Source organism: Lacerta agilis, chromosome 2, assembly GCF_009819535.1.
Source record: "Lacerta agilis isolate rLacAgi1 chromosome 2, rLacAgi1.pri, whole genome shotgun sequence".
NCBI classification, from domain to species: Eukaryota; Metazoa; Chordata; class Lepidosauria; order Squamata; family Lacertidae; genus Lacerta; species Lacerta agilis.
In genome coordinates this window covers 47,203,265-47,264,212 of record NC_046313.1, presented here as the reverse complement: position 1 = coordinate 47,264,212, position 60,948 = coordinate 47,203,265, and the positions used below count along the sequence as shown (strand labels likewise).

The 60,948-nt window shown below is 45.5% G+C and overlaps 1 long non-coding RNA gene across 1 annotated transcript; it reads left to right on the top strand.

The window, feature by feature from the left end:
- The first annotated feature begins 3,120 nt into the window (after positions 1-3,120).
- LOC117041288 lies at positions 3,121-22,883 on the top strand. The gene is made up of 2 exons (XR_004425949.1): positions 3,121-3,706; positions 22,597-22,883. It is a non-coding gene; the product is annotated as an uncharacterized LOC117041288 (long non-coding RNA).
- The last annotated feature ends 38,065 nt before the right edge of the window (positions 22,884-60,948 follow it).

The window sequence follows — 60,948 nt, the reverse complement described above, 5'->3', positions numbered from 1 at the left end:
AGAGCAGAAAGAGCTAAGTTGCCAGCTTTTACCCCATTATCCCTGATTACATCCCTGGTCAACATCCACCTCCCCTGAAGGTGCAGGGGAACATAGGAAGCTGCCCTTCTCCTGAGTTTGACCATTGGTCCATCTAGTGCAATACTGCCAACACTGATTGGCAGCTCTGAAAGTACACAGGTAGGAACATAGGAAGTTGCCTTATACAAAGTCAGACTTCTGGTCCATCTAGCTCCATATTACCTACACTGACTGGCAGCAGCTTTCAAGGGTTTCAGTTCATAACCCTAACCGGAGATGCTGGGGATCAAACCTGGGACCTTCAGCATGCAAAGCAAGATGCTCTACCACTGAGCTATGACCCTGCCCCTAATACCTTGCTCTACCACTGAGCTATGACCCTGCCCCTAATGACCTTTAATGGCACTCAAAGATGCTATCAGAGGCAGCTGTATCACCTTGTCTAATGACATGCAAGGTCAGAACCTGTGCAGGTAGGGAGGACGAGAGAACCACCACAACAAAGATTACGCCACTGTGATACTTGCAAGTCTCTCAGCAGGAGGATTCTAGGCTTAATAGCATGCCATGAGGGCACACATTAGCCTCATGGCTAAGTTCTCAAAGGAGAACTTTTTCCTTAAAAGTTGACCCAGTGCATCCACACCATACCTTTAAAGCACATGGCTTCCCCCAAGGAATCCTGTGAACTGCAGCATGTTAAGGGTGCTGGGAATTAAACTACTGTTCACAGGGTTCTTTGGACCAAGACATGTGTTCTAAGCATATGGTGTGGGTGCCAGTTTCTCTGTCTTATTTCTCCGGACCAGGATCAATTCACAAACACTGGTGTGTCCTTTGTCTCCAAGAATGGTGTCCATGAAGACACAGATGCAAAGCTAATGCAGTTTTTTTTAGCTTGGCCCTGAGTAGGCACAAAGGTCTCCTGGCCACAGGCTTCCCCCACTATAGTGAGTGGCATTGTATTTCTAATTCCTTCTAAATGTGCATCAGCATATGCAAATTGTGTCTCTTTTCGGGTGATGCATTTCCTCTTATTAGGTAATGTGTATGCGGCAACAGGGTGTAGAAAGGAACACAAGGATGCTATTTGACATGTGCCATTAAACATTTCAGGGAAGACAGGATGAACACACAGGAAGGGTGTGTGGCTTCTACCTGTGACTTGATGACTGCTCAAACAAAAGTCTCCCTCTGGCCTGCGCAACCTGGAGTCGGATCATGGAGGTGGATGTGACAAAGCTGTCAACATATAAAAGCATAGCCGTGGCTGTGGGGGAGCAAAACTAACTTCATATTGTTTGGTTGCAAAGTCAGCCATAAAAAAATACCTTCTATTTAATTTACTGTACTCATGGCCCCCAGCCAAAGTGGAAGATAACCAGAGGTTACATAGAAAAACATGGTGTTCCTGGAAAGTGCCTTTCTATAGAAGGAAAAGACCCAGGTCTTGGATATATGCAAGAAAGATTTCCAATAATCTCATTCTCTATCCTTAAAAGGTTCCATCCAACCAGGTTGGTCATATCAAAAGCAGGCAATTCACCATACCATATTTCTCTGTGTGTCATATACAGAAACACAGAGAGGGAGGGATAGCCTTGGTGTATTCATCTGCCCAGACACCCTTTTCAGCCTGGTCAGATGAAGCTTTTCAAAGTAATGAAAATCACAAGATAGATTAAGCCAGGCCAGGGAACATCTCGAGATCTCTTCCAACTCCCCACTCCCCCCACCCCATGGAAGCCTCAGTACAGTCCTGGGCTGCAGTTACTCATGATGAACAATATGCATTCTATTCCACATGTTCTAGATTCACTGATCCAGAATACTACTGCCTGGCTACATAAGCAGAATCACCAGCATAAGACATAGGGCTCATCTGCCCTGCACATTTAAAGCAGGATCATGCCACTTTAAAGACTTCATGGCTTCCCCCAAAGAACCCAGGGACTGTATTTTAAGGGTGCTGTGAGTTGCTATGTAGGTAACCGTATTCCCCAGCATACAGCTACAATTCCTAAAACTCCCTGGGAAGAGGGGTTGATGGTTAAACTACTGTAGGCACATGAGGGGGACAGGAGTCTCCTAAAAACTGCCAGCACCCTTAACAAAGTACATTCTTTGGTGGGGAACCATAAGGACATAAGAAAGGCCTGCTGGATCAGGCCATTGGCCCAGATAGTCCAGCGTCCTGTTCTCACAGTGGCCACCCAGATGCCTATGGAAAACCAGGGAGCAGAAAACGAGTACAAGAGCATTCTCCCCTTCCGTGATTTCCAGCAACTACTATTTGGAAGCATTGCTGCCTCCAGCTCTGGAGACAGAACATAGCCATCATGGCTCGTAGCCACTGACAGCCCCTCTCCTCCACAAATTTGTCTAATTCTCTGCTTAAGCCATCCACGCTGGTGGCCATCACTGCCTTCTTTTATCCACTGCGAATCTCCCAACACTCAGCTTGATTGGGTGCCCATGAGTTCCAGCGTCAGGAGAGAAGGTGGAAAAAAACTTTTCTTTATCCACTTTCTCCCTGCCACACATAATTTTAGAAATTTCTATCATGCCACCTCTTCACTCACCCTTTAGTTAAACTAAAATGCCTCGAACTCTGCAACCTTTTCTCATGGGGGAGTCCATCCTTTGATTTACCCCTTTGTGAACCATTTCCAACCGTACAATATTCTTTTTCTGAGGCGAGGGGACCAGAACTGTACGCCGTGTTCCAAATGTTTCCATGGTGACTGTTTAAAGCGGTACGATACTTCTTTAAATGTATAGCACAAACAGAGCCACCATCGCTAACATATAAAGAAAGAATGCTGGAGGGGGGTGGGGTTTCCATCTTGTTTGTATAAAGTGGCAATTAAAGGGAGGGGAGCTAATCAGCAAATAATGTGCATTAATTGATCTTGCCCTTAGTTATTCTCATCTCCCGCAGTTTGCAGGCAGAGGGTATTCCGCATTTGTCATTGGCAAAGTGGGATTTATTCCTTCCAAGCATGTGGTCCTCAGCGCTTCTCTGCTTTCCCAAATGGGGCAGGAAAAACTGGAGAGGAAGTAAATTATTACAAACAACTTTCTCTGAGTGAGTTCATTTACGTTCCCAGGCATGTAGCTGGCAACAGCCTCAGGCCTCCCTCCCTTCCTTGCCCCACCTCCCAAAGCTTTCCCTGCCACCCCTCCTTCTTTCCTCCACTGCCCCCCCTCTTACTGGCTGCCTCTCTCCCTCCCTCTTTCCCTCGCAGTCTTAATGACTTCCACATGGGCTTCTGGCATTCTGAGCATTGTCTGAAATCTCCAAATTTAGAAGAAATATGAAAATTGTCAAGCACGCCTTCCTTAGGGGGTAAAACCAACATTCGCTTGAACTGTCGCAGGTCAAGGCAGCGGGACCACGTGGCCAGGCCCCAGCCAATGGCTGCCCTCAGGACCACTGACAGATGAGGCCGTCAGCCGTGCAGCATCGTCTTTCAGCTCATATAAGGTAAAAGTAAAAGGTTTTCCAGATTCTGAGCAGTGAGGGAAAAGTTTTCACCCAGGACCCCTTGTGCTAGCAGCTTAAAAAAGGAGTGTCCACACTGGTCTTCCAGTGTGGCCCTCTGTGTTTCGCAGAGAGGAGATGGCGCCCACCTTCCCCATCCTCACCAAGGGCCTAGTGCATGACAGGTGTGGGCAAGAACAGGTACGTTCCTACCTACTCTTTGTGGGTGCATAGGTGTGAGTGGATGTTTGCATGTTTGTGGCAAATGTGTTCTACAGGTACATGGGTCTGTTGTGTTGAATGTCTAACATCTAATTGTATAATACCCATATAAAAGCAATGTAAGTCACTGGCTCTCATGCTTCCCTATTCTTAGATGTTGTGCTAACAAGTGTGCCCCATATGCAATGACTTTGCTTCTAACTTCTGCACGGTGGTAGAATTATTTTTGTATCAGAGCCGGTTCTTGTTCTGGGATGGGAAAGAAAGGAAGGAATGAAGAGTGATGGAGACAAATGGACAGGAGAAACGAAAAGGTCGAGAATCTCCACCCTCAAAGAGTTTTGGAGTTCCATTTGTAGGAAGCACCTTAACTGGTCTCCCCTCGTAATACACCCCTCAAACGTTTGAGAGTTGATGTGGTGTACAATGTCTGGAAATGGGGAGCAGAAGATCTAGCACAGCAGTCAGTTAAAAAAATAAAGCAATAATCTCCTTTTCAGCAGAATCATGACATCTCAGTCTGCTGCTGTTTGCCCTGCAGTCCCTTTCATCTCTGCATCCTGGTGTCTTTTTCTAGATGGTTATCATAAGCGCTGCAGAGCGATGGATGTTGAGAACTGCTGTAGCAGAGCACAGGAAAAGAAAACGCCAGTCTTCAATAAAACAGCATTTTGTGGGAAGCATAATTAGAACCTACTTAGGAAACTTAAGAAACCTCTTTCCCCTCAGAGTCCCATTCCCCTGCCCAAGTTCCCCAGGGCTAGCTCTGAGCAAGTTACACTGACAAATAAATGGTGCTGCATCTTGTCCTGTATAAGGTAAAAAGGGCTGCTTCTCCCAGAATCACCAGACAGCACTACAAAGGCTGGCTGCTTGGCTCTAGGACGCAGATGTCTCCGGGAGCTGCTGGCATTTGTTTCTTCCAAAGCACGTTCCAAGTTGGAAAAAATAAAAAGCAGAAGAATTTCCAATCTAGACTGCCCTCCCCACCTCCCACCCTGAAGTGGAAAATGGCAAATGGATAATTCTGACCTCCCAGGAGTGCCTCACCAGTATGGAGTGGTCCCGGGGCAGATGTTGGGTTGCTGAATTTAGCGTGCAGGCATGTAGTGATGTGTGGGGGGGTGCCTGTGCATTTCAGGCACTTCTGGTAGTGTGTGGCAATGCCCGACTAGAACTGCAGTCGGGGGCTGTCCAGTGGAGAAAGCTGGCACCCACCAGCCAAAGACGCAGCAAGCAAAGACGTCACAGGTATCTTAAGCATTGCTGGGAGGCAAGGAATTATCTTTCCGCATGGTAGAACACTGGGGAAGCCAACATTCTGAGTTACTCCTCCCATCAGCCCCGGCCAACATGGTCAAGGATGCTCAGAGTTGTAGTCTACGGCATCTGGAGCGCACCATATTGGCCACCCCAGTATCATACCATGGAACCTCTGGGGGTAAGAATGTACTCTGGGTAATAAGCCAATTTACTGCCCTGGAACCCAGGCAGTTTCCCATATGCACAAGTCTAGTCTTCCAATAGGTCAGATTGACAACTGAGCAGTCTCCTGACATTTAAGAGTGACTGGTGGACAGGGCAGTGGCTGATTCTTCAGCCATTTAGAGCATTTCTGGCACCCAGTTCCAAAGCGCTATGGGCATAGAGGACCGACCACTTTAGTGCCTTCCAGCTGGTAGGTAAGGAGTTCTTTTCCAGAACATGCGTGTGCAGATTTCCCAAAGCAATTATCGGTAGGAAATTAGGGGGAAGCTTTGTCTAGACAGGCTGCATCTCTGAATTGCTCCTGGACAGAGCAGTGTTTCCTTTGCCACTTGCAAAAAAAAGTTGTCTGGAGATGATTTAAGTTTCTTCCTTAAAAAAAAAAAAAAAAAAAACCCTACAGCTTGCAAAATACGTTTGCAGCTTCAAAACTGAAAGGCTTGGAAAATTGGTTCTGTCCAAGAAAAGAAAAAAGAAAAAGAAAAAAACCGCCCTCTGCCCTCCCCTTTTCCTTCAGCATTTCTATACTAGCACTTTCTTTTATTCCTCTTCAGAAGCACTGTGTTTAAAACGGCATAGAAAGAATTTGTATGTGTTGCCGGTGAGTCACTGCAGTAATTTGTTAGGTCCTCTTTGCTCATTCTTTTTTTTTTGTACTTTATGGATTAAAGCTGAAGCAGTCAGGAAATGGTCGAAAATGTGCACCTCTGAAACGGTAGACAGGTCAAACGTGACTTTGAGGTACATGAATGCTGGAAAAAGGCAGGAATTATTCAAAGAATGGATTCAAAAACACTTGCAGGTTTTGTGTCCTGTGTAACAGCCTTTAATGCAGAAGATAATGCAAACGCAGGTTTTACAGTCCCATTCAAAAACCCAGCAGCACTTAGCCTCTTGTGCAAACATGCTGCAAGGCTATGTTATGTAAGATTATTTATTTATTTTTAAATATGTGAGCAGGGAAACTTACTGGAAGTGGCCACCAGCTTGTTACAGAACAGCCCTCTTCACACATTATGGTAGTCAAATGGAACAGCAGTCCATGTCTTCACTTCCACTGCCAATTGGGGTAGCCAATGTGGTGACCGCCAGATGTTTCAGACTACAACTCTCATCAGTCCTGACAAGCATAGCCCGTGGTCAGGGACGACAGGAGCTGCAGTCCACATTGGGAGGGTACCAGGTTGGTTACCCTGAGCCCAGATTCATGGCTTGTGGAAGAGCCTACACATGGAGCTCATCAGACAAGGCAGAGTTCCCAAATGCATGTACAGAACCTGGGCCTGCACAGTTGTACACACACAGGTTCTTTCACAAGTTACACTGAGTGTGTGTTGGGGGCACCGAATAGGCAGCAAGTCTGATCCCATTTTTCCATTGTCTACAGAGTTGTTGCGCATCACCCAAATCTCTGAACGGTACAAGATTCCAGGGATTCCAGAAACTTACCAGGCCAGGGGTTCATGTTTCCTTTCGAATTAGGGACAGTGGAGACTGTGGTATCTTTATGATATATGGTTTATTTACACAGATATTCAACCTAAGCCTACAATAGAGGGGTTCACACCATCAACACACCAAAGGGTCTTACTTCACCCATAGCCACAGCCTTAGATTCAAGCAGAAATCAAGCATGTCTCTCTCTCTGATTTCTACCTACTTCTTTCCAGCTCCTAGCTTCTAGCTCACATCACTCAACTCTCTGCTCTCAACTCTGCTTTTGTCCTTCTAACCACCTGCAAGTTGAAGTTTGCCTTCTCACACAAAGCCTCTTCCTTTGTTCCCCTTAATGGCCCGTCACCCAGGCTATCATCTCACCAGGAAGCTAGCTTGGCTATTCCAAGAATTAGAAGGGGGCCTAGGTATCCAGTCTACCCAGCCCCAAATTGATAACCGAGTGTTAATGTGCTTCAATGTGTGTTAATCAGAAAGTATCAGGCTGTGTTTATGAACGTATGTATGGTGTGTGCCATGTGCCTGCAGTGTGCACATGTGTTTCTGGCAGACAGTGCAACTTGGTTTTACTGCATGCAAACACATATCTACTTTTCATAGCTCTTCATGGCTATATGGAAATATTCGATCATATCCACACCATTCAGCACTCTGTTCCTCTTTGACTGTCAAGGCTTCTGCCAAAGAATCCTGGGAACTGTAGATTGTTAAGGGTGATGAGACTCCTAACAACTCTCAACACCCTTAAACCACAGCTCCCAGAAATCTTGGTGGGAAGCCATGAGTGTCAAAGTGGCTTCAGAGTATTTTAAATGCATGATGTGGACACTGTGTGATATTTTAGATACTGGTATTGTCCAAAGTAAGTGGGGACCATAATAGTGGACTCAGAAATGTTGCTCTATCATATTATTCTCCACAGCCATTCTATTATCTCTCTGTCTGTCACCTTTCCGATTATTTTTCCACATTAGGCTTACAGTGTTTTCGTTACGCATTTTGCCTCAATTGCTTCATAATGTGAATCAAAAAAACTATATAAGAATACTCGTTCAAATTACAAGTCTCTCTGCCCTGCTTTTCATTCTCAAATTCATATAAACTAGAGGGCTCAACCATGGTTTAGACCTCATGTGTAAATGTGGGAGAAGGAGGGTGGGTCATTTTAGGAGCCTCTTTGGAGCAGCAGACCTGTAAAATGTCCAGTGTCACACTGACAGATTTAATTGTAAGAAAATGTACTGAAGTAATGCTGGAGAACAGGATAATTTCTATGGGAGAAACTCAAGACTTTATAAGTCTTCAGAACATAAGAGCTTTGCTGGGTCAGGCAAAGGGCCAATCCACTCCGTTCTCACAGTGGCCAACCAGTTGCCAATACTTCCATACTTCCACACAAGCCTTTCGTACTTTGGAGATGAGAGGAATGAGAGAGAACCTCCTTGGAATCACACTGTTGTTTTCATGGGATGCTGCTGGGGATGAGACGCAGGCAAACTCCTGCAACTGCTCATCGTGAGGTTGCTTTGCCGTTTTTGTCCATATGAATTTTTGCCATGGATGCTATTACAGCAGACCCTTTGGGTTCTGATTAAATGCTGTGGGAACAAGTCAATTCTGATAGCATTGGCATGGTCTTCTCTTGGAGCAGGGTATAGTGTGGCCCTCTATGCAGTCTGTTCTGCTGTCTAGGGATCTTAGCAGAAGACAGCCCTGGGCGGTTAAAGGATTCTCATAGAAAATGAGGAAATAGCCACCATTTCTAGTAATTCACCTACTGAAATCCCATAAATACCTATATATTGTCCTTTATAAGAGACCTTCACTCTCATAAAACTGCACAGAACAGGCAGCATATCATTTGAGCCATCACTAACATTTTGCTCCAGCAACTCCGCTCTGACATACCCATTTTCATTCTGTCATCTATTTATGGTCATTATGGGAGGGGGCTATCCTTCTCTACCTCTTCCCATATTTAACAGTGTCAGCAGAGCCGAGAGGCAGAATGGGTAAGCCAGCACTCAGCAAAGCTCAGTTTTGCTTTGCCTACTGCCCATTAAAGGAAGTGTTTTGATTATCAGAATTATACATTTCCTCCTCTCCCTTTCCTCCTCTTTTTCTACCTCCTCTTTCCCCTGTCTTCTGAGCACAAAGCAATAGTGATGAGAGGAAAGAGCATTCTGGGGTGGCAGTGGAGTGTTTATGTAGGGAACATGCCTCCATCAGTGGCGTTTTCATTTTTTAAAAAAGAATAGATTCCATTCAAACCAAATTAGAACTTAGATCGAGAATTTTTGCTGGAGTCATGTCTGAATCCATAGGCCTCTCTTGAGCACAGCTAATACTGGAGTGGGAACTTGAAGTACTGTAGAAGCAAAAAAAAAAAAAGCAACAAGGTAGTCAAAAGTCAAACAAGTTGATCCAATGCATTTTTGGACCCTCCTGGTCCTTCTTCTGGGAAATCTCAGACTGGTTTTGTAATTTAAAATATTTTAAAAATTGATTTTAGATTTCCCTAAAGTAGGACTGGTAAAGTCCGAAAAGCATTGAATCAATAAATATATCTTTTAACTATCCAACTGGATTTTTTATTTTATTTTTTTTGCTTCTACTTCCTGTTCCTTTTTGGGATTCTCATTTTTGTTGCATTTTAGCTCCTACTGGAGAGGCCAAGCTAAAGGGGGATTATAATAATGGGCAAATAATCAATCCCGTATCTCCAACTACTCCAGTTTCTGAACCTTGCCCCTGGTAAAACACCACCCCCCATTTCGTCTTGTGGGGATATGTAGGAGAATGCCTTTTTCTTGACAACGTATACACATGTGCATGGTGGTTATTGGGGTTCAACCGCCTACCCGAATCCCCTAGATATTGAATCTCTAAAGGAAGGGGGGCAGATATATCTTGACTCTAGTGCACATACATGTAACTTGCAGCCACATGGTGTCAGCACACTGCTCCAGCCTCTTTCATTCTCTTGCCTTAATTGCCAATACAATTGCTGCTGAATTTGTCCATATTGCAGCTCTTCTGTGGTGAGTATAACAAGATCCATTCTGAGATTAAATGTTCAACTAGACATTATATAAGGAAACTACTAATAGTCAATTAGTCAACAATAGCCATTGTTGTGGGGGGGGGAAGGGAAATGAGAATGTTAGCTGCTTTGAGACTCCTTCGGGTAGTGATAAAGCGCGATATCAATTCCAAACACTTCTTCTCCTTCTTCTTCAATTGACCTCTACAGAAAGTAGAGGGAAAGTGATGCGTAGTAGGAGAGGGCAGCTCAGGCAACGATCTTGGTATGAGAATAAGAGCATGATTCCAAGTATTTTCACTTGTGAAATGTTGGAGGGTATATGCAGGAAGGGCCATAGACTAGTGGTAGAGGACATGCTTTGTACACAGGTTACAGCCTGATCTAAGGTGGGTCACAAGACCAGCACCACTACCATACAAATATATATACAGTGGTGCCTCGACTTACGAATTACGAATTTTTCAACTTATGAATTAAAAAAGTGCACACACACCTACGAATCTTTCGACATCCGAAGGACATCCGTTGGCGGTTTTAGATGGGGTTTACTCGACTTACGAATTTTAGATGCGGTTTACTCAACTTACGAATTTTTCCGAATTTTTCGTTTCCAATGCATTCCTATGGGGAAATCGCTTTTTCCGACTTACGGATTTTTTGACCTATGAATGTGCATTCGGAACGGATTAAATTCGTAAGTCGAGATACCACTGTATTTAAAAACAAGAAATACATATTTGGGTTAATGGTGGGCCCTGGGTCTGGAAAAGTTGAAGACCACTGGTATAGAAATACTGAGTTAGATGGGTCAATGGTCTGAGTGTAACATGGTATAGGGCCTCTCTCCTCTCCCCTCTCCTCCTCCCCCCCTCTCTCTCACACACAGAGTTATCATCAGTGTGTTCATTGTAATTAGCCGTCTCGCCCAGTAAACCAATAGTGGTGAGTTATGACATCACCAAGAGTGAACTATGACTTCATAATCCAGCTAAATTTGAGTAATTATGGGTGTTCCTGTAAATGCTTATGTTCTTGCATGTAGGCTACTTACCACCAGCATTCTATGAACAGACTAATACAATAACAAAGTTCTCTCTCTCTCTCTCGTGTGTGTGCGTATACAGGTAGGATTGCCAGATTAAGATTGCATTTCTAAGAATACTCACAAGGGAGTAAATCCTAATAAACACAGTGGGGTGGGCTTTCATGTAAGCATGCATACAACTGTGCTTTAAATCTTCAAAACAAGAACCTTGGCGGAGAACCTGTTCTGCAGCCATTTTGAACAAAGAGCCATCTGCTATGGTTATAGTCAAATGAATTTTGGTTTAAAATAAGGCACAGAGCCTTGATGTGAACAAGTTGGATGTGCATAGGGGTCTCTTTCTCTCTCCTTTTTTGCAGGATTCCCAATTGTGCAGAGCAAGTCTGCATACATGCATGTTGTGTGTATGGGGGATCTGCTCACAGAGATTACTAATTACAGAGATTACCAAAACAAAATAAAATAAAAAATTCCTTCCAGTAGCACTTTAGAGACCAACTAAGTTTGTTCTTGGTATGAGCTTTCGTGTGCACACACACTTCTTCAGATGCATGCACACGAAAGCTCATACCAAGAACAAACTTAGTTGGTCTCTAAGGTGCTACTGGAAGGAATTTTTTATTTTTTATTTTGTTTTGACTATGGCAGACCAACACGGCTACCTACCTGTAACAGAGATTACCAAGACAGGTTCAAGGTCCTTGTATTCATTTACAAAGACCTGAACAACTTGGGTCCAGGGTACCTTAGGGAGCACCTAAATCCTTATATCCCAGTTCGCTGAGATAATCCACAGAGTGTTGCTGGTTGTCCCCTGAGTTGGTGAGGCTCATCGGACGTCATCATGAAACAGAGCCTTCAGTGTGATTAGCCCCATCCTGTGTAATGGTCTGCCAACAGAGATTCAGCAGGTGCCTTCTGTTTTAACCTTTAAATGCCTGTTGAAAGGTCTTCTATGCTGCCAGGCTTATGCTGGCAAATTAGAAAACAACTTTCTCTATTACTTAGTTGGTGGCTATTTTTGTTTTGTTTTTTACATTTTTTTTACATCTTCCTACATGCATTAAAATGTTCAGGGTCTATTAGTGCAGCTACCACTGGAGGATTTCTAGTGCTGCATCACAATATTGAATTTATATGAAGTCATGGTGAGGGAGTGGCGCACAAGAGAAGGCTGGTTTTAAAATGGTGGTTTTAAAATGCTGGGGCAGGCAAGATGGGCAAGCAATGTGAGCAGAGGCAGGAGCCCCTAGTATAATAAGTATTATTATAAACTGCTTTGAATTTTAAAAATGGTTAATAGGGTTGCCATATTATGAAGAGCAAAAAAGAAGGCACATTTGTCGACTTCTACTTTTAACTGTGGATCGCTATGATGACTCTACCCATGAAAAAGAGGACGTGTCCTGGAAAAAGAGGACCTATCAATAAATAAACACGTGGAGGTTCTGAGCAGAGGCAGTGGGTACAATCCTGGCCCTACTTCATATGATTCAATTTACACAATTGTAAGGAGGGGAAGTGTTTGATGGAGAGCTGCCCTCCCATATAGTGGAGAGTGCTGGTGGTCTCCTTTTATACCAAGGCTTGGCACACATAGCGGTAATCTTTCCACATGCAGGAAACAAAGAGTCGTGGACTTTATCACCCTTTCAAATGTCACTCCAGGGACGTTCCCTTTGCATTCCCTTCTCTTTTCCTCAAATGCTTCGCAACAGATGGATGTCGCCAGTTAAAAGAGATCAGTCTCCTCTAACAGGCCTAGTGACGTGACTGTGTCTCCCTTGGGAAGGAATCCTGCAGACCATTTCCTCTGTCCTAGGAATGTAATGTGTAAACAGATCAAGAGGTGTCACTCCCAGGCCTACCAGTTCACATGCCCCAGAACTGAAACTCTTTCTGCTATTGCAGTCTTGTTCGGCTTCCGGCTTTTTAAAAAAAATAAATGTACAGAGTTGCATAGCAATTATATCCCAGAAAACACTGGGTGCACTATGTGGAACACAGGGCAGAGTGAGGTGACCACCTCAGGCAACTTATTAAAGGACAGGACATTGCTCATTACTGAACATTTTTGCATTGTTGCTGTTAGTAAGGGGTGGGGATGAGAGTTTGTTCTCAGGTGCCAAAGTAAAATAGCTAGTACTCCAACTCCCATCATCCCTGACCATTGGTCATGCTGGCTGGGGCTGATAGTAGTTGGAGCCCAACAAGAGGTAGAGGGCACCAGGTTCCCCATCCCTGCAATACGTTCAAAACTAGCTCTTTTCCCCCCCTTTGTCTTAAAGCAGCAATTCCTAGAAAACAGCCTTTTTATCAGCATCTTCTGCTGACTGAAGTGGGCTGAAACAGTTGAGAAAAATTAAGAGCATTGGGGTATTTCTGAAAGTATGGAAAGAGAGAACGAGCAGCAAACTGGGAAGCTGAAAGATGTGGTGTAAAGCTAGTTGGGAAAGACTGAGAAGGAGGGAAGAAAATTTATGTGGGATGGGGAGACTCTAGAATATGAAAAAGGTTGAGAAGAGACAAAGGCCTGGGAAGATGACGCAGGAAGGAGCTGTCTGTGTCACGGAGAGCACATTTTGTTCTGAGCTGCGCTATCTGCTGGAAATCTATATTGCTCTCGGGAACAAACTTTCATTGCTCGTGGGGGTGGGGGGGGCCTTGGCTTTTCCAGAACCAGCAGCTAATCCTCTGCTGTGCTGCCCCCATTTGCATTGCAGAATGTTAACTAAGGGCAGTTTCGGAGAAGCACAAATAGGATTTTCTAAGGGCTGAAACTACGTTACCAACAAAGGTGTGCACTTAAACCCAACTGCAGCTCCTTGTAGGGAAGTCCAGGAGGGGTTGATTTGCAACATAAACACAGCAGGAGATGGGAGGTACTTGACCATTGCCCCACCAGCTGCTTTCCTGATGCTGCAACCGTCACCAGCACCCAGCCCATTCTTCATTATCATGGCTTCCAGGTGGCTCACAAACAGGAGCCTTGAATTCTATGTGGGACTAAGCAGCTTGTGGGGTAGGAGCTGCAATGGGGAAAGGGTAAAGCACTTCCTCTCCCTTTGACTTCTCCACTCCAAAACACCTGCTCCCGACTTTTCTAACAAAAGTGGTCATCAGGGTTTCCTTACACAAATTTGCATGTAATCTTCAATTTCACCTTATGAGAAAAGAGTTGCCCTCCCACATGAATGAGACCAACATTGTGCTATGTTGTTTTTTTGTCCTTTTTACCAGGAGCTCTTTGCTACCTTCTTGAGTAGCCCAGTTGCCCCAACACAGCTGAAATGTGCTACCTTGAACCAGACCCCTTGCATTTCCTCTAGCCCTGTGAAGAACAATAGGCATGGACAATGAGCTCATAAATGAGGGTACACGACCCAACACGCAGAGCCATTGTCTATAAGCTCTGTAGGTCAGGTGAACACAAAATCTGGGGCATATATCCATTAGACAGGATTCCAATTGCTCTTTCACCACTACATGCCCATTTTCCTTTTGAATGCTGCCAGGTGGGTGTTTTTATCAATGGTCCTCATGCATGCACGTTTTTCCTCGGTGTCCACATAATTATGTCGGCCCATATGTTATCCTCATTTAATCAAGATTTATTTATTTACATTTACAAAAGTATTTACATACCACATCATAAAACGTCATACTGGTGTGCATTGATGCAACACATTTTAAAAAGAAATGTAAACATTTCCCCAATACAGTTTTTTAGGGTTTTTTTTTTTAAAAAAAAAAAACTGTTGCCAATTTCCCTGGGTGGTGTTTTTTTTGTGTGTGTGTGTGTGTTTTTTTAAAAGATATCTGAACAGCTTGTTTGTAATATTAAACCCCTGACTGGAAGCATCCTTTAATCTGCTTCTGAAAGCAAGAGGAAGAAGAGCAGCTGTGACTCAGCACTGACTCTGTTCCAAGCATAAGCATTCTCGAGGTTTGTGCAATGTTGTTCTGGAATGAAATGGACAGCGTCTGGGCCCAAGCCTCCTGGCAGCTCAAGGCCACATCACGCTTTATGGCCCAGATGTGTTTCAGTGGGTTCGCTCTGTGTTATCTAATGGATGCCAAAAGTCTGAAGGGGAGGCATGCGCCCATAAGCATGCTGAGCCATGCACTGGAGAGCACCAAGTAACTGCATCTCCTAAAATAAACTGATGTAGATTGCCATCCCTCTGGGCAAAGAACTTTCGTGTTCTGTGCCGGCCTTGCCCAAAGTTGATACCATCTCATACCCTCCAACATTTCTCCTATGAAAATAGGTTCATCCTATTTAATAATAATAATAATAATAATAATAATAATAATAATAATTATACCCCACCAATTTGACTGGGTTTCCCTAGTAATTCTGGGCAGCTTCCAACATATATTAAAACATAATAAAACATTAAGCATTTTTTTCAAAAAAAAAACACACTTCCCTATATGAGCCTTCAGATGGCTCAGGGTCGGATAACTCCATACTGTCCAAAATAGGGAGGTCCTACCATAACCTGCAATATTTCTCCAATGAAAATAGGGACATCCTAAGGAAAAGCAGGACATTCCAGGATCAAATCAGAAACCGGGACGAATTTTGTAAATCCAGGATTGTCCCTGGAAAATAGTGACACTTGGAGGGTCTGCCATCCCAGTACCAAGCAACAATCCTGACTCATGCTATTATTCCTATTGCACTCACACAGTTTTCAGAAATGTGTAGAAATATGCACAGTCATGAAAGCCACTTGGTTTATGCCACATCTGCATACCAGTATATATATGTTTGTGTAAGCAGAGGCGCCATCTTCTCAAGTTGATTGAGGGGGTCTGATGCAATTTCCTGATGTTATGCATGTGACGTTACAATGAGCCAAACACCCTCTGAACACTGAGGAGGCTGGCCCCCTCAAAAACAAACAACAACAAGAAAGCCGCTAGGGGCCAAAACTGCCTCGGCTCCTAGGAGCTGGCATACTGGTACAGTATTGGGCTTTTGTGATGTATTTAACAAATAAAAATTAGAAAGCTTATAGTAGAATTTCAGCACTCCATTACAGGGGGTGGGTTAACTGTCACCAAGATTTCACCTCTTCCTCACCCTTTATATGCATGCTAAACAATGACCGCCATCCTCTAAAATGGAAAATAGAGACATGAAAGTTTAATGATTAGAATTTGCATTTTGTAGTTTAAATCCACGCCTGCAAATTGAAAACCGGGGTGTGGATTTCTCTCAGGGTTTTCATCTTAAAGCACACATACATGAATACATGTTTGAATCCCATGTGTGCAAAGATTACCAAATGCATTAAGACTCTTCTTTTTTTATATAAAAAAAATCACACTTGCAAATGTCCCTTTTGTTTGTTATGGGATGCCTTTTTTGTATCATTGCTATATAAATGAAAATTTCTTAAAGAGCATTAAAAGAAACCCACACATAAGAACTATATGCATTTTAAATAACCATGAAGATAACTGCACAATCACAAACCTGAATCATTCATTGTGCGCCTTGTTGTATCCTTGATATATTTACACATGTTCATATATTCCATGAACATCATGTACAAATTCACTTTATTTGGCCCTGATTTGGCCATATAGTTCAAAAACCGCAGAGGATGAGGCGCCTTTGATCCTTTACTGGGAGAATCCAGCTTTCAAGCATGGAGCCAGAACAAAATGTCTGGTCCCTGATGGGGAGAGGGAACATGAGAGAGCGGAGGAAGACAGTACCAAACGTTTCCTAACCACGGCTTCCAAAACGCCTGAACTCCACCAACCCCCTTCTCTAAGGCCCTGAAAACCTGCGCTTTGTTCTTGGCATTATGATTTATCCCGGCCAAGAACACGCTGAGGAGAAGAAACAGCAGCAGCAGCTTGTAAGACCCAGCGCTGCATCCCCCCCTGAGCCCCTTGGCTGAGCCCCAACATGGGAGATCTGGACTGCTCAGCTCTAGGAATCTTCCATTTTGACCATAAAAGGGCAGGCATTTCGTAGCCCCTGCCGGGAGGATGGGAAAGGAAAAGGCAGAGCTATTTATAGGCAAAGTGGGGGCCTGGGCTTGAACTCAGGGTTAATCAGCCTGCAACTGTGGGACCAGATTGGGATCTCGCTTTGTTTTCTCATAAGTGTTTGATTTGAAAACCAAAGCCTTGGGGTAATGGAGGAGCACTGATAAACAGTGCTCTCTGCCCTTCTATTTCCCTCTACTCCCAAACCCCCACCCCACACTTTGTAGGGTGGCTTCACATGGTACGTTTTGTACTTGGGTGTCATCACGAGAGTACAGAAGACACGTGGACCATCTTTCTGTTTTTGCGACAAGCCAGACTTGCATTTTAGACTGGTATATCACTAGTCCTCATTCCTCATCTTGAACCAATATCCCTATGTCTCCTGTTATAAAAAGAAAGCCTTAAATTGGCCTAACTTAATTCATCTTTATAAAGGGACGTGGGTGGCACTGTGGTCTAAACCACAGAGCCTAGGGCTTGCCGATCAGAAGGTTGGCGGTTCAAATCCCTGTGACAGGGGTGAGCTCCCATTGCTCGGTCCCTGTTCCTGCCCACCTAGCAGTTCGAAAGCACATCAAAGTGCAAATAGATAAATAGGTACCACTCCGGTGGGAAGGTAAATGGCGTTTCCGTGCGCTGCTCTGGTTCGCCAGAAGCGGCTTAGTCATGCTGGCCACATGACCCAGAAGCTGTCTCCAGACAAACGCAGGCTCCCTCGGCCAGTAAAGTGAGATCAGCGCCGCAACCCCAGAGTCGTCCGCGAATGGACTTAACAATCAGGTGTCCCTTTACCTTTACCTTTAATTCATCTTTATAGATTAGTTAAACAAGTTGTGTTCACAGTGAGTGCCATTTTTAACATTGATACTTTTAGTATGCTCAGATGTGGACCAAACACATTATTGTATAAGTCAGATAATGTGTCTATGTAACTTCTATCCAGATACACTTTTAAAAAAATAGCTATTGTTTGTATTTGATGTAGTTTTACTAGATGTTGCTAAAACTATTTTGCTTTGATGGTATTAGTCTATGTTTAGTCAAAATTATTGCAGAAGTCGCAATGGATGTATTTCAGTATTTGATCTGTCATATCCTTTTATGTAGTTCGATACTTTGAGGAATGTAGTTTTGTTTTTCTTTGATAATTGAGAAAGTTTAAGGGGTTGGGAATATTATTCAAAGGGAAAATTGGGTATAAATGTCCCTTCCTTGAAGCATCTCTCACTCTGTCTTTGGGGAGGTGCATATCAACTTTTGCTTGTTGATTCTGGTAATTATGGTTTACTTAGGCGTGGGTTTTTTTTTAGCTCTTCATTAATAATCAATATTTTATATTTGTAATCTTAACTTGCCTTTTATAATGTTGTTAACCTTGTTTATATTCTTTTCTGCAATGCTTAAGTTCTACTAAGTAAAGGAAAGGTATTGGCTATGTGCCTAAAGACTCATCCTTGGAGCCTAAATTTTCTATGTGCTGATACAAAGGGTGACCAGTTCTCCCATGTAACGTGGCAGTTGTTGCAGAGGCAACTGAGATTAAAAACTTAATTGTCAGACTCTGTGTCTGCTACATAGAAACCAGGCTTGTATTTCCCATCTGTACAAAGGAAAAATGGCCACGGTGGCTATATAAGAGGATGACACAAATTCATGGAGAAGTCAGTCTGGCTGCTAACCCTGATGGTTATGCTCTGCCTCCACTATTGGAGACGGTAGCCTTTGAATACCAGTTGCTGGAAACTGGGGGAGTGGAGAGTGCTGCTGCCCTCTGGTCCTGCATCTGGGCTTCCCAAAGGTCTCTGAATGACCAGTGTAAGAAGGACTAGATGAGACACTGGCCTGATCCAGTAGCCTCTTCTGATGTTACCACCAGCTGCCTTTGGCATCAGCTGTAGACCCACAACAGCTACGCTTGCATGTCACAGTAAGCCACAGGTTACCATATATGAGCAGATTGCATCTGCTTCATTCCACCCTGCCAAAGCTGGGAAGAAGCAAACCATGCTCCTTAGCTTAGCATTGTATCTGAACCAGGGATCGTGGTTTGGCTTTGCTCCCAATATAGGCCTGCTTCTGTACCTTTCAAAATAGCTCTCTCTCTTCACTGGGCAGGCTGCTGTTGCAGCAGAAAAACTGCATGCTCACCAGGCAGGCAGGCTTTTACCCAGACCCAAGGCTCTTTTGTGCAGGCACCACTAATGGGAAAAAGCAGGAGGGAGCCACAGAAACAGTTCCAGACTGTGTACTCTCTTCAGTCTTCTCATAGCATCCTGGGATAGCTGAAAGGTTAGACACACTGACTTGCCTAGAGGGATCTCACTCATTTTCCCATCCAGCATGAGGGGTTGGGATTATTTCCCAGAGGATGCTCCCCCTCTTCCCCCACAAGCACTGCAGGCTGCTCAGCTGGTCGGCATTCCATGAGAGTTCCTGGACAACCCATCCCCGGCTTCAGCCTCCCAAGGGGCAGAAGCAGTAGCTGAGAACTTGACTTGGGCCTGGGAGAGAGCGAGAGGATGTGGAGCTCTTGTTTTTCCAGAGAGGCTCATGGGTCACATTCATGGCTGGGTTTGTGGGTTAGGCAGGACAGGATGTGATAGGATCAGGGCCCAAGCATCACTTATCTGGGCCCGGCACAACCTTGTGTCACAGACTGCCTCCCTCCCATCCCACACATAAACATCTACTTTGAACAAAATGGGAGGATTGATTGGTGTCCTTTAGCTTCTTTAGCTCCCTTTGCTCCTTACATTTCCAGCCACCTGATTTGTATTTATAGCCAGACGTGGCACCAGGCTGTGGGCATCCGTTACACATAAGCAACAAACACCATTTCAATACTGCTCCCAATCCTTTGGACTAGTTGTTCTATGAACTTGCATACATTCTGTGCTCTCTAAATCCTATTTGCAGCAATGGCTCCTTCTGTTCCTGGGAGCTTGATGTCCCTGAATATTATGGTGCTTGTCCTTCCTCTCTGCCAAGAATACTTTTAGGGGCCTTAGTAAACAATAGCAGCCGCCACCGCAGCAGTGGCTCTCACTTTCTCTAGAATCAAAGATCCCTCACAATTGTGGCGTTTGTTGCTCTTTCTGCTGCAAGTCTCCTCCTGTTCCTGGCTGGCTGTTTCTCCCTCCACATAGGTCCTGCATCTGCTTCTCAACCCACTTTTCCTTTTGGTGCCATCCACCACTGGCACACTGACGCCAGAAGGTTGTCCGTGAGGGAATGAGACCCTCGGACTGACACTCCTACCCTTGTAGTTCTATGTTATAGGAAATGCCAGCAGGAACTAGAGACCTCTGGAAGTTGTAGTTACTGCGCGAGTGGGTCTCTTACTAAGGAAGGTACATGCCCCTTAATTGCTTACACCACAAGTCCTAGAGTTTCCTGCTGTGGTGCTCATGTCCTGCTCGTGGGCTTCATGTGGGCATCTGAGTGGCCGTTGTGGGAAGAAGATGCTGGATCCACTCTGGATTTCCAGGCCTGGAAAAAAGGTGTCCTTCTCCAACACTCCACCCACCTCACCCCTCTCCATTGCTTGGCCTCAGATAGCATGGGATGCAACTTTACAAGGAACCCAATTCAGTGGAATTTTGTGCTCCAGCTGTGAGAAATTTTAGAAGTGGCAAATCTGGCACACACATAGAGTGGCCATTTACGCATCAGTATACATATTCTATCTATAATCTAAAAATGTGTGCATAACTCAAAAATGCATACAGAAATGTGTTTATTAGGAGAAATTCCCACTAACATGCTCGGGGTGGGGGGTGGAATCCTGAGGATTTTTTTAAATGCAAGTTGCTGCAGATATGTGGAGAACTAATTTATGATTGGAAAAATAAGAAACCAAGAGAAGTGAAATTGACACCTCTAGCCCATGTCCACTTGTTTCAAAGTGATGGGGCTGTGCCTGCCTATTGTGTTATTAGAACTGGCACCATTTAGCAAGAGCTTCAAAGGAGTAACATCACATAGATCAATTCCTCTTTGCTATTAAAGCATTTTCGTTACAAGACAGTTTTTTCTCCAAGGGGCCAGGTGCACTAGAAGCAGCTCTTCTGGAAAAACAGCCATCATTGCCCAAAGACATTAGGACTCATAATGCATTTCGGTCTGCATTATTAACAAATCTTGCATTTCAGTTTGGACGATGTTATACCTTTTTGCATAGCCCCGGGGGTCGCCACCCCACCATACCCACACCCCTTTGTCTGACCTTGAATCACCCTAAGCATGTGCAATAGGGTGCAGTTTTCTCTGGAGAATGCAATATACACGATACAGAACAGATTAGTTGACCGCATGCATATGAAAAACAAGTTAGGGGGGTTGGGGAGAGGATGCAAAGCAAGGCTAATTATTCAGTGAAATGTAATTGTACATATACATGGAAGATGTGCATGCATAGTATTGACACATGCTAATGGAAAATCCTGTGGACTTGACTACATAGTATGTTAAAGAGGTGGCTGATTCTGCACCTATTGGATGCAGTAGAGGTTTTTATAACTGTATCATAGCTGGTCTATCAGCCATCACAGCTAAATGCTACCTCCATATTCGGAGACAATATATGACTTTATACCAGATACTGGGGCAAACAACAAGAAACGTTGCTCAGCTTCTGAGCTTCACAGGGACATCAGGTCACCTTTGTGGGAGGCAAAGGGAGTGCTAAACCAGATGGACTTTTGAGCTAAGATTGTATCCTCTTAATGAGTTTTCTGCAGAAGGTCCAAGACTAGTTTTGTACACTATAGCACACAGTAGCGAGAGAAGGGTGGCGCTGTGGTCTAAACCACTGAGCCTAGGGCTTGCCGATCAGAAGATCGGCGGTTCCAATTCCCCCCAGCGGGTTGAGCTCCCATTGTTGGGTCCCAGCTCCTGCCAACCTAGCAGTTCGAAAGCACGTCAAGTGCTAGTAGATAAATAGGTACTGCTCTGGTGGGAAGGTAAATGGCATTTCCATGCGCTGCTTTGGTTCACCAGAAGCGGCTTAGTCATGCTGGCCACATGACCTGGAAGCTGTCTGCAGACAAATGCCGGCTCCCTCAGCCTACAGAGCGAGATGAGCGCCGCAACCCCAGTCGTCCGCGACTGGACCTAACGGTCAGGAGTACCTTTACCTTTAGGGAAAGAATGGCAGCATCTTGCCCTTAGCATGAATTAGTTCTGCTCTCCTACTTACGAGGCAAGTGTGGGTTTGGGTTGGAGCTGCTCGTCCCCAACTGCATGGGTGGCTAATGTGGTGCAGTGGTTAGAGTGTCAGACGAGGAGGTTTGAGATCAGGGTTCAACTCACTCAGCCAGGAAGCTGGCTGGGTGTCTTTGGGCCAGTTGCCTTCCCTCAGCTTGGCTTACCTCAGAGGGTTGTTGTGAGGATAAAATGGGGAAGTGCGGAAAATATGGGATATGAATGTAATAGTAAGATTTTAAAAATGAATCTTAAGAGATAGGGTTGGTATTGCATGGTTCATCATGTTCAGCTCCTTTATACGATGAAAGTAGCAGGGTCTTATGATAAGAAGAGGTGAATGGTGTTGTGAATGGAGGGAGTCAAGCACTTATCATGGAATTGAAATTGTCATTTCCTGTGTGGGATTGTTGAGGCTTCCTATTGCTGTACCTTGCTGTATGATACCTGAAAAATACTTGCTTCTCTCATGGCTTCATGGCGGGGAATTAGTACCATGATATCTCCAGTAGGTCACGTCCAGAGGAGGGAATTAAAACAGAGTTGGATATGCCTTTGACCCTTTTGATGTAGCTCTTGGGATCACTGACTGATACCCGTTCTTTTCTGCATTTCTTACAGGATTGGCTACTTGGGGAAGCAGTCACACGTCTGAGGACTGGAAGCCTTGCAAAGGACAATGGACAGCCCATCTTGAGGAAGAGTCGCAGATGGCAAGCTAGCTCAGGACGCTAGTCCATAGCAAGACTGTGACTGGTGTCAGTCCATCAAAACCTAGTTTCAGCCAATTTTGCTTCTCTTTTAAAATGAGCGTGAGGTCACGATATCATTGTGAGTGTGATGATGGTAATGATGTTATTGGTCCAATATGTTACACTGCCCAACCTTGCCATAAACAATCCTAGGAATTATAGCTTGCTGATGACAGGTTCCTAACTACGTTGGGTTTCTCACAGGCAGAACTATAGTTCCTACAGTTCCCTGGGGAGGTGGACTGGCCTCTGAGCCAGTTGAGTGTAGATACACATTGACTACAGTCCAACACAGAACTAGGCATGCCTAAGCCCATTCTAATCAATTGTGTAAAGTATGCCTAACCTAGCTTTGGTTTATGGCTGGCATGGGTTAGGGTGGAGGCATGGTTCAAAGGTTAGGAAGATGAAAAGAAACACTAGATGTCACCTTCCACAAATGACTGTGGGGTTGTTTTTTGCTTTCAATTTTATGTTTGCAGAGATTTATCTTTTTTGGAAACTATTTGGGCAATGACGTCTTGTCCTTTTGTTCTCCCTGTCCCTTTGACTCATTGCAGCTCATTCCCAAACTTGGCTATAACTTTTGGTTCCCAACCCAAATCTATTCTCTGTCTGGATATAATGTTGTGTTTGGCAGGGTTTCTGAAACACAGATTTTACAGATCTGGGGTTTTTTGGTGAGTTTTTCAGATGATCTCAAGACTTGGTAAGTCAGTCTCTCCTACCTTTCCTCCAGCTATGGAATCAGAGCTACAAAAGAAAGAAAGAAATGTTCAGATCCTTTTCGGAAGCCAAGCAAAGATGCAGATGTGGCACATATTGAATGCACAGCTGTCAAAAAAAATGGTCACCGGTAATTTCAGAGAAGGTCAATGCATCAGCATATACAGGAGTGTGTATTCCAGTGTGAAATTCAGGCATCCAGAAAGTTCATAGGACCCCTGATGAAAGGTGTTTTGCTTGCATGCTATACAGCAGTGTCTTCCAGCGTCTGGCAAATGCTGCGAGAACCAATTGTGTCATGTTTGGGGGTTGCTGTTTTCTTCTCCTACTGAGTAGAAACCTGGACTATTTATTTATTTATTTCCGTTTTGAGATGATTGGAAGCATGAGGAAATGAGTGCCTCGCTTCTCGAAGGGTGATTAGGGCCCTGCTCTCCCTCTCTCTGCTGGAGTTAGTGACAGAACCTTCCTTTCTCTCTCTCACAGCACACACCTCTCCCTGTACTGTGTCCGCCTGGTGAAGGAGGAGGAGATGGGTGGTGGAGATAATTTCTGAAGGCTGTGCTTAGAGCCGAGGGGAAGGAGAGGCTGCCAAGGAGCCGGATGAAGCTGCAGCCCCTGGAGCTGCCATCTGCTTCTTGTCAGGCTGTTGTGAAGTGCTTGTTCCTGGCTGCCTGGTGACAGAGGCTGCTGGACTGCAGCAGAAGGATGCGGTTATGACAGATGCTCTGTTTACCATACTTTGTGCCCAGTCAGGATCACACAGGATGTTTGTTTTTGCCTGGGAAAGTCACCGTTTGGTGTCTTGCTCACCTCCTTTCCCAACATGTGCTTTCCAAATGGTCATCTCCGTTGGGAGGTATGGAGGCCGCACTCCATCTGTCGTCCTTCACTCACGGGAGAAGACTCCCCTCGGTGGAAATCCCTGTGCTTCCTCGAGGTGTAACGCAGCTGGGGACCCATTTCCCCCTTTACAACAGGGGTGGGCAGTCTGTGGCGCTCCAGATGTTGTCTGACTCCAACTCCAGGCAGGATGGAGATACTAATCAGATACTAGAGTTGGAGTCCAACAACATCATGGGGAGGGGTTTCCCATCCCTGCCCTACAGCAAGGCATGTTACTGCTTCTCTAGTGATGAATAAAGGTTCTTCCAATGTCCATTAATTCCTTGTCACTTGAGTCCTTCTCAGATTGCACCAGTAGCAGGTGGCTTAGTGGGATGGGGGACTGTTGCTTACCTGGCTGCCCAATGTGGAGGTTGCTGCTGGTAGCCAAGAGGCAGTGGGGAAGTCAGCACACTGCAAGCACAGAGTGGTAGAGCCATCCCGACACTCCTGGTGCTTCATCCACACCAACCTCTTTTCTGCCTCCCTACTCCCCCTAAACCCTTTGGTTACCAGCAGTGACCTCCATGTTGAGAAGCCAGGTAAGCAATGCCACTCCACTACACCAGCTGCTGCTACTGATGCTACTAGGTTGCATGTGGCTCAGTTCAATGAAGGGAATCTTGGTGAAGGTGTTGCAGTGGTTGACAAAGCCTTAGGAGCGATCCAGATCCTTCCCCTGGAGTCTCCTGCTTCCTGCTGGCACTGCAGCCAGATGGATCGCTGCAGGAGAATGCCAGAGTTTTCCCATAGACAAAAATGCAAAGGCTTTCAACACTGTCTCCACTAAGTCTTAGTTCATCCCGTAGTCAGTCAGAAATCAGAACAAACAGGTTAATTTTAGAATTTAATGATTTTACCAAGGTTATCTCACATCTGATCTCCTATTATTCCATTCTTGGGCAAAGCGGATCATATCCCCCTAAGGATCCTACTGCAAACAAGAATGAAAGACAGAATTATCTCCTTTGGATCAAAGGCTGATTACAGAGACTGATTTATCTTATGAGAAAAAGTGAAGCTAAGTATAATGGAACTGTAATGAAATTGGAATGAATAAATATGTAATGTTTTTAAAGTGACAGATATATCTTAGTGTAACGAATGAGTGATCACTCAAGGTATCTCAGGAGTTAGCAAACAGGAGTTTGGAAGTCAATTTACTTAATAAAACAGAGGTTCCCTATTTAAATGAAAAGACTGAAGAAATATTTTGACTATGTCAAAGTTATGACAGAGTAGAATTACTGGGTCTAGAAGACAGTGAACTCTTCATTTGGTTACCCTTTTGTGGGACAAACCACACATTTAAACTGCAGAATTTGCCTCAAACAAGCCCAATTTGGCCTCAGTTCTTTGACCCACCTCACAGCTGGGCACAAGACCCTCACAAATTTTCCCAGAATGTGGAATTAGCTCCTAACTGCACCCTGGATTTTATAAGTTCTCAGACTTGTGTCTGGTCCTTGAATGGCTGGAGGTCAAGCATTGCTTCTAAATGCAACATGACCAAGATATCATTGGAGCATCTATGAAAACTTACTTAAACCAGATTTTTGTTCTTATGGTAACTTACTCATTTCTAAGAAGAAAGCTGTCCAGCTGGTTATCTCACATCTGACTTCCTATCCCATTGTACGGCAAAGCCAAGCATAGCTAAGGATCCCCAAGGTGGCTGAAATGTTAGCCTGACACAGTACCATAAATTATCTAGCTTGTTAGCATCAATGTCAAACTATACCTACCAAATGCAAGTATAATTCATGCCAGGTGTGAATGCATTGTGTAGAAAATGCACAGCATTATCCTCGGCTAAAAATATAGCATTTTAGTAACTCCAATAAAGGTAGATCCTTGCAACAAAAGCTCAATCCTAAGAGAAAGCAAGTGGATTGTCCGTTACAACTGGAAAACAAATGCACATGCACAAAAAGCCGATTGTGCAAAAATCACTGTAATTGCCTTGGCAGAATCTCCACTGAGCTCAGTTTTCATGCCTGAAACATTCAGTGCTAACAGTAATCTGCTTTTGTTCTGAGCAGCAACAGCTCCTGACCAAATGTCCCATTATTGTCTTGGGCGATGGTTCCTTGATAGACCCGTAATACAGCAATGGATTTAGGAAAGGCCCCTAGCACTCCTTCCAGCCTAGTAGGTTGAGTTCCATGCAGACATTTTATTCATTACATTTTTTTTTAAAAAAAATCCTGTTTTCCCTTCAAAGAGCTCAGGATAACAATTAGTTACCCCTTTGAACCCTCACAACAACCCTCAGAGATGGGTGAGGCTAAGAGAAAGCAAATGGGCCACGTTCACCTCATAAGATCTTTCCAGCTGGTAGATGATTTTAAACTGGGGCTCCTTGATCAGTTTGCAATGTGCTAGCCCCAACACCAGCCCCCTAAAAAAAATTACCTTGAAATGAACTTCTTGGTAAACATATCTGAATTGTGTGTGAGCACCTATAGATATGGCCTTGATGCACTGAGGATTTTCCAAGGAGCTCTGCATCATCTAGATCCCTATAAGATGTCCTGCAGCATGGGTGCTGGAATACCAGAACCCCTGCCTATTTGCCAGCTGGCACTGATAAGAGCCCTACACCATCTAAAGGGCCAAAGGTTCCCCACCACCATCTGACAGGAAGTCCAGGTTCCACCATCTCTCTGCAGCCTTGCTTCAAGTAAGGGCTTATCCACACTTACCTTTTGACCCACTCTTTCCAGGCATGGTCCGCGCTTTAAAGCTCCGTGTTTGAGTGCTATTTTTTTTTTTTTTTGCCCCAGAGCTTTCCCTATGAAAACCTGCTCTCTGAAGCTGATTCAGAGCAAACGACAATATGTGGAAAAACCAAATTGTCATTTAAAGAGCAGTTTTTCAGTGGGCATAGTTCTAGGACTAAAAAAAAGAAAAAGAATGCTTAGACACTAAAGTGTCCAGGGAAAACTGGGACATCCCATTTTTTATCAAGAGAGAACAGTGGCCATTTTGGTTGTCATTATTTCATAGTGTGATTTCTCCCCCTGAAAAAGTGCTTTTGGAGAGACTGCTATCTCACCCCCCAAAATGTGCGGTTTTGGGTGCTATACCTAAAAAAAGCACTTTGGGAGGATGAAACTGCCGTGCAAAGTCATGCAGTATCACAGCAGCCAAAATGGCCTCTGTGCTCTTGCGATAAAAAATGGGAAGATGGTGTCTGAGAAGGTGGCATCCCAGATTTTGGCTTTAAGTTGTGGGAGGGCATGTAAGTGTGGATAAGTCCTGACACAAGGCCCATAAAATCTCCCTGTATCAGCTTTGACTCGAAGAGAGAGTTTGATCAGGCCTAGGCTAACACCCTGCATGAACCGAAAGAACACCGTAGAATATGCTCCCAGAACCCTTTGGGTGCTTTAATAGATGCTCAGGGTCCCTCAGAAGGGGACTTGATACAGGAAAGCTTGCTTGGTGGTAGAGAAAGGTGGCAAAGCAACAGCCTACGCAAATCCTGTTTTTCTTCTTCTCTGCACCTTTCTTCCTTCCCTCATGATCGCTCTTGTGAGAGGAGGTTGCCTGACAGATGGATGAAAACGAGAAGACCTTCGATGTCTCCCAGCCCAAGGTGCAGTGCTGCATCTCTGGTCAGTTGTGAGTCTGAGATGAAGCACTGTAGCTCGGGAAGGGAGGAACGATGCAACGGAAGGGAAACTTACCTCTCCTTGGTTGAGCTGCGTGGAGCCAGAGAGCCCCAGCAGGTATTTCTACTGAATTGATCCAGGGGGCAGGAGAATTCAACTGGACTGTGGCTGCAAGGGCTGAAGGCTAAGCATGAAGAGCACTCTGGAGACAACAGCTGCTTATAGGAAATATTATAAGCAGAGAGGGGCTCTTTGTTGCTGCTCAGAAAGTGGTGGTCTGCAGAATAACAACCCTTTGGGGAGCATTTGTGTCGTAGTGCGCATCTTATGTGTTCATATCTGCATACAGAGAATATGCTTTTTATAACTGCTGCTGCTGCCTTTTACCAAGAGGTGTGTGTGATGTGCTTTTTTCTTGGGGTGCTCATGCTTTGGAAAACAGAATGCAAGTCCAGCCCAGCGCTTCCTCAGAGGCACCACCAAGTGGCAATACTGAGCATTGAGCCTAAGCAAAAAAGGCCAGTCTTAGCAGCATCACACGAGAAAAGCTCGACCTGCAGCAGGATGTGAAGGAACAAACTGAAGGCTACCCTTGCTGTCAGCCCAACCCACACTGTGTCCTCGGGGTCCAGTTTTCCCAGGAATCCCTTAGATGATAAGAGGGGGATTCCTGGAAATACTGTTCTTGGGGTCACAGCTCAGCAGCTGGAGATACCGTCTTCCATTTTTCTCACCCCAGAGAAGCCATTTGAGAGCACATGGGAAATGGAGACGACTTCAAGGAATCGGCTGCAGTCATTCAGCTCCCAAAACACCAGCAGACCGGAGTCACTCCTGTTGTGTGACCTCGTGGCAGGAAGTTCCAAATAACATCAGGCTTCCAGAAGTGAAGAAAAGTAACCACGCAGCAAATAGAAAAAAGATTTGTTCACTAGGCAGTGTTCGCTGTTTGCTTGGTTAGGGGCTAACTCGAAAATGGGGAGGAATCATGGCCCTTGTGTCGTAGACCAGCAAGCCCCAAAACATGTACCTTCTGCCATTCCGGCAGAATAAGCTAATAGCAATGTTGACTGCAAAGATAAGAAGTCAATATGAGTCGGATATAAAAGAAGAGCAGGAATACTTTGGCAAATATTAAAAATATATAACAATCATATGAGCTTCCAAGTGGTGTTAAGATATATGAGCAGTAGTTAAAGTAAGTAGAAGAGGGCTGGTAATTAAGGAGATGCAGCTTAACAAGGACTAAATAGGACCCCACAGAAGGATGTGTGTGGAAGTCAAAGAGTGTAAGATAAACGATGACAATTGTATAACTGATGTATTAAGATATGTAAAATGCATAAATAATTTTTTTTTAAAGGAAACCTGTACCTTCACAACACTGATCCCTGGAGGAGCTTCCTGTATTGCATTTGGGCTTCTATCTCACTCAGCGCTGCACTGGTTGGGGTGTAAAGAAAGAACATCAGGGCTCCTTAGACGTGCTGAACGAAAGTGTTGTCCCATCATGATCCTCCACATACTCAAAGGCTGCCTTCCTAAAACCAGGCAAGTGAAAAGTTTCTGCTGCCTTGATGGATTGCAAAGCATTTTGTGAATTAAAAGTTCCTTCTGGATAAGCTTGGCGCAGTAGTGCTTTGCCCTGAGCAACACTGCTCTAGCTCCAGATCCTACCCGGGAAATGCCACCACATAACAACTGTAAACACGGCGTGCTTTAATCCCTGAGTGGCACCCCTTCTGTGCTAGCTGGGCGCTGCTGCATCTATGCAGTGGGGATTTGATTCAGGTTGCATTGGAAGGCAAGCACGCCTAATTCTAATTCACACTTTCTGAAATAATATGCAAACTGAAACACAGCCATCCTTAGAAATTAGCACTTCCCCAAAATTTGCAACGCAGTTCTCCAGCCAAGTAATGTCTACAAAACATGCATGCTGTGGTGAAGTATGCCTAAAATTCCTGTAACAGTGAAAATAGCACAAAAACATGTTTTATATTAGGGGAAATCGCTTTGCCAAAATATGTATATTAGGCAAACTTTCATATCAACATGTGCATATTCGGAGCAATTTGCACTGAATTGCTGAATTTTCACGAAAACTCTTTCAAATATCAAAACCTGATGAGGAGATATGTAGAACTGAGTTTAAGACTGGAAAAATGAGAAATTGTGATAAACTGAACATGACCGATTCAACCATCCCTCTGTCAATAAATCTCTGAGCTTGTGCAGCTTCTGTGAGCTTTTTGTGTTTGTTTTATGTGGAGTCAGGCACCCTCACTTCAGAACAGCGGCAAAATGAACAGGCTGCAAATAGAAACCTGAGCTGACTGAAGTCAAGGGAGACTAATATAGCAACACGCACATGACACAGCAGATTGAGTCTTTTGTTTTAAAAGGCACTTTGTGGGCCGCTGCAAAAGCCAAGATAGACAATACCAGCCTCTCTCTCTCCCTGCTGAGTAGGCAGCCCCTTGATCCCAATGGCAGACTCATCACTGGCCTAGATTAGGCCTGGCCAGAGTTAGGGGAAAGAGCATACATTCCTCATTGGAAGCAGGAAGTGCTTCCCTTCATACTATGGGCAATTGTGCATCTCGGTTGGACGCTGGTTAATCCTCATTCACTTCACTAACATTCAAACGCTTTTTACAAACTATGCAGAGTTAAGTTAGTGAGCTTATATGATCAATTCGCAGCACATCAGAGAGTTGCATGCACCGCAAAACGAAAAGCAAAACTCACTGTGTCTTTGGGAGGAGGTGGAGGGACAGATTATGTAGGATTCCTGGCCTACATGCATAGTTTGTATTCACACAGGGTCTATTCACAAGTTCCATCAAACACACATCAGGCTGGGGAAGTGGATGCAATCTCGACCCTCTTCCGCACTTTCCTTGGGCATGGTATGTTTTGTGAGCAGAGAGAACTCCAGATGCCAGCTACACGTGCAACACTAAGCCCATCTGGCAAATAGAAGAGAAGCCCTGGAGGCTGCAAATTACTTCCAATAGAAAACGTCACTGAGGCCCTCCAGATTTCTTTAATAAAAACTTCACATGGTACATTACATCATAAGGGGCTAAGGTCTTAAGCTACGTGACCTTCATTTCCCATAGCCTTCAGCTGAAGACAAATCTGGTGGTAGAGAAGAGTGAGCATCTTGAATATCTAAAAATCAGAGTGTCCTGTCTACCTCACTACTCAATGAAGCAGGCAGGTTCACGTGACCCAACTATAAAATAGACCTTGCCAATTTGGGAGGGGAAAGTTGAATAGATTTCAATACAAAACCCCCCGGGGGAAATTATCAATCTATAGAGCAGCACCACACTGCTTGGGGATTACAGCACATCCAGCTGTTTCCTCAGTTATAAGGCATATTATAGGGGTTGTTTTAAAATCATCACTGCAGAAGAGGTTTTAAATGGAAAACCAGTGGCACTCAGTGGCTTCAGAGGGGACTGCAGGAATCTTTGAAATCCCGGCACCACCGGTTGTTATAAAATGATGGCGTTAAAACAGTATACACCAGCTGTGCTATCCCCACATAGCAGAAGGGGGCAGGGGTTGCCTTGCTATAGAAAGATTGTCAGTGCTTGCGGAATTTGCTAGAAAAGGAGTGTGTATTCTAGCAACGGAGAAGAAGTGCACAGAGTCTCCTTAGAATGAGGCAATGTCACCCGAGAGAATGAAGATTGACTAGGGAGAAGACAAAAGTGGTGAGTGGGACTAGAAAGCTGTATTCCATGTAAACAGTACATTAGGGATTATTCGCTGCTTCCAAGCTTTTCTTCCAGAAGTTTTGAGATGCATCACGGCCCCACAATAACGGCCTTTAGGTGTGAGCGCCTGTTTATAAATTCACTCACTTATTTGGAAAAGCCAAGGAGAAATGTAATCATTTCTAGTCTCGGGGTTAAAAAGAAGCCAACAAGAAAAAGAAAATCTGGACGAAACTGGAAAGCAGAAACAGATCAAGAAAAGGGAGTGGGGGAATTAACAAAAGTGAAGAAAAGAGGACAGGAATTAAAACCCAAAGAGGGGGTAGGCCAAGAGAACACTGTTCTGGGAAATCTCTGTATAGGAGAAGAGGTTCTGCATCCAAAGCAAAGTGCAGCAAATGAGGCGAAGAGGAGCAGTGTGCAAGAGAATGAAACAGACATGTATTCATAATGGGAAGAATACACAGCGTAATTATTCCAGGGAACTGCAGCTTGAGTCCTCATGTTACATAGCCTCTGCATAATAATTTAATAATAATTTATTATTTATACCCCACCCATCTGGCTGAGTTTCCCCAGCCACGTCAATGATGAGAGGGGTATCTAGCTATTTCGTCCTCTGCAGAGGCATCGCATGAACACCAGGTGACGTTGCCGGCCTGCCCTGAACCAGAACCTGGGCAGATTCCGGTGCTTGGGACAAGAGCAATGCAGGCTGGCATTGAAAGGGCAGTAGATCTCTAGAGACACTCTCATGTGGGGAGGTTGCTTCTAAACCAACTACTTGTGTGTTCCTTTTGCCATGCAGAGTTCACAGACCACATACGTTTTGGCCAGTTTGTGAGAGGGAGAATGCATGATGCCTCAGGAAGTGTCGCAGGCACCTATTATGTGTGATTTGTGACGGAAGTTCTGACAGAGAGCAACATTAACTCCACCCCTGCACTTAACTGCCTGTTGCTCAAACACACCGTGACACTTTGCAAATCCTGTTTCTTCAGTTGTTTGTAGCTTCCGTGTGCTCCCACCACCTGCTTCCATAGTATTCGGAAGCATAGTATACCTGAGCTCTCGAGTGCATGTGTTACAGGAATATTCCTTTCACTCTGGCAGGATTAATTTTTTCGTATGGATGAATGTTCCTACATGTGAGTCCCAACCATAGGCTGCCTTGCAGGCAGAAGGCCCCTGGTTCAATCCTCGACAATTCCAGGTAGGGCTGGGGAAAAAACCTCCCTACCTTAAACCTGGGTGAGGCACCAGTGGTGTAGCAAGGTAGGGTCATTGAGGGTGGGGCACCCTGGGTTCTACCCTGGAGGGGGGGGGCAAAACTCTGCACACACCCCACCTCACGACGCCCAAGCCGAGCCCCACCACCCAGTGAAAGGCGTGCACTGACAGCTTGCCCGGGGTTTGCAGCCGCTGCTCTGCAGCGTGCACTTGCATCACTGTGTACAACGCATGCGTCATGACCTGCGCATGCCCGCCATGGAGCAGCGCGTGCCGCCGGCAAACCCCGAGCAAGTCACAGAACGAGGCAGCCTCGCCCTGCAGCCCGCTCGCAAACCTGCTCGGCGGCCTGCAAGCAAGCCATGGAGCGAGGCTGCCCCACCCTGTGGCCTGTCCGGGGCCTGCCCACTGGCAGCGCACAGCGCTCTGCAGCACCAGAGCGACACGTGCCACCGCCAGGCCTCAAGCAAGCCACGGAGCAAGGCCGCCCCGCCCCACGGCCTGTCCGGGGCATGCGCGCCACGGAGCGAAACAACACCCCCGGGTTGCCCCAGGTTTGCTGCCCCGGGCAGCCAAGCGGCTTCCTCTGCCAGTGTGAGGCACTATAAGGCAACTTTCTCTCTTGCTACATGGTACAGGCCAGACACAGGTTTACTCACTGAGGTTACTTATTGGAGGCTTATTGTAACATTAACCATTGTAGGCAGCACAAAAATCACGTCCAGCTTGAAAGTTTGTATGCTCCTTTGTGATTTTCAGTTTGATCCTATTAAAGGCATTATGCGTGGACCTTTCACAATCATGGGAAACCACCAGGGGTGGGGCTTTAAGGATCGGCTCCTTGTGACTCATTCCCAGGAAACACTGAGACATTAGCATTACCAGCTGGGCTGGTTCCCCAGGTCACCTGAGCAGAAATGCCCTTGCCAGGTTACGTCCATTTTGGGAAGGGCAAGAGAGCCTTGACACAGCCCTTCATGGCCACATATCTCTCTATGTATCTAGCCAGCCAGCCTTCCCCAACCTGGTGTCCTGCAGATCTTTGGGGCTACAACTCCCATAAATCACATCTACCCCCCCCCACTCTGTTTGAATGTGGTTGGAACAGACTCACATTGAGGGTCATAGGTCAATGCTGCAAAGCACCTGCTTTGCATCCAAAAGATCCCAAGTTCAATCCCTGACATCTCCAGGGTAGGACTGGATAAGAGTCCCCCAAGAGCTGCTGCCAGTAACCAACTCTGAGCAAGGTAGACCAGTGATCTGACTTGATATAAGGCAGCTTCTCGTGTCCTGGGTTCCCCTGTGACTAGATCGGGCACAGGTCTGCCACTCTCGTGTGTTACTTAGGCCTCGTCTTATAGAAGGCATTCTGAGGCTGACCAGGAATATTCCCTTCCACCCTCCCTCCCTCCCTCCACAACAGAGAGTTGTTGTTGTTGTTGTTGTTTGGGGGGGGTTTGCAAAACCATGGCTTTGTGTTTGACTAGAACACTTAAGAAAAGCCAGCATCCTGGGGGTTAATGGATATCAGCGTTCCAGTGGCAGCTGCTGACTCAACTTTGTACAACGCAAGTGGGACACACCCAGGTGAGGTGTCTGCAGGGCTGGCGAATGAATGCAACACACCGCAGGTGAAAAGAACAAAGCTAGTCAAGCCTGGGAGAGCGAGTTCTGGTTGGACCCACCCCATGTACTGCCTGCCTGCCTCCCAACCCTCCAGTTAGTCTCCAGCATTTCCCCGGCTCATGAATGTATAGTCTCTCCTTACAGCCAGTGTAGCCCCAGTTCATTGGAGCTGCAAATCCTCTGCTGTGCAGAAAAGAACAGACAATTATTTCCCCTCCTTTAGGAACCAGAGTGCTCCAGGCGTGTTCCCTGAACAGGACTCCCAGGGCTGGTTGAATGGGGCTAGGCTAGGATATGAACCCTGTCACCCAAAGCAACATCTGGGCACATCACCAAAGCCCCCAGAGCCACAGATTATACCAGAGATGAGATTTAATACAAACTGTTTTCATGGACTTATATATTCCTCTGCTGCCAAGCTCCACAGGGATTTAGATTAAGCAAAATACAGAAGCTTTGTATATATAATATCAGAGTGTTCATAAATAGAGCAAAAAGCAGGCTTTATAGCCACCTTTGCCATTTCAGTGTTCGGCCAGAAGGACAGAGGAGGAGCCAAGTTAGTGTGCGGCAGCATTATTATATATGTATTCAGAGTTCTTTTCAGCCAGAACTCGGTTCTGGCACCTCTCAGGTAGGTGCTATTGCCATTACAAGAGGACAAAGGAGGCGTTCATGGTGGGTTCTGGCAACTCTTTCCCTATAAAATTAGCATGGTATGTATTTCAGTTTTGCAGGCCCCTGTCATACCTGTTATTTGTAAAGTGTCATGTTGGCCACCCACGCACCCAATGCTATATTAATAAATAAAGCTGTTTTCACCCAAACTAGTAGCCAGCTGGATGTTCATGGTATACCTTGGGATGATGTCATATATTTCCTGAGCTGCCGAACGCTGTGGCCTGTATACTGTATGCACATGAAGATTTATCTCAGACAAGGAAAATAAAATATTGTGTACAAAACCCCTGCAATTGATTCATTTTCTCTGACGGTCATTTACCTGACAGTAATTCAGGCATTAAAGGGCCCATGCCATCAGCAGAAAGCAGGGGCCTGGTTACTACTATATCCAGCCCTCCCTTTCTCTCTCCCCCCCCCCATCACCTGGTTCTGCCTCCTTCCACGTGGTTGAGGAGTGAAGGTCTGCAGCAGAGAGTGTGCTGTCTGCTTGTACCCCCCCCCACCACCACATGGTTTAGAAATCTGATTGTGCCTGGTCCTGAATTGCACAGCAAGGCTCCCCACTACAGACTTCCTCCTCCAATAGATGAAGGCTGGCAGCAGGGCTGAGTAACACAGATGTGACAGAGCGGGCAGGGCGAACTATCCCTCACATGTTTCCCATTATATACTCATTCACAACTTAAGACCAACCAGCAAAGCCATGGCACACATCCCATCTTGTAGGCAGGTATTTTTGGAATGTGCCGTGGTAGAGCTCCTCCACTCTTCCCATTGGTGGAACCACCCTATGCTTAAGGGAGCACCTGTTCTTTTCTCAATGAAATATTTTTTTTCCTGTCAATCTACGGGTGCTTCCAGGTGTGGGTTTATTGTATGATAACTGCTCCGTGCGCATGCAGGGGCTTGGCAGTGTCCACATGTGACATCATCACCAACAAAATGCCAGCCCACATCTTATGCATGCACACACACACACTCACACACACCTATTTAATCTCAGGCAATATAAAAGCTCCTCCAAATTATTTAATTGGAAGAGGCACAGGACACGAAAGAAATAGGAGTGATGAGCAGAGCTAAACTTCAGGACAGCTGGGGCGAGGTCAAGCATTATTCCAGTGATAGGAAGGCCCGTGAATTATAGTGCTGGTTTGTTCTCAGCCACACCACCCTAAATACACACACATCCTTTTGTTAAAGAAAATGCTTCAGGGCTGGCTGAAAATTAAGCATCAGCAAGGCAGGGCGGGAAAAAGCAGCTTCCAAAATGCAAACAAAGCTTCATTTCCTAGGTCCTTCAGTTCCAACCATCTCTGCTTCATTCTGCCTCCCTCCCACTTCATTTGAAACAGGCTGCCAAGCTCCTTGATTTGTTTCAGATTCAGACTGGATCCCAAGCAGTTTGTGCTGGCCTCGGGCACACCCACACAGCAGTTTTCTTGCAGGTTTTCTGCTGCTGACGTCCGCCTGTTTTGTGCAGCGTACGCACAGTGCCCATCTCATCAAAGCGCCTTCCCACATTTCCCCTCCATTTAATCTGGATTTGCTGTTTCCTATGTTGCATTTTGGCCTTCTATTTAGCAGGTCTCGCAAGGAAATGGTAAATCTGGATTAAGGGGGGTGGGAAATGAGATGGGATAGCATTTTGACTGAGGATGACATTGTGCAGTCACAACGTTCCCAGCACAAAGTCCAAAAGAAACTGTGGGGTAGAGGAATCACTCATCTCCCTCCACTGCCCCATTAGAGCCTGAATGTTTCTATCTGGATTGGTTGTTATTGGGAGGGACCTATGGCTTCTTCAGAAATCTCCCAGCAATCTGTAGGCCTCACAATGAGCACGATAATCTCCTCTGTCATCAGTGACACATATGCCTATCTTGTGTCCAGAGCTGTGATAAGAGTCCTTTGCCCCTTAGCAGTCCCCCGTGAGATTCATCCCAGAACTGTGTACAAAGAGGAACTGGCTCAAAGAGTTAAGGTACAGCAAAGTACAGGTTGCCTGTGGCCATGTTTAGACTCCTTATATTTCCCGTACCAATCTTCAGGCCACTTGTGATGTTGCTTCATACCATAGTCATATGGCCTTTTCCCAACGATCCACTGAAGAGCCATTGAAACAGGTCTACATTCCTATCTGTGACTCCAACAGCCTTACATCATTTCCTGTTACTTCGGTTTTGACGAAATGAAGGTCATGTCTTCTTTCTCTGTTCAAACTTTCTTCTTATTGGGGAGAAGAACAGGATCAAGCAGGGTTTTTCTTACATTCTAAAGTCAAGAAAAGGGCTCAGCCTTTCTAGCAACTGATGAATATAGCCCAGAGAACACTCCATAGCTGCATAGACATTTGCTTGGGAGCGCTGATGGTGAACCGGTGGCACGTAGGATCTTGCTCAACTCCATTAGACCCCGACAACATGCATGAGCAGCACCAATCCCACAATGCACCCTTGCCTGGAAGCCCGTCAGGGCATTCCTACTCACTCCCTGCCTTACTGACTGTGACTGTCTCCAAAGGGACAGTCCCTGAGGGTGGGGCAAGTGGAGCAGAAACTAAGCCAGTATGTGGGAGGGCGGGAGAAGGAGAGGCACCTGTGGGAAAGGGTGAGTCAGGCCCACAGGAATTTCCAGGATCTGCATATATTCACCGGGGCAGGATCTCTCTAGAACAAAATCAGGCTCAACAAGGCCTCACTCCAAGCTGCTTCCACGTCTTCCTCCTATACAGATTGTAGAGTTGCACCTGTTTCATCCAGGTTCCAGTGGGTGGGTCTCTGTGCATCTTCACAGAAATCGGGGGGGGGGGGTGATTTCAAGCAAGATAGAGCAGAAGCCATGGAATGGGCTTCTGGGAATTACTATTATTAACGTGTGTGTGTGTGTGTGTGTGTGTGTGTGAGAGAGAGAGAGAGAGAGAGAGAGAGAGAGAGAGAGAGAGAGAGGCCCATCACTCTAAGGTCCCAGGGCAGGTTACAATTAAAACCCAATAATGGATACCCCACTAACTCTTTTGCCTCCTGCTCCATTAACCACAGCCCGCCCCCCCCCACTCAAATATTCTGCTAAGAGGAAAGCAAAATGCATTAGTCAGTCCAAATAAATCAATCCTGCAAGTCATGCCAGCTTGGGTTTCCTGGCCAGAAGGTAGTCAAAGGTAGGTGGGCAAGTGGGAAAGTGCGTTCTACACGGGGCTACCTTTGAAGGAGACTCGGAAACTACAACTAATCCAGAAAGTGGCAGCTAGACTGGTGATAGGGAGTGGCTGCCAGGACCATATAACACAGGTCCTGAAAGACCTACATTGACTCCCAATACAGTGGAACCCCAGGTTACGCACGCGATCCGTTCCGGGTTGCCGTGCGTAACTCGAACGCACGTAAAAAAAACCCCGAAAAACCGGAACTCGCGTGATTTGAGCGCTTCTACGCATGCGCGAAGTGCACAGAAGCGTTCTGCACATCCGGTGGTCGCACACGCTCCTGCGCACTCCAGAAAACACTTCCGGGGGCGGGAGTGCATATCCCGAATGTACGCAACACGGAGCGTACGCAACATGAGGTATGACTGTACATTTCCGAGCACAATTCAAAGTGTTGGTGCTGACCTTTGAAGCCGTAAACGGCTTCAGCCCAGTATACCTGAAGGAGCGTCTTCACCCCCACCGTTTAGCCCGGACACTGAGGTCCAGCGCCGAGGGCCTTCTGGCAGTTCCCTCACTGTGAGAAGTGAGGTTACAGGGAACCAGGAAGAGGGCCTTCTCGGTAGTAGCGCCTTCCCATCAGATGTCAAAGAGATAAACAAAAACATGGCTTTTAGAAGACATCTGAAGGCAACCCTGTATCAGGACGTTTTTAACATTTGATGTTTTGCTGTGTTTTTAATATGTTGGAAGCTGCCCAGAGTGACTGCGGCAACCCAGTCAGATGGGCGGGGTATAAGTAATAAATTACGGTGTTGTTGGGTGGGTGGGGAGGGTGTGGTTGCTGTACTCTCTCTCTCTCTGCTTCAAAGCTTTTCAAGGGGCAGATATGGCTGCAACCCTTCTTCGTTTGATTTGTGGGGCAGAGGAAGACATTGCCTGTTTACTTCCCCTCCCCACCCAGTCAATCAGCACAGCCTTCCCTCCTAGCCCCCAGAGCTTATTTCCCACTTCTGCCCACCACTCCTGCTGATGCTGAGACACCAAAGAAATAATAAGGCTCCTTGTTGGCCTGGAATCCTTCCAGAGCCATTATTGCTGTGTTGCAGTCAGGTAGCTGTTAATAGCTAGCTAATAAATGGAATGGGGGGTTTAATCATCTCCTTTGAAAGGATCAGCAGCCAGGCGAGGAACGGCTGCACAGGGAGGGTTAATAATGCCCTTTCATGTCGGCAGATGGTATGTTTCAACTAGAAACGCCCAGCAACGCTTCCCTTCACACACCTCAAACCGAGCTCCACTTACGGTGCCAGGTGTTTGTGTTTCCTCGGAGGACGGATATTTGGTTTCCCAGGCAGTGCAATCAAATCTGACGGACTGCAGAAAATGGTGGCACTCCTCCTGTGCTTACACAGTCTCATGGCCCTGGAAAATACCACGAGCCTAGCCCAGTGGGAGGTGGGGAATTTCTACTATCGCTTGCATTCTGGGATCCGGTTCAAATTTTAGGGACCGTGGTGTTGGTGGGACCCTTCCTGCACAGTCTCAGGGTACTCAGAAATATTAATAACTCCAAGTGGAGCTCAGTGGGAGGTGGGAAACAGCATACAATATGGATCTCCTTTAGGACGGGGTAAGGTTAGGGGAGAAAAGCACACTTCCTGAAACAATATGCAAACTGAAATGCACCCATCGTTCGAAATTTGGCCATTTAATAATTTTGCAATGCAGGTTTCTAATGAAAAATGGTGTGCAAAAATGCTTATATCCAAGGAAAGCATGTAACATAGAAAATGGTTCACGTTAGGAAAAATTGTTTGCCAAAATGTGTATAAAATAGGGGAAGTTGCAGGCAAAAATGTGTCTATTAGCAGAAATGTACACTAAAATGCTGATCAACATATATTGTTTTTAAAGAACCTTGCAAACAGATGCTGAAATGTGGCCACCTGAATTTAAGATTAGAAAAATAACAAACTCAGAGGAATTGACACTGACTGATCTGACCATCCCTAGCCAGGGGTGAACAGAAGGTAGATTGGATCTACCAGTAGATTAACAAAGCTAACTGACTCCCACTTTTTTTAACAATAGCAACAGCAAAAAAGCATCTCTTTCTATGTGTCTCTCAATCAGGTTGCTTAAAATCCTGATCTGTGTTAAGGCAGATATAGATTTGTTCTTCTACATGCATCCAAGTATATATAACTGAGCGCTGGGTGGCAGCTTTGATTATTACACGAGATTCCATGAGTTGCAGAAACTTACACCATAATAAATCTTTAAGATGTTGCAAGACTTTGTTGATTTTCCTACAATGGACCAGCATAGCTACCCTTCTGGAAATCCCAGCATATACAGTTTATGGGGTACAGCAGGGAATTAGCCACATCTCCTGTGCCACCATTTTACATCTGGTTCCACCCACCAAAGCCACAGTTTTGTAACCTGCTCCAGCTGGCCAACCTCGGGGTGGGGTAGGAAGTAGGCAGGGGTGAGGTGTATTTGTAAACCACCCAGAAATTGATACTGAAGGGTGATATACTTTAAAATTAACCAACCACTTTAATTCAATATTTAAATCAAATCCTTATGCTTAAAAGTTGATGCAGCATCCCTGAAGTCTACCCATCATCCTTTAGGCCAAACAAACAAACAAATTATTTATTTATACCCTGCCCATTTGGCTGGGTTCCCCCCACCACTCTGGGTGGCTCCCAACAGAATATTAAACAGAATAAAACATCAAACATTAAAAACTTCCCTAAGCAAGGGCTGCCTTCCTCCTGTCCTTACCCAGCCACCCATAGTTTACACTATAAGTGCCCACTCAATCTCTTCAATCTGCAGAACGGGCACTGTGAACAGGTGCCACACAATTCATATTCCACACTTGAAATAAATCATTTGTTTAGTGTGATGGCAGCACATACACTTTGAAACTCCCAACTGTATTTTTTTTGGCATCTGGATTTGTTTTATCCAGACATGTATATGTTGATGCATTCAAATTTCTTTTGAGCCTCCTGTTGATCTTAATTATCTTAAAGCATTTTAAATTGCTGGTTTCTAACTGTTCTTATTGATATTTCTGATACAGTATCTCTTGCAGAGGCTTTGCTACAATCAAGGAGTACATAATTTTTGTTAAATGAAATGAAATGGTGGGAATGCCTGAGGTGGAGAAGTTTTTGTGGCTTACCCAGCCTCATTGAGGGGCAGTATTTCAATATGAGTAGGAAAATGAGTACCCCTAAACATTTTTTAAGGGGGGGGGGAGCACTGGCTATACCTTTTCACAAGGAGGCTTCCCCAGATACTGGAAACCCTGTTGGTGGCAGGACCAAAGCTGGAGGGAGCCACTTGCCACGAGGGTCGCAAAACAAGAGCTTCTGCACAGTTGTGAAATTTGGGCCCTCAGCAAGGTGGGCAGTGTTTTGCAACAGCATTGAATATATTTGTTTCCTGGAACAGGTAAAAGTGACCAGCATTCCAGTGAGCACTAGAGACACAGAAAAGATCTTCCCACAAAGGAATAAACAGGCTTGAAAGAGTCTCTCCCCTTGTGGATGCATCTGATAACATGTTTGCATCAGCTGGTATGGAGGTGGCAGCAGCACAGGAAATGCCATATTATAATCTGCCACCCACACATAGTTCATCCCCTTATCCTCAATAGCTTTAGCCCTGGGAAATGGGGCTTATGTACCCTGTTAGGTTTGTTAGATGCAGACAAATACCCTCAGTTTGGGAGAGCAGTTCATGCAAGTGTGCGGACACGTTCTTTCTATCAGGGGCAGCTGTGCGAGGCAGAAAGTTTGGAGAACATTGGCTTCATTTGTAAGAGTTTCCTTACAAACGGAAAACACTTGTTTGTTTCTTTGGTTTTGCATGTATGCATCCCAGAAATTTGTGTGATCTCTGAGTTTGCCATATATGTCCAGCCTTTAAATACTGTAATGCTTAGTTCCACCACAGATCAGAAACAATGGGAGGAAATGTTTCAAATCCAGGCCCAAATTTGGGACCCGACCATGGGAAGCAAAACATTGCATCTATTATACAATGACACAAGCTTCTGTCCTTTCTTGCCCCCCTGCTAAAATAGCCACTCGAGGCTTTAAATCCATGTATTTACCTTTTGTCCATTTTTGCTGATCCCGGCTACACCCTCAGGCTATATATGATGTGCTTCTGCAAAGAGAAGGCGTGGGGTTTTTGAATAGGCTTTCGCCCCGGTTTCTTTTAATATCCTGTTAGTTTACGATCTGCTTCCTCAATCTTCTCGTTATCCCAAATCAATATGCTTTCATTGTGCTGCCCTCTCTGTGGCTCAGACGGAAACCCTCCCTAGCTCCTCAGCCATCTCTTCTGTCTAGGAGAGAAGGTCTCCGCAATGCCTCTGGCTCTCCAAATCGCTTTCACTCTGCTGGGCCTGCCCTGCTCTTTCATGTTCTTTCTCCCCTCTTTGTTCCTTGACACACAGATGCTCTGACATGCTGAGGCTGCAGAAGCACATCACACACAAACAGAACGGAGAAGCAGGGATGGGGGGGGAAGCCTGCATGAGGAAGCAGGCTTGCAGTGCGCCATTCAGTGTCCTTCCTGCCACGCTGTGGCTGTGATCCCACCGGGAGCGCGCACACCCCCTTCTCCAAATGTGCCACCTGGCAAGGGGCATTCACGTTCGTCACCCGTTGCCAGTTAGGCAGGATGAGTCATGCCCAAGATTGCAGATGGAGGCCACGCCTGCCAACCCCAAGCCATCCTGCTGGTTCTTTTAGAGATGAAACTGCCAGGAAAGGAAGAAGGAGAAGCTGCATTCGTTTGGGAAGCAGAGGCCACTGATCTGGGCAATGCTTGCTTAAAGAGAGGCCTCTATGATCCATTTTTATTTTGCAGGCAAGAGTAGGGATCTGTGAGATAAACCAGGGAGGGCAGAGGTTTTTGGGCAGAGTAGACAACAAAGGCATTGATAAGCTCAGCGAAAGGCAGCGTAAGCAGGAGGTGGGGAGTCCGCTGGGGTGATGACCAACGAAAGTGATGACCCGTGAGATTGAGCATTGGCAGGGCCTGGTTATTAGAAAGCAGCTCTTCCTGGGGTAGGAGATCAAAAATGTATCGCTACCAAGGGCAGGTCTTTGAAGCAGCTTTCGTTGCTTCACACCCACTGTTAACAGCCCCAAATTCAGCAATGCAAAAGCAGCCGCACCTCTTTGCATCCTCCTCCCTTTCTTCTAGATCACATGGGCAACTCTGTGAAGCAGGAACAGCCAGATATTGCTGGACTACAACTCCCATCATCCCTGGCTATTGGCTGTGCTGTGGCTGAGGCTGATGGGAGTTGTAGTCCAACAGCATCTGATGGGCACCAAGTTGGGGAAGAGACTGGATTACAGCAAACAACACCTGGAGGTAGAATTTCATCCAAGGACAAGTGAATGAGGCTCCATCTTGAACAAGCAGCGGCATTAGATGTTGAGGGGGCTATAGCTAAATATTTCAAAATGTTATGGTTCTGCCATAAAAAACACACAACAGAACAAAATATACCTGGGCGTGTGGATGTAGACCTGCACTTCAAAGAAGCAGAACTTGGCAGAGGGTAGGAAGCAGGGAAGAAGAGGAGGTCAACCTGAGGGAGCCTGGCTGGATCCCATCATGTTCCACTGGTGTGGAGAGAGGTCATGTTATATGAAAGATATTGTAAGAAAGAAAAGGAATGTCCTGCCTATTTAAGTGTGTGTGTGTGTGTGTGTGTGTGTGTGTGTCTCAAAGCAACTTACAATTTCTGAAAGAAATGAAAAACCAATGCCAAATTAAAATACATCAAAAGATTCAAAGACATTACTAACCAAAATCTCTCATCTGGCAATAGTGTAAAAGCAAAAACTTTTGCCAGCTGGGAACAGTGTGTTGTTCCCGTTCTTTTTTTTCTTTTCTTTTTTAACATTCAGCAGCAAATGGGAAAAGCAGCGATCGTTGGCCACTAGGAGGGCCCTACTTGGAAGCAATCTTTATCTTGCTGCGCCTGCATTTACAAAAACAACATCTGCTTCCTCCTCTCTTTTATTGGTTTTCACTGCAACCGAATAATAGGGCCATCAGCCTGGAGTTCGTTTCCATGGAAGTAAAAGAAATTAATTCTAATAAATGATTTTTAAAAAAAAAAAAAAAAGGAAAGAAAAACCCAAGTGAAAGATGGAAAAGGAAAGGCTGTTGCTCAGAAGCAGAGCACACGGAAGGCAATGGGTTTAATCCCTTAGTAATTCCAGGTAGGGAAAACCCCGGAGAGCCACTGCCAAACACAATACTGAGTTATATAGACCCAATGATAAGCAGCAGCTTCCTGTGTTCTTATGAGAAAGAAATGACAGGACAATGCATCCAACGGAAAGGTTACCGGGCCCGATCATACAGCTTTGGACCGCCTCCCTTTATGAAATGATTAACAGCGGGAACAGCTTTGCCAACCATGTTTTAGTCACAAAAATGTACTACTTCACCTTCCAGGGTCTCAACACCAGGGACTTTGCTTCCTGCACCGCTCAAAACAAAGCAAAGCAAAACCAACGGCAGTGCAATGGCCCCAGGCTTAGCTTCCACTGTTTGTTGAGGGTCTATGCACTTTTAAGTCTTTGTGATGTCACCATAGTTTGTGCCCTTGACTTGTGAACGGGGATGTATGTGTGTTGCATTGGGCAGACTCCTTTGCAGGAAGGCTGAAGCAGAAGAGCCTGGTTGATGGAAGCATTCATTTCTGGCTCTTGTCAATCCTCACATCTCTGATCTGACACTGACGTATTATCTAATCCCACCCTCAGCTCTCTGGTAAGGCCTGGTGTCATGTGACTTGGCCGGCAGCTGGGAGCGATGATGGTCAAACAATCTCCTCAGCATTTCCCTAACTGGCTGCAGCAATCAGCTTACCATTAATCTCCGCTTGTCCCCCTTTGGCCTCTTGGGCCTGAGAGAGAGGCTGCTCAGCGGAGCAAGCAAAGCGCAAGGAATCCGCCTGGGAACGAGGCAGTGGGACACCGACCAAGGGCAGAATCTGACAGGGGGACGGGGGACGGGCAAGGGGGGGAAGCAAGAGGAAAAGCAAGTTGTGACTAGCCTCAGAAACTGAGTCGCCCCAGTGAGTCAAGCCTTCATCAGCTGCCAAGAGGGAGAGGAATGAGTCAGTGCCAGGAAAAGTGTACAATTGCTGACTGCACCGCTTGAGGTTCTTGCTGGGGCAGTAGGATGATTCTGTGAGCTCCTAATTAGAAGTGCACCAACCATCTCTGTCTCTTGTTCTTTCTCTGTCCGTCAGAGGCGCATGTCATCTCTCCTCAGTCTGGCTCTTTTGTCTGCAAGGATATGATGATGCTGAGGAAGAGGCCAGCCCAAGTGAAGCATTGGATACATGCCTCTCTAGTCACCAAACATTGCTATCCCCACACCACTTCGTCCAGATGCAAGGCTCTATCATTAGGGATGGTTTAATACACAACAAAAACAGCTGCATTAGTCACACAGGCCACTGATCGGCAAATGGGGTACACTGCGTCAACTGGTACTAAAATGGAACCCAAACTCCACCTGAAATACATCCCTGTGTGCAGCTAAATTTGGGTTCCATTTGGGTACGAGCATGAAAAATATCCGGAATGACCCTTCAAGTGTGATATTTGATTCTGCCCCATGTCCTAGCACCCCAAAAGAGGCCACAACCTTTCAACCTGGTATCTACACGGCTCAGAAGGCTAGGCACTCAGCACAGAAGGAATTGCACCCGTGGTTATCAGAGTAAACAGGCGCAAAAGCAGACACAGGCCTTCGCCCTCTGCAGCCTCCTAGGACTATCTCTACCTCCTAGCGTTCCTTCCAGACAGCTTTCTGCCTCGCACAAGCTGATGTATATGCCAGTGCTCAGCACTTCGGCAAGGTTTACGGTACTTCCTGCATCTGGAACTCTCTCGTTTTTCTATTTGGTAGAGATACTAAGAGCAACAGTTGTAGCTGCAGAAGCGCTGAGGTGGCTGGTGTGGTCCTTCTTGGCAAAACATGGGCCTTGCACACTTGGCATTCATAGCCGCAGAGTTGTTGTTTGAGCCAGCATTTTTAAGAGTGAATCTGAGCGCACAGCTGCTCACATTGCTATAAGAGAGTGAGTGTGGCGTCTTCCTTTCCACACTAATGGTGGGTTGTGCCCAAAGTGAGAAAAGTTATGTGGTTGTCATCACATTCTTAACATGCCCTTGTGCCAGCAAATGCCAAAGTTATGAGCCACTTTGTGGCTTTTGGGGGGGTATATATTGCCTAGTATTCTGAAATTCTAATCTAGTGGGAGAATAGTTTAGAAGAGGTACTACATGTCTGCCTGAGATATGGCTAACTTGGTTACTGAGGTGGGATTTTGTCTGCAGCTAAGCTTTGTTGTCATGAGCAATACTTGACTCAGTGCCATAGCTCTCTCTGAACTGAGCTCACACACTAGCATCTCACAGCAGCCAGAGGTAAGTGATGCAAAACAGGCATCTTCCAAGCGACCCCCTCCACACAAAAGGCAGGATGATGCAGGATGACACATGCCACCCAAATGAAAATATTGAGGATCCTTTCTAAATCTTTCACAGATGTCTTTCTTTTTTACAGTAGAAGAAAAAGTGGGGTTTTGGAAACATAATTCCAGAATACTAGCTGAAGGATGTGGGCATCTTGTGGCAACATGTCATCCCCCACTTAAAAAAAAAAAAATCCCTTCAGCAACTCTTCCACTATAAATAGTTAAGTGTGGAAAGGCCCACAGATAAGGCAGCCAAGTATGGCTGCAATAGCAGCTTCAAACAATGGAGCATGGCCCCCGTGTCAAGGAAAAAACCATCACCAACATTACTGTGGAGGGTCTTCTGCAGAGGACGCACATTAATTTAGTGGTATCTGCTGCCCATTGGGCCTGGTAGGGCAGGGAGGACAACAGGAGGTGGAGCCAGCGCAGGTGACAGGCGGAGCTTAGCACTCTCTTTCTCCCTGCTGAGTTCTATAAGGGCAAAACAGCCTAAAGAGGAGGAGGAGGTGGGCAGCCAGGACCACCCCATGAAAAGGCTGTAAGTTAGAAGTCATGCAGGTGGGGACTGGCTGAATGGAGACTGAGGTTGGTGGAGCAGTGAACCATCCACCCCAACGGTCTAACGTTCATTGCATAAATCCACTTTATGCATGGTCAACCTCATGAAGTGGGGGGAAAGATATGCAAGAAGCTGGCTTTGCACCATCAGCACTTACCAAGAGGAGAAATGCTTGGCGCAATACACAAAGGTCACTCTCTGCAGCAATGTGTACCAGTGTCCAATGGGAAGTTAATATGGTGCAATTGTGCTAGAGGTCTTTGCCGCAACTAATTGTAAATGCTAATGGACGAAGGGCACATTGTGGCAATTAGCCTTGGTTGAGCTCTCTCTCGTGTCCCCATTTCCTGCAGCAAGTGCAGGAATGCTGCAACTCCCAGCCCCACAAATGAATATCAGGGAATGTTTGGATGCCGCAGAGAAGGATGTCTGCTTTCTCCAAGACACATACGTGCATGGAACCTGCCATTGCACACAGATATGCTTTCTTTTGAAATGTCTAAGATTTTTTTGTTAACTTTGTGTTAAATATGTATTCTGTAGTTGACCTCCTTTGTAATGTTTTATTTTGATATCTTTAAGATAATATTTTAGTTTCTGTAAATTGTGTTGCTTTGCCTGTATACTTTATATTTGACTTTCTTCAGTAATGTTTAATTCAGGATTGTTTTATTGATATTTTAATGTGCTGTGAACCACTTTTTCTTAAAAATATAAAGCAGCATAGAAACAAACAAACAAATAAATAATATCATCTTACCTGCTCCATAAGTTTTTTCCTCTTTGTACATTCTCAGCTAGCTGTTTGTTGAGTGGGTTTGGACTGCTAATATTCCTCATTGTAAGACAGATTCAGGGTCAGTTTTAGCGATTTTAAGATAATCAAAACCACCACCACCAGAAACAGATTTCTCTCAATCCAGAGAAAGATCATTATCCTTAAACACCAACTGAAATCAATGAGATATGCTGGCTGAAATGAATAGGATGGAAGTGTAACTGAAGCTGCAGTCCTCTGCACATTTACATGGGGGGGGGAGGGGATGCCTTTGAACACTGGGGAATATATTTCTGATATAATCAGACCGCTTGCTCAATCAGATCCAGAATCTTTAAGTGCTACCCATACTAAATATTAACCCAGATCTGCTGCCAATAGCACAATATCCCATCTCCACAAAATGGGTGAGTCAGAAAGCAGTTTGGCAAAACTGGTCCATCATTTCTGTGAAGGTAGGGATAGCCATGCTCATGCTTACCAAGGAACAAGAACCTTGCACTATGTGAGAACATCAGTATATGCATGATACAGCTGAGGGTTGTGTGGCCTCCAAGCAGTTCTTTAAAAATAAGCAAAGCCAGTGATGGTACAGGCACAGTCCAATAGGTGCTTGCCATACTTGTTCAGTCACATTCCCTGCAGCACTCCCAATTGTAACTGATTGCACTAGGTTGGGGAAGGGTGGGTGGGAAATGGCATTTTCCTAGCAGCAAAATATTCTGGTTTGGAGTGTTTTGAAAATGTGATGTTCAGCAACATAAATGCTGCCCTAAGATAAAATGTCTGGATACTCCCAAACTACATTATATTGAGCATCCATCCTGACTTATTTGCAGAGGAGCAGATGAAGCTAACTACTTGTCATTCATTCTGGAGATCAGAGGGAATTGCATTTCTAGTGCACTTCTCTGCCACTTCCCTTATTGCAAGAAGTCTGATCTTTTGGGGGAAGGAGGGTCATTTGTGCAACTAGACTTGCACTGCCTCAATTTGTTGGTATGTGACCAAACCCCGCCTAAAAATAGCAACAGCGCCCTTTGCAACACAAATGAGAAAACTGCACATTTGTGATGCTACCTACTGTCTGCAGATGGCCAATGTGATCTCAAACCTGCCTTCGGTTAAATTTAAGCAGCAAATGCTGCACATCTCCATCTTAGAGGCAACGTCTGGGGTGGTCAGGGGGCGGATAATGCAACAAGCTGTTATTGATTAGGAAGGACATGCCTGTGGAGCTGGTATGTGTGTCGCATGCCCTGCCCCTCCGCACGAGAGGCAAGCATTTGCCCTGGAGAGGTTCATCTGCCTGCCCTTCACCCATCGCAGCACAAAGACAAAGCAGAGGAATGACGATCCAGCAGAATGGCATGCTTCTCACCACCTTTCCCCCTTTCCTTCACATGGGCTGAATCAGCATTTCAGGGAAACCATGCAAATGCTGAATCGCCACAAGCTTATTTTGCCAGGCCTGCCTTGTGCGCATGAATGAGAATGCATGCTGCCAGATGGGGCTTAGGAGTGAGAAGCAGAGCACAGGGGGGGGGGAGAGATCTGCAAACAGGGGACACAGAAGGGGCAGGGTGCAATGCTGTTTCTCACCACCTGACTAAGCTGATGTTGGAGAATCTCTCCCAAAATACTGGAGGGGGGAAACCCCTCTCCATAGAATCTAAAATTAAAATATGGAAATAAAGACTAGTCCTCTTCCTTTTACTATATTAACCTGCCCTACCATTTTCAATGTACTCCAGCCTTCCTCAAACTCTTGCTGTCCTGGAGTTTTGGGCTACAAAGCTCATCAGCCTCAGCCAGCATGGGCACCACGTTGGGGAAGGGCGATGTATCCCATAATACCTCACTTCATTCTGCCACCACTCCAGGCAAAAGGTCTACAGTCTTATCTCCTAGCTATCCTTCCTCTCTCCCTCTTTGTTTGTCTGTCTGTATAAATGAAAAAAATCAGATGATTATCTTTAAGAATAAAATGGATAGAGGATTTTTATTTTCTTAAAAAAAAAAAGCATTTTGTGTTCTGAGCATTTAGGTCACTTGCTTTTAATCCCACTTTTTAATCCTTTTTCTCTGCATCTGTGAGAACCAAAAGCATTTTTAAAAATGGAATCTGAAGCTCTTAATTTCAGTATCACGTGGCACTTCAGGTTTCTACAAGCCCACAAAATCAAGATTAAAGTGTATGAGCTGGCAGTGCAGGGCACCACCTTTTGCATATTGGCATACTCATTCCTCTGAACTCGTTCCTCCTTCACAGCAGAAGGCATAAAAAGCAGGGTGTTCCCCTTATTCCTCTCCTGCCTGGCAGGGCTTTCTATCAGCAGGGCATGCCTATGCCAGCCAGCGAAGCAGGAGAAGGGAGACAGGCAGGCTAAAAAGCTGCACCCTGGGGAGCGAGGCATTGCCCAAACACGCCTGGCACAGTCAACAGCACGGCAGCAGGCTCTATTGCCAGCAACCTCCTTGCACAACACAAATGGGGGTTGGGTCAACGTATGGACCCTTTGCTAATCTGCTGGGTATTCTTCATCCACCCTTTGAGATGAAGGTATCTTGGGGTGGGTCAGCCCAACATTTGTGGCATTTTGCATTTCACCCATAGGGACACGAGTGGCGCTGTGGTCTAAACCACTGAGCCAAGGGCTTGCCAATCAGAAAGTCGGTGGTTCGAGTCCCTGCAATGGGGTGAGCTCCCGTTGCTCGGTCCCAGCTCCTGCCCACCTAGCAGTTCGAAAGCACACCAAAGTGCAAGTAGATAAATAGGTACTGCTCCGGCGGGAAGGTAAACGGCATTTCCGTGTGCTGCTCTGGTTCGCCAGAAGCGGCTTTGTCATGACCCGGAAGCTGTCTGCGGACAAACACCGGCTCCCACGGCCTATAGAGCGAGATGAGCGCTGCAACCTCAGAGTTGTCCGCAACTAGACCTAATGGTCAGGAGTACCTTTACCTTTACCATAGGGATGGATGATTCTGTCCATTTCGGTTTCTCCCAGTTACTCTCAAGTTCAGCTCTGCACACTTTAACATTATTTTGCAATTATTGTTATTATTTTAAATCCTCTTTTGCATTTTAGTGCAAATTTCTCTTAACATACACATTTTTGTATGATATTTTACCCAATACACTTTTTTTGCAAAGCATTTTTCTCTAATGTAATACATTTTTCATGTTACTTTGATTAATTTATGTACTTTATAGTCATACTTTACCCTAGTATGTTCATTTTGTAAACACTAGTTGCCTGCAAAATTCGCAGAAGCATGAATTTTGACAGGTGGCTGTGTTTTGGTTTGCCTACTGTTTTGGAATGTGCATTTGAAATGAATTTCTCCCTCATCCCTACCTCCCAGTAGTTTGGGAGTTGAGGACAGACAAATGGGTCCTAAACCCTCATCATGGCGGGGGTGGGGGTGGGGGTGGGGGTGGGGCGGACAGCAGATCCTTTCCCTGCTTTTCTCACCCCTTACAAAACTTAAGAAGCACATTTCTCCACAAAGAGCAATTGAGAAAGAGCACACTTACCTGTGTTTGCCTTAGGTAGGACCCCAGGGGTTCTTCCTCCATTCTGCATTGACAGGAATTTCCACAGAATCTGGCAGATGCTACAGAAGATAGTAGCGGCTGCACAATGTCAATCATGAGGACATCAGAGTCACATCCAGTCAGGATGACCAAGGCAATAGATAGGCAAGGCAATAACCTCCAGCCATCGCTTTTGGAGCACACTATATCATCATGATGTGATCCCTGCCCAAAGCTTGTTCCACATTCTTGGCTTACACATTAGAAATATCAAATGAACAACCATTTGAACTCCTGTTCCTTACTCAAATTGAAGACAGAATATGATATATATCACTACAGAGTCATGAGAAGAACAATACCACCACACTTCTTTTATAGAACACAGATATCTAGTGTCTGGTAAGAGGGAAAATTTGATTTTTATCTCTCCCTGGGTAAGGTGATTAAAGTGCTCTGTTACCTAGAGCAACAAATCTGCTTTAGAAAACCAACCAACCAGACTTTTTGCTGTTAGGAAAGTGATGAGGAAATTCGCTGAAAAGTGTGGGATAAATGATTAATGGGAAGCTGTGCAAACACCCTGCAGGCAAATCTGGATTGATGCTCTTTTTATGGCCTCTCCGTAAACCAGGGGTCAGCAAACTTTTTCAGCAGGGGGCCGGTCCACTGTCCCTCAGACCTTGTGGGGGGGGGGCTGACTATATTTTGGAAAAAAAAATGAACAAATTCCTATGCCCCACAAACAACCCAGAGATGCATTTTAAATAAAAGCACACATTCTACTCTTTTAAAAACACCAGGCAGGCCCCACAAATAACCCAGAGATGCATTTTAAATAAAAGGACACATTCTACTCATGTAAAAAGACGCCGATTCCCGGACTGTCCGCAGGCCAGATTTAGAAGGCGATTGGGCCGCAACCAGCCCCCGGACCTTGGTTTGGGGACCCCTGCCGTAAACAAATCTGAACAAATGCTTAATAAAGACTGAACACAGTCTAACCTCCACATCAGCTTTGTGCAAACAAATCAGGATAGATGCTAAATAAACAGGTTGTCTGCAGGCTCAAAGTTATGCAGCATCTAGTCCTGCCTGGTTAACCTAGAACCCCTTCAAATGTTTTCGGCTACAGTTCCCATCAGTATCAACCAATATGGCCATGGCGACAGGGGCTGATGGGAGTTGTAGTCTAAAGCATTTGGAGAGCACCAGCCTGGGGTAGGGAAAAAAGCTGCAGCGGACAAAATGTTTATTGCTCCCATGCTGGTTTCTCTTCAGGGGAACCTAGAGAACAGTAATTCAAATGTCCTGCTACCTTTTCTGTGTCTTATGATGGCCTAGGGATTTATGGGTCCCCAACAGTATCTTATAATGGCCCATTTTTCAGAGGCAAAGTGTCCAACAGTGCAGCTGGGGCCACCCAACCCTCCAATAGGAAGGCAGCAGGATTCTGCACCAGCTGAAGGTCTTGTCCCACCCAGAGGCCGTGACAGCTAAGCCCACAATGTCCTCATGCAGCCAAGTACTAATGACAGGTTTGAGTTGAAAGTGGGCATGTGCAGAGGACGATGGGGATCCTGTGCCTTTAGCAGATGGGCAGAGGAGGGAATTTCAGCGACTTGCTGTGTGTGGAATTCCAGCAGCTATGAAAGGTGTCTGGGGCAACAAGGGAGGGATGGAGGCCTGTTCGCTGTGGGTTGGATGCAGGCAGGAGTCGAACATTTCTATACATACAGCTGAGGCCAAAAGCCTTTCCCCCCTACTGACTATATACATCTATCATGCTTTCGGGAAGCTAAATGTCCCTGGCCTTTTAGAGCTTGCCCTGCAATTGATCCCACAGGGGGAGGGAGTGTTTCCCCTACCTCTTTCCAAAGTCTGCCACATAGCTTCTTCTTCTTTTAACCCTTTGCATGCAATGCTGAGCTTTGCTCCTTTAACTAGCTGTGAAATGTTAGGAGACTGGAGGAGGGAAAACACACACATACTGAGAGTCAAGCATTTGCAACAATAAAACCAACCAACCCTGGAGTAAATAATTTGGCAAGTGGAGTCGAGTTCAGTTTGTATGAAGTGGGGGGGGGAGCTGGGTCAGAGGGATTATTGTGTGTTTGGGCAAAGGCAAGCTCCTTTATAAATGCTCAGCTTGGCTCCCTCAGCTGCTCTCGCCTCCCTCCCCCTACCTTACAGTGGAAAAGCGCAAGACATACAATTAAGCAGAGAATTATAGCCTAATTGCCCTTTCTCCAATCCATCTGCTCGGGGTGTATTTGAAACAGTCTCTAGGGCTGTTGCTACAAGCTTTTAGCCAAATGTACACCATAGACCTCTGGGGCGCTCCTCTCTCTCTTTGTACGCCAGGCAAGCTCAGAGAGCCACAGGAGCCAGCAGGCCACCATCCAACAGCGTACATTCATGCAGACTTTGCAAAAAAGGGGGGGGAGGGGAAAAAGGGTGATGGTGGTGGTGAAATGTTCCCCTCCTCCTCTTCTGTAGCACCTTTCTTTCAATGCAGCCTTGCCCACTTCCCCATTATGTTCTTGAGCCTCCAGTGCAGGGTGCCAGCTTATGATTTCAAAGATCTTGGCATGTAGGCAGTGGAGTCAGGGGGTGATTCCCTCAGAGAGTCAGCGGGGAGCCCAGAGGTGGATTCACAGGACGGTCTTCCATTCAACGTTTTCAGTATGCTTGGTATGAAACCTGAATAGCAGTCCGCTTGACCTTAGAAGGCTCCAGCTGCGAATAAGTGCCACAGCCTCTGCTGCCAGGCTCCCCCAAGGACCACAGCTTTCTTCCAATTAGAAAGCAGTATAAGTGGTTGTGCAGCAAGTAAGTCTACACACAGGGGAGTCATGAGTCAAGACACATCTACAGGGGCAAGAATGGACTATCTAGGAAGGATTCATCTAATGCGTCCCATCAACAGAAGCCTTGTGTAAGGACACCTGCTAGCACAGTAGGGCTTCCCCCCCTCTCCCCTCTGAACGGAGCTTAGTCCTCAAACCAGTAACCCTGTTTATGTAGCCAGATGCATAGAAGGCATCTTGGAGACTATCTGGTAGAAAGCAGGTGGAGAAAGAGACACAGGAGTGAAATAACAAATCCCTGCTGTTAGGAAGGGTTAGCACTCGATGACATGACACTCAATACAGCTGGAACCCACGACCAACTCCCTTCTGAAAAATCGTGTGTGAAGCGACCTTGCATTGCACATACAAGGAAGATTCAATATTAACACAGTGGCTCTTCTCTGCAGAGAAACCTACAGCAAAAAAATGGGGGAGGGGGATATAAACCTGATATATCAGAAAGGGGTCCTAGGTTGCCAAGATTCATACTCAAGACAGCAAAACACTTGTGCAGAAAAGCACTGACAATTGTTTTCCCTTTATTGTAGTCATAGTAATGAAAGTGGGGAGAAGACTCACAACCAACTGTAGATAGGTGGTAGTCTAGAAATAAGTGGTTCAACTGGTTCAGCAGTGCCAAGCAACCGTTGATCTATTGAAAAAAAATTATTTAAACCATAGAGATTAAAATCCACAAGGCAGGGCAAGGATGACAACTCCTGGAAAATCCCTCTCAAATACTGATGCATGTGAAATTCAGTAGAAATGTTTGTTCCTACTGGTGCCAAAGGTTTCTGAACCTTCCACTCCTGCTTTTATAATCACACAATATATGTGTTTGCTATGGCTTACTAACTCTGGAGATGTGCATGAGCAAGAATCTTAATGTCCCCAAGAAAGAACACTTAAAATAGGGATGGGGAAGCTGTGTCCGCCCCCCAGATGTTGCCAGATGACAAGTCCCAACATCCCTTCTCATTGTCCTTGCTGGCTGGGGCTGATTGGAGCTGGAGCCTAGCAACATCTGAAGGACCATGGCTCCACCATCCTTGGATTAAACAGGAACAATAATATCATCCCCCTCTTAAAATTAGTTATGGTTGGTTGAGATTCATAAAACAACAAGAAGCAAGTTAAGAGTTTGGTGATGGGTTATAAGGGAAAGGGTGGATAGCTATGGATAAAACACTCTCTTTTCATGGGGTTTCTCCAGGACCTGAGAGGCAGTTTCGGTACCATGAAAATAAATAGGTTGCAATGGGATTTGAGTTGGAGCTCCTATTCAAAATGGAGGAGGGCAGGAGAGACAAATTGCTTTGGATTAGTGGCAGGCCATGCAGAAATCTCCATGATGTTTTGCAGAGGGGGTGGGCGAGTCCTCCAGCCTGTGCAAGGCAGCTCATAGTCAAAAGCCTTCATGATCCAGGGTTCTAAATCACGCTGGGAACCTCCATGTGGAGAGCAGGCTCCCCACCTCCGAAGTTCAGACAACGGTAGGAGTAGAAGGAGCTGCATAACTTTGGGCCCTTAACACCTCTGCCCCTTTCACTGCATTTACCCCCTTCAGGCAAGCGACACCTCAAGAGGGCTACAGAAAGGGAAATAACTATGCATTGCTGCTGTGGACTAGTGATTACAACTTGAAAATTTCCTCTTTATCACAGTTACTTCACAGTCCTACAAAGTGCACACTGTCTACGTTGCGGCATGGTTTCCACATGTCTTCAAACCCCTTTAATTGTTTCCTCTTTTGCAGAGGCCATAATCTACGATCATAAGGGTACCATTGCTTCAAGTCAGGTCAGAGCAAGGGTGAAGAAGCTCTCTAGATGTTGCTGGAGTACAATTCTCACCATCCCTGGCCAATGGCCATTCTGGCTGAGGCTGATGGGATCCTTATATCCTCATTGCTTTAGCAAGCTATTGCGGACTGCTTGTGGTTAAGTCAATCAAGGCCTAGATGGTGCCTGAGCTAGACTGAGTGGCAAGTTTGCTGAGAGACACAGGAGGAGGAGGATTCCAAACAAGAGGTAGTCATAATATGCTCCTGCCAAGAATGTGTTGTCTCTCCAAGTCACACCCTGACGTCTTGCATTCTCATACCATACCCTAAATGGACTACAGCTAAAAGCTGGCAAATACAACCTTGAAATATCAACTAGGAATGCAACAGTGTGAGGCCCAAACCAAAAGAGGGTGCCCTTCCACAGAACTAACTCCATCATGATAACCTAGTTCTTCAAAAGTTTCCTTCACACACTCACTGGACTTGAAGGCAGCCAGCTCAGAGAAATGACTTGGCCAAAGAGTGTGGGCTGGTCCTGCATCATAAGCAGCTCCTATGAAAGGACCTCATGTGCCTGTGAATGAACTGGGTCACACGGTTGTAGAGGGAGGCACACATGGGTGGGTGTGCTGGTGCATGCAGGTCCAGGTCCCATCCCTGGGATCTCTAGGCAGGGCAAGGAGAGCCACATCTGGCACTGAGCGAGATGAGCAAGTGGTCTGACTTGGTGTAAGGCAGTTTCCTCTATGCAGTGTAGCCTGCTTAGGAGTGATAGGAAAATTTGACAAATCCATTGAGAGTAAGGCCATCAATGGCTACTAGCCGTAATGATTGGGCTCCTCCTCCACAGAGGCAGGAATGCTTCTGAATTCCAAATGCTGGAAGTTGCAGGCGAGGGCTCTTGTGCTCTTGTCCTGCTTGCAGTTTTCCCACAGGCATCTGGTTGGCCACTGACAGATCAGGAGGCTGGACTAGATGGGCCATTGGCCTGATCCAGCAGCTCCCTTTTGTGTACTTACAGAACCACCAAAGCAGGTGTTATGTCCAAACTTAGGTTTACGGCACCACCATGGATTAATTGCTTAAAAACAAAAACCTGAAGCAGCTTATAACTGGCAAGTCCAGCATATGCAGAGCCAGGCAGAAATAATTGGCTACATTTCTGGTGTTGCAATGTTGCTAAAAGCAGCACCACATGTTTACAAGGAAAACAGGAAGTGGACAGATTGCATTAGGAACTGGTCAAGTGACATTGAGGCGCAGGAATGGGGTAAGATTTTGGCACATCCATGGGAAAGAAAGGGAAGTCTTCCATAGAGTAGACTGTGGCCATTTGTATCCTGCCTTTTATAAAGGTAATTAAGTTTTTATCTGGGCTTGCTTGCTCATCTATATCAACAAATGGCAGCTGCCCAGAAGAACAGGTCTGATCAGATGCAGAACAGCTAATCCTCTCATCTTGCTTTTCCTGAAGAGGGGTCAGCAGTGCCTACAGCCAAGTAGGGAGCAACAATTTGAATCACAAGGAGGCTTTATGGTTGAGCTGAAGATGATTGTCACAGAAGATGACAAGGGCACAGCCCTCACCCTCTCCTGCAAACACCTGGTATACCTAGGTGGACAACTGAACACACAGAGAAATATGAAATTAGCATTTATGTCACACTTCCAATGTTCAAACTATTTCACATACATCAAAGTAATCCTAAAAGCCCTGTGAGGTAGGCCAACATTATCCCCAATAGGAGACTGATAGTGACAAAGGCATTATAAATATCCACTACAAATCTTTTTTCGTGTTGCATCCAGTTTATGAAACTATACATCCTACACAAGACTCAATACTAATCTTTGCTTAATTCTATACAGTAGTTCCAAGTTCTATCCAAATCCTAACCACATTTTATTGGGAAGTTAAGTTCTGTAGGATTCAGCGGAATTTACTCCTGAGTAAATAGTTCAAGCAAGCATGGGATAGGATTTATTGCTGAGTATCATTTTAACCTTCAGTGCAGTACCACCACATTTCACCTGCAGATAGAAGACCAGCCCCCCCCCCCAAGTTATCCTTGACAGCATCATAAAGCTTTGTCTGGCCAGCCCTTCTAGACACAATGCTCATGACCAGCTCATGTTATTTTGCTGCCTAAGTATGATCAGCAAACGACTGCCCCACAAGTCAATGTACATGGTGCGCAAGGCCAGTGATTTTGGCACTGGAGGCAGAAAAATCCCACAAATGCATCTTGTCAATCATTTGCTGGTCTTTCATGGCACCCAAAGCCAGCTGCCCAAAGAAGACATCTCACTTTGCCTAACAGTAAGGCTAGCTCTGCTCTTGTTCTTACTAACAAACCTGGAATACAAGGAAGAAAATTGCATGTTAATAAATAGTTTAAATCCTTTCCAAAACTTGAGATGAATGTATACAGAGACTTAGGACATTATTAAAAGCGAAAACCTCTTATTGTGCAGTTTTCGTATTTAACCATCCCTTTTCATATGGAACATTATATGTTCCATATGAAAGCAGTGAGCTTTCATATGAAGCAGCTACAAGTTTTTCCTGTAGAATTGGGGCTTTAGGCTCAAGCCTATGGTAAACTTACTGTTTGCTTTTGGAACACCCACCCCACAGGAGACTTTGGGGAAAAAAATATCACTTTTTGCTCAAGGGTTATGAAATTGCATCATGTCCCAGAATGTATCCATGGGATCACATCACCCATGACAACAGTAGTTCCATAGACCTTAACATGGTTCCAGGCATGGGGATGAAGCAGCCTTTCCTATTTGGGCTTCCTGTCTGTGCTTCACCATCAGCAACCAAAATATGCCTATCTCTTCCAGAGGAAATTGCACAAGCTGTCCCCACATTAGGATCTTGTGCAACTCTTGATGAGAGGAAATGGGACTGAGAGGTACAGAAGTACAGAAGGCAAGCAGCACAAAGCAGCTGCCATTCTCTTTGTGATGCCTGAAGCATTCTTTGGCTATCTCTGCCCCAAATAGTTTGTATGTGATGACTCACGGATAATCATCTCAAAGCTGATACACTCTGTCCAGCATCCTGTCCTCAGTTAGCATGCTATTTCCTGTTTCTAGGTACTAGCCATCACATAACATCCCTAGCTTGTTAGGGCAAGCTGACCAATCCCACATCATACCCCTTTCCAAGCCACTCCATATCCATAGTCCAAGGACAGGAAACATCTGGCCCTCCAGATGTCGTTGGAACTCCCATTATCCTTAACTACTATCTTTGCTGTCTGGGGGTGTTGGGAGCCCAATGGTATCTGGAGGGTCCCAAGTTTCCCCATCCTTGTACTAGACCTTTAACAAAAAGTTGCATGGCTGAATTTATGTATCTCCACTCATTCAGTGTATGAACACCTGACTTGATTTCTTCTGGGCGGGGGAGGTGAGGTGTTTCCAAACTTGCACAATTCCAACTTCACGATCCCATGGAGACATCTCAGGGTGTGGCCCCCCCTTTTCTGCATATTGCATCACAATCAACTGGAGTGTGTATGGGTGGCAACAGGTATTCAGCATTCTTATAAAGCAAACCTGAACCCACACCCTGAGAGGAATGCTTAGGAAAGGGAAAGCACACCAAGGTGAGTACAAGGGAACAAATTTGGAAAGCTGAAACAAAGAAGAAATGTGGGAATGGAAGGTGAAGGAAACATTTTGAGAGCACAAACATTTCCTGCATAGATACCTCAAACTTTAAGGCTGGATCCAGACTTAGCCATAAGTATACTAATTGAAATTGATAGGTCTTTAGCTAAGTATGACTTAACTTTTAAGTCATATTGATACTTACTCCAAGTATGACTAAGTCAGGATCCAATCCATGGTTTCGTTGGGAGCGACATTGGAAACAGCAGAGAAGGAGGGGAAACATTTTTTCTAGCATTGAATTTTCCAGCTGGAATATCCAAACAACTCTGAATATTGGAAAAAAGCAACTTTAGCAAAATGTCAACATGCCATGTGCACTAGGAAGTCTTCTACTCAGCAGCAATGAACTCCATCACTGAAAACAAAGCAACAAGTATCTCTCCTAGATATGATACAACTATTTCCCTGGAACATCAGGCTTCTCCCTTGAATTGCTAGGAAACAAAGTGTACAAAGCAAGCCAAAACTGCTGACTCAGTTCTGCTGCGAGAACAGAGATTGCTTCCGCCACCTCTAACTGGCAACAGTTGGCATCATGAATCTTAGTCTAGGGACAGTTCCTTCTTGGAAGGAGCTGGTGAAGGTCGGAAGCTTTCTTCCCGATAACCCTCTGTTGCCCTTTCCAAGTGCTTTGCATTCTTTGTTGGGGGAAAAGGGTCCTCACCACCTGGCGGGTGTCATTTATAAATCTAAAAACAAGCTGCGCAAAATCACTCCCTAAATTGCAGCAAAAACAAGGGAAGTCTTCGTTTCCTCGCTCCCATTCCATAAGCTGGTGCCAAGAGGATGGCTGCCAGCTTCTAACAGAAGAAAAAAAAAA